This window comes from Microcebus murinus, chromosome X (genome assembly GCF_040939455.1).
Source record: "Microcebus murinus isolate Inina chromosome X, M.murinus_Inina_mat1.0, whole genome shotgun sequence".
Lineage (NCBI taxonomy): Eukaryota > Metazoa > Chordata > Mammalia > Primates > Cheirogaleidae > Microcebus > Microcebus murinus.
Window position 1 is genome coordinate 75349986 of NC_134136.1, and position 72089 is coordinate 75422074.

Consider the following 72089-nt stretch of genomic DNA (forward strand, 5'->3'; position numbering starts at 1 on the left):
CTAAGAGGGGCGTTAGCCAAGAAAACTGAGGCCACACTGAGGTCAAGAATAGTTTACACTTCTGAGAAGGCAAAGGGCCTCCTGGACTGTAGGCAATAGATATGTTATAGAGTGTCTGCAGTGGATATGGAAAGTAAGGTTATTATTATTAGGGTTCCCAGCATGGGCAAAAGACTGACCAGTCTGGTATATAAGCTGGGCTGTGGCGACATTGGTAGAATGACAAGAGAAGTATAAAGAGGGGGAAAGGGGCAATAAGAAGCCATATACACCACCGCATATTACTAAAGTTCACAGTTCTGAGTAAATTGGAGTCTGGTATCGAGGACGGGCTGTCAGGTGTAGGTCGGTGGATTTACAGGGAGCTCACAGTGGAAGAAGTAGGTTTCTCGGGAGGATTCAGGACAGAATTCCCAGAAGCTTAGCTGCAGTGGGAGTAGTGAGAATTATTTAAGAATGATTTCTCTTTGCCAAGGTTGAAGGGGGTCCAGTTTGTCCTGGGAAATCCTTGAGTAAAATTCAGTCTCTAGTCTGTAAATCTTGCTGTCCCTTTAAGAAGTTGTCAAGTGAGCATTACTGCTGGCAGGTAGTTATCAAGTGGGGTTTAGATAATTTTTTCTTGTTAGCAAGGCCGTCCTTCAATAACAATACCTACTGGATGGCTCAGTTTTGCAGATTCAAGGGGTTAATAGCTGAAACGTGCACAGCACCATGCCTGGCACAAAGTAGACACTGAACACATTAGGATTTATTATTTATGTGTGCGTTTGTTGATGGTGAGTCTTACTCACTAAACTAACCTGTGAGTCCCCTGAAGGGCAAGACTGTGTTTGTACTGTCAACAGAGTGCGTGGATCCACTTCCCCTCCCTTCTACTTTGTGCCTAAACCACCTCACTGATGGAATCTAGCTGTCCACCTAATTCTTAACTGCTCACATGCAGCTGAGCTTGACTGGACACAACACACAACGTGGCCCCACAGTGTTACTTTGAATATATGACCCTGAACCTCACATAGGTTTTTTATTCTCTTATGTGAGCATGTGTGTGCATAGGTATGTGATCTTTTAGGATACACTGTATCACAAGGGACATACACACAGGTCGTATGATGTCATTAGCCATCAAGCAGAGCCTATCATTCTGTAAGGTTTTATATGGAGAGATGGTTTTACTAAATTTCCTGTCTGTCATAAAAGAGGTTTTGGTGGCCTCTGACATGCTGGGAAGACTCTGGGAAGTGATTTAGGCATGTCCCTCTGTAAGAGTAGACAGAGCTTGTGAAAACATGCTCATGGCACTGTACTTTTAAAATGGATTTGTTAATGTAGTTATCCTCTGCTGTAATATGCAGAATGTATCAAGTAAAAGTTATGGAAGCATTTTAATGGTTTTTTTCTTTTCCTGCTTTAGGAAGCAAATCTCTGGTGGATACTGACTAGGATGTGTGTTTTCTCTCATTGTTAGTCTAGGGCAGTTTTTTTTTTTTAACTGAGATAAATTTACACACCTTAAAATTCACCTTTTACAGTGTATAATTCAGTATTTTTAATATATTCACAATTTTGTGCAAACATATTCACTATCTAGTTCCAGATTGTTTTCGTTGCTCCAACCAGAAACCCAGTTCCTATTAGAAGTCACTCCAGATTTCCCTCTCTCCCCTATTCCCTGGCAACCAGTAATCTACTTTCTGTCTCTATGGATTCGTCTATTCCGGGAATTACATATAAATGGAACCATATGATACGGGGCGTGTTGCATCTTGTTTCTTAAATTTAGCATGATGTTTTCAAGGTTCATCCATGTTGTATTATAGCATATAGCAGTATTTCATTCTTTATATGGCTGAATAATATTCCATTGTATGAATATATCACATTTTATTTATACATTTATCAGTTGAGGAATATGTGGATTGTTTTCACTTTTTGTAATACTGTGCATTATTAATAATAATCAAAAAGTGAAAACAATCCATAAAACATATGTTTACAATTTTCTTGAGTATATATCTGAGAGCGAGATTGCCAGGCCAGGTGGAAATTGTGTGCTTAAATATTTGAGGAACTGCCAGACTTTTTTCCACAGAAGCTTCATCATTTTATATTCTCCACAATGTACAAGGTCTCCAATTTTTCCACATCCTCACCAACATTTATTTTCTCTTTCTTTTCAGTTTATGTCTTTTTTTTTTTTTTCAAACATGTCCATCCTAGTGGATGTGAAGTGGCATCACATTGTGTACTTTTTTTGCATTTCCCAAAAGACTCATGATGTCAAGCATCTTTTCATGTGCTTGTTGGTCATTGGTATATATTATTTGAAGAAATGTCTATTCAAGTCTTTTGCTCATTTTTGGTGCAATAATTCCCCTTTATCTATGAGGGATATGTTTTAAGACCCTCAGTGAATGCCTAAGACCATGGATAGTACTGAACAATGCACCAATCTCTTTTTCCTTCTTCACAATTTCATGAACAGAATATTCATTCTCACCATAGATTTTAGCAACCTCAGCATAGGATTTTTTTTCATTCCTTATTAATCGGAGAACTTTCACCTTTTCACTTAATGGAAGCACTTTGTGGCTTCTCTTTGGTGTATCTAAACTGCCAGCATTATTACTCTTGCACTTTGGGGGAATTAATAAATGAAATAAGAGTTACTTGAACACAAGCACAGCAATACCACAATAGTCAATCTGATAACTGAGACAGCTACCAAGTGACTAAGTGACAAAGCAGGTAGCGTGTACAGCATGGATACGCTGGACAAAGTTATGATTCACATCCCAGGAGAGATAGAGCAAGGTGGCACCAGATTTCATTATGCTACTCAGAAAGGTGTGCAATTTAAAACTTAAGAATTGTTTACTGTTTGAATTTTCCATTTAATATTTTTGGACTGAAGTTGATCTTGGTAACTGTAACAGTAGAAAGCGAAACGACGGATGGGGGAGTATTACTGTATTTTGATGATTGAGTTTTAAGAGTTCTTTATGTATTCTGGATGCCAGACTTCTATCAGATACATAATTTGAAAATATTTTCTCCTATTCCGTAGGTTGTCTTTTCATTTTCTTGATAGTGTCTTTTGGTGCATATAAAGTTTCTAAGATTGTTGAAGTCTAATTTATCTATTTTTTTCTTTTGTTGCTTATACTGGTGATGTCATAACTAAGAAACTATTGCTAACCCATGGTTGTGAAGATTTATGTCTGTGTTTTCTTCTAAGAGTTTCACAGTTTTAGCTCTTACATTTAAGGTTTTCAACCAGTTTGTATTGATTTTTATAAATGATGTGAGGTAGGGGCCTAATTTAATTATTATATTTTGCATGTGGATATTCACTTGAAAATAATTATTTCCCCATTGAATGGGTTTATTTTTGAAATATCAATTCTATTCCATTGATCTATATCTATCTTCATGCCATCACCAAGTAATTTTCTTGATTACTGGTGATTTGTAGTAAGTTTGAAATTGAAAAGTGTGTGTTTTCCAACTTTCTTCTTCTTTTTCAAGATTGTTTTGGCTATTCTTGCATCTCCACATGAATTTTAGGATTGGCTTGTCCATTTCTGCCAAAAATCTAGTTGGAATTTTGATAAGGATTGCACTGAATCTATAGATCAATTTGTGAGTATCTTAGCCTGTTTGTGCTGCAATAAAATAATAGGTGAAATTGGGTAATTTATAAACAATAGGAATTTATGTTCTCACAGTTGTGCAGGCTGGGAAGTCCAAGGTCAAGGCACTGGTAGGTTTGGTTGTCTTGTTGAGGGCTGCTCTCTGCTTCCAAGATGACACCTTGTTGTTGCGTTCTTGAGAGGAAGGAACACTGTGTCCTCACATGTTGGAAGGCAGAAAGGTCAAATACTGCATGAAGCGTCTTTTGTAAGGATCTTTCTCCCATTCATGAAGGAACCCTCATGAGCTAATCACCTCTTAAGGGTCCCACCTCTTAAAACAAACACATTGGCCATTGAGTTTCAACACCTGAATTTTAGAGAGGACACATTCAAACCACAGCAGGGAGTATTGACATGTTAACAATATTAAATCTTCCAATCCATAAACACAGATATCTTTCCATTTATTTAGGTCTTCTTTTATTTCTTTCAAACATGTTTCATAGTTTTCGGAGTATAAGTTTTGCACTTCTCTTGTTAAATTTATTCCTAAGTATTTTATTCTTTTTGATTTTAAAAATGGAATTGTTTATTAACTTCATGTTCAGATTGTTCATTGGTAATATATAGAAATGCAATTTATTTTTGTATTTGGATCTTGTATGCTGCAACATTGCTGAACTCATTTATTTGCTATAATAGTTTTTTTTTTTTATAATCTTTAGGGTTTTCTCTGTATTCGATCATGTCATCTGCAAATGGAGATAGTTTTACTTCTCCAACTTTATCCTGTATAGTTTATAACTCTTTTTCTTGCCTAATTTCCTTAGCAAAACCTCCAGTATAGTGTTGAATAGAAGGCCCCACCCCTTAAAACTAACACAGTGGCCATTAAGTTTCAACACCTAAATTTTAGAGGGTACACATTCAAGCCAAGAGTGGACATCCTTGTCTTATTCAAATTGGCAAGAGTGGACATCCTTGTCTTATTCTTTATCTTGGTGGTGGGAAGGAGACTTTCAATTTTTCACCCTAAGTATGAAGTCATCTGTGGGTGTTCCATAGATGCCCTTTATTAGTTTGAGAAAGTTACCTTCACACTAGTTTCCTTTGGCTGCTATAACAAATTACCACAAACCTGGTGGCTTTAAACAACATAAATCTATTTTCTTACAGTTCTAGAGGTCAGAAATTTGAGATCTGTATCACTAGGTTGAAGGCAAGGTGTTGGCAGGATAGAACTCCCTTCAGAGGCTCTAAAGAAGGATTTATTCTTTCTTTTCCAGCTTCTGGTGGCCACTGGAATTCCTTAGCTTGTGGCTGCATCACTCTAATCTTTAAGACCAACATCTTTAAATCTCTCTCTTTCCATCTTTACATGGCCTTCTCCTCCTGTGTATATGTCAAATCTCCCTCTTATAAAAATAAAGGTGATTGCATTTAGGGCTCACTTAGACAATCAAGGATAATCTTCCCATCCAAGATTCTAAAATTAATGACATCTGTGAAGAATTTGCTGTATAAGGTAGTACTCACAAGTTCTAGGGTTCAGACGTTGATGTATTTTTGGAGTCATGTTTCAGCCTACCTCACCTTCTATTCTTAGTTTGTTGAATGTTTTTTTTTTTTTTTTTATAATGAAGTGGTGTTGGATTTTGTCAAACACTTCTTCTGTGTCTTTTAAGATGATCACATTTTTTTCCGTTTATTCCATTGATACGATGTATTGTATTGATTGTTTTTTGCATGTTGAGACAATCTTCATTCCTGGGATGAATCCCATTTGGTTATGGTGCATAACTTTTATACATTATTGCTTCAGTCTGATACTATTTTGTTGAGCATTTTTGCATTTATATACAAAAGATGTATTGTTCTGTACTTTACTTGTGATATCTTTGTCTGAGTTTGGTACCAGTGTAATACTGACCTCACAGAATGAGTTAGAAAATAATCCCCCCTCATCTATTTCTTTAAATATTTTATAGGATTATATGGTTGAGGCATTAGAAGTGTTTTGATTGTTAATGCGATGTCTTTACATGTTATAGATCTATTCTATTTCTTTTGGAGTAAGTTTTCTTAATTTGTATCTTTGTAATTTATATATTTCATCTATCTTATCTAATGCATTGGTGTGTTATTCATAGAACTTCCTTATAATTCCTCTTTTACCTGTAAGGTCCTCTCTTTTAGTTCTGATTCTGACAATTTTTGCCAATTTTGTCATTGCATTTGCAAAGAAGAAAATATTAAGCTCTTATTCTGACATTTTTGCTGATGTCACTCCTTGGGCAGTTTTAGATGCCTTTGAAAGGCCTTTTGCCATTGTTTGTAGCCCTTATTATGAGATTTATTGTAATGATTTCAGGTGAATAATAAATCATGAATTTAAACTCTGTTTGAATTTGAATCATCAAATTTTTTACATGACGATGTCTAAATTATGTATCATTTCTTGGACATTGAAATAAACATGACCTTGAAAACTCACTGCTGGAAGTATCCAGATGGACATATTGTGATCTGTGACATGAAATTGACTATTCACACAGCAGGCAGTAAATGTATTGCTAAGGATCCAGTGGGGCTTTATCTAACACTTCTATAAGCAGAATTATATATTTGTTAGCTCAGAAAGGTTTTGAGACAAGAAGTGTCGTAGGTTGAACTGCTTTTGTGTGATTGGGGTTGTGAAACCAGACAGAGCTTCCAGGGGAAGAGCAGGGGATGGCTGAAGGCCTGGTGGGGGGTGGGCAGTACTCAGTTACAGGGCAGTCAGTCAACAGCCAGATCATGGACTTTGGTAGTCAGTCCCAAGTATTTTAAGATAAGGACTCAAAGTAGGGAAGAATGTGGGGATGGGAAGGTGGGACAGAGACCCAGGTCTTAGAGCAGATGTAGGTGGGAGGACCCTGTGGGGAGCCTGTTACCTAGGACATGAGTCAGCAAAGGGGAAATTGGAGGTGGGCTCGATTTTCACTGAAGCCCTGAGATAGAAGCTCCATGTTCCTTAAATTGGCCCTAACTCTGACCATTGGTCTGATAGGGCAAAAACAGGGTAATACAGCCCCAACTGGGCAGGCTGCAGGGTTCCAGGACAGAGAGCATCATTACCTATACTTCTGCCAAGTTTGGTTTTGTGGATCCCAAATTCTACTGATGGATTCAGAAGTCCTGGATCCTCGTGATGTGCTCTAAGTTATATTATGCTGAGGCCTTAGAGAATTTGCCCTCTCCTCTCACTCACAGTTATCTCTTTAGGGCATTCCTAGTGTGTGAAAAGCCACATAAGCAGAAATGTGCTACTGTGTGTGTATGGTGGGGAAGTCTTGTGGCATCTAGTGCTTGGCATTTTGTTGTCCAAAAGGAAACATATTATTGATGCCAGAGCCGGGACAGGTTTTATTTGTCTAATCATCACAGCCTCCTACAATCCTATGTATTTCACTCATAGCCATGAGCTATAAAGGGCATGAAAGGTATCACTCAGTAGCAGTCTAGAATTTGTTAAGGGCTAGATTTCAGTGATGGCTTTTCTGGTTTTAGGGGCCAGTGATACCAAAGGATGCATACTTCTGATAGAAAAATTCTCCAGCCACCCATACATCTGATTCAAAGGGCTATGACTAGTAAACAAAGTGAATTTATGAACAGAAATGACCCAACCAAAAATGTATTTACATTAGAGATACCAAAAAAGGTGACTGGACCAAGTGTAATGGTAAGGTTGATATGCATGGGACAAGTAGAGTTGCCTATGTTATACATGCCCACTATGCCTCAGTCTCCCCTCACACTATTGCATGGGTGTGGGTGGTGCAATTTTCACTTTGACTATTGGTACACTTCCCCCAGGCTGGGTTAGATGTCCCTTCTTGATACTCTCAAAATACCTTAGGTGTTTCTATCTCACTGTACTTAACTTAGTGTTTTTGATGATCTATTTGTGTGTCTCCTTCCCCCAATCAGACTTTGACTTCCTCAATTGTAGAAAAATCCTATTTGTTTCTGTCTCTGTAGCACCCAGCACAGTGCCTGGTGCACAGACACTATCAGGAAATATGAACTGAACTGAACTGAATGAAGAATTGAGTGGACGACAAACTTGGCTCTTCCATGGCCCCCTATGGTAAAAACAGACCAAACCCTCAAGGAACTCCCAGAGCAATGGGCCCTACAATGAGGCAACTAGAAAGGCACCCAGGAAGAGACAGAGGAGACGCTTTAGGGGGCCAGCTGATCACATCATGTGTAATCGTACTACCGGTGCCTCTGGTTAAAGCCCCATCCAGGTCATGTCTAGCCAGGGAAATACAGGTATGCCAGCCACACGATCCTAGAGGGTCCTGGCAGCGAAGGGTGGAGCTTATCCCAGAAACGTGGTGGACAGGTTATCCTATACTTCTATTAAGTTTTGATAGGATGCTTTGTGACATCTGAGGCTGTATTGTGGCTCAGAAATATCAAGTAGAACTTGAGTTTCTCTTTCTTTCTCTCCCGGACTACAGGCTTGGAAATATTCTGTTAAGGGAAATTCCGATTGTTTTCCTTGGTTTTTGTTAACAAAAAATAAAATAAAATAAAAAATGGGTGCCCCTGAGCGAGAGGCATTGTGGGACTTGTATTCCTATGATTGCGGGTGTAGCGGGAGCTGGGGCTCGCGGGGCTCTGTTGTGGGTGGAGTGGGGACAAGCGGTGGAGAAGGGTGGGGCAGAGCCGCTGAGAGAGTCTATTCTCCCTGGAGGGACTGTTTGCCATGAGAGCAGCTGTCTGAGGAGCGCTGCCTGCACTACACTCCCCGGGAGGCTGTGCGCTGCGGGCGGGTCACGTGACGGGAGCGCGGGGCTTTGGAAGGCGCTGGAGCAAGAGCCGACCCGCGACCAAGCGGAGAAGGGAGCCGACTTTAGGAGTGTCCTGGACAACACTGGACCAAGCTCAAGCTGCCAAAGCGTTGTGTCCCAAAGGCCAGCCATCCCTTCTCTATATTGCCATGGGGATTCAAGGCCTGGCCAAACTCATTGCTGATGTGGCCCCCAGTGCCATCCGGGAGAATGACATCAAGAGCTACTTTGGCCGCAAGGTGGCCATTGATGCCTCCATGAGCATTTATCAGTTCTTGATTGCTGTTCGCCAGGGCGGGGATGTGCTGCAGAATGAGGAGGGTGAGACCACCAGCCACCTGATGGGCATGTTCTATCGCACCATACGCATGATGGAGAATGGCATCAAGCCCGTGTATGTCTTTGACGGCAAACCACCACAGCTCAAGTCAGGCGAGCTGGCCAAATGCAGTGAGCGGAGGGCTGAGGCAGAGAAGCAGCTGCAGCAGGCTCAGGCTTCTGGGGCCGAGGAGGAGGTGGAAAAATTCACCAAGCGTCTGGTGAAGGTCACCAAGCAGCACAACGATGAGTGCAAACATCTACTGAGCCTCATGAGCATCCCCTACCTCGACGCGCCCAGTGAGGCAGAGGCCAGCTGTGCTGCCCTGGTGAAGGCCGGCAAAGTCTACGCTGCGGCCACCGAGGACATGGACTGCCTCACCTTCGGCAGCCCTGTGCTGATGCGACACCTGACTGCCAGTGAGGCCAAGAAGCTGCCCATCCAGGAATTCCACTTGAGCCGGATTCTGCAGCAGCTGGGCCTGAACCAGGAGCAGTTTGTGGATCTGTGCATCCTGCTGGGTAGTGACTACTGTGAGAGTATCCGGGGCATCGGGCCCAAGCGGGCTGTGGACCTCATCTAGAAGCACAAGAGCATCGAGGAGATTGTGAGGCGGCTCGACCCCAACAAGTACCCCGTGCCGGAAAATTGGCTCCACAAGGAAGCCCAGCGGCTCTTCCTGGAACCCGAAGTGCTAGACCCAGAATCTGTGGAGCTGAAGTGGAGCGAGCCGAATGAAGAAGAGCTGGTCAAGTTCATGTGTGGTGAAAAGCAGTTCTCTGAGGAGCGAATCCGCAGTGGGGTCAAGCGACTGAGCAAGAGCCGCCAAGGCAGCACCCAGGGGCGCCTGGATGATTTCTTCAAGGTGACTGGCTCGCTGTCTTCGGCTAAGCGCAAGGAGCCAGAACCCAAGGGATCCGCTAAGAAGAAGGCAAAGACGGGGACAGCAGGAAAGTTCAAAAGGGGAAAATAAACATTTCTCCCCATTATACCTCCTTGTTGTACTGCCTTGTTGTACCCTCAAGAGTTAGAGCTAGGGCAGCCTTCATGGAGGTGAGGAGGAGAGTGTACTGCTTTTCTAATGCTGCCCTTCTCAGTAGTGCTTTTCCCCTTTTTACTTGATCTTAATGGCAGGAAGGCCATAGAGGTACTTTGTTTTCTTTTTTAGCTCAGGAAAATATGTCAGGTTAAAACTCAAACCACTTCTCCGGTAGTTTAATGGACACTGAATCCACTGTTATGTGAAATTGATAGAAATAAGTCTTAGGGAAGGGAGGAGACAAACAGTGGAGACGAAAGACTGTGTGGAAATGATTTACTGGCTGGCCAACTGGTGGCCAGAGGGAGGTGACTGTGGATCCAGACTGTGCTTCTCCCTCCAGCTCAGCCTTGACCCAACCCTGAAATAGACCCATCAGGAAGACCCAGTCTTAGCACCAGAAGAGCAGCTGAGAGATAAGACAGGTGGAGACCCAGAGCCCCTAAAGGTGGCAGCAAGGGTTTGATTATTGGCTATGTGTTGGTATGGGCAGAAACTTGAACTTGCTATGTAGTTGGAGTATTTACAGTGTTTATTCAGAGGAGTAAGATGATGTTGCAGCTTTTCTGAGGCAATCAACTATGTTGAGATGTTGGGATAATACACTGGTTTTCATGTGCTGTTTTTATTTTGAAGTTATGAAGAGAAAAAAGTCAATAAAATTATAAAAGTAAAAAAAAAAATAAAAATGTTTAACTGACTTCAGTTACTTGCTAGCTTACAGTTGCTTACAATCTTTTCGTTGAATAGGTTGTAAATACTAAATAATCTAGTAGTTTGATTTGAATTCAAAGTGCCTGTGATTTTTGTCTTTGTGCTTCCAACAAATATAAAGAAAATGGGTGTGATGGTTAATTTTAGGTGTCAACTTAAATGGACTTATAAATGCCTAGGGAACTTGTAAACTATCAGTTCTGGATGTCTCTGTAAGGGTGTCTCCAGAGGAGATTGGCATGGAAATTGGTGGACTGAGTGGGGAAGATCTGCCCTCAATGTGGGCAGGTACCATCCAAACAGCTGGGAGCCCGGATAGAACAAAACAAAACAAAACAAAACAAAAAGGCAGAAAAAATGATTTCCCTTTTCTCTTTCTCCTGGAGCTGGGACACTCTTCTCCTTCCCTGGGACATCAGAACATCAGGTAATGCATAGAAGCTTTCCAGCCTTTGGAATCTAGGACTTACACCAATGCCCTCCTCTTCCAGTTCTCAGGCCTTCAGCCTCCGACTGAGGCCATCAGCTTCCCTGGTTCTAAGGCTTTTGTACTCAGATTACTCAGATTGAGCCATACTACCAACATCAAAGGATTTCCAGTTTGTGGACTAGCTATCATGGGACTCCTTAGCCACCATAATTGCACGAGCCAATCCGCTAATAAATCTCCTCTTATCTGTTTGTCCATCTATCTATCTCCTATTGGTTCTGTCTCTTTGGAGAACCCTGAATAATACAGATTTTGGTACTAGAAAGTAAGGTTGTTACCATAACCAATACCTGAAAATGTGGAAGTGGCTTTAGAACTGGGTAATGGGTGGAGACTGGAAGAATTTGGAGGAGCAGGCTAGAAAAAGCCTAGATTGCCATGAATGCCGTGTTGAGGGCAATTCTGGTGAGAGTCAAGAAGAAGATAAGAGCTGTAGGGAGAGCCTAAATCTTCCTAGAGATTACTTAAGTGGTTGTAATTAGAATATTGGGAGAAATATGTACAATAAAGGCCATTCTGTTGAGGTCTCAGTTTGAAATTAAGAATATGTTATTGGAAATTGGAGTAAAGTTCATTCTTGGCATAAATTGGCAATGAACTTGGCTGAATTGTGTCCATGTCCTAGGGCTTTATTGTAGGTGGAATTTAAGAGTGATGATCTAGGATACGAGGTAGAAGAAATTTCTAAGCAAAATATTGAAGGAGCTGCATGGCTACTTTTAACTGCTTATAGTAAGATGTGAGAGGAAATGAATGATTTAAGGATGAAATTTATAATTAAAAGGGAAGCAGAGTGGAAAGATTTGGAAAATTTGCAGCCTGGCCATGTAAAGAGTGAAAAAGCATCTTTAAAAGAATATACCAAAGGTGTGACCAAGAAACCATTTGCTAAAGAGATTAGTGCAGATAGAAGAAGGCCAAGTGCTATTAATCAGGACAAAGAGAGAACGACCCTGAAGGCATTTCAGAGATCTTTAGGGCAAGCTCAGAACTTGAGGGCAACATGTTAAGAGAGGTGCTCACATAAACTCAGCATTCACTGCCCAGAGACATCTCAGGACTCTTCTCTCTACATTCTAGTGCAGTGTTTCTTGGCCTCCTCAGCTGTGGCTCAAGTGGGCCCCAGTGAGGGTCAAGCCACCACTCTGGAGGTAGCAAGCGGTAAACCTTGGTGGCATTCAAGTGGTGCTGGCTTTGCAGATGTGCAGAATACATGAGCTGTGGGGCCATGGCAGCCTCCACCTAGATTTCAAAAGATGTATTGAAAATGGGCCTAGGCAGAGACTCGCCATGGGACAGAGCTGCCACAGAAAGGCCTCACCAGGGCAATGCCTAGTGGAGTCATGTGAGCAAGACCACCACAAAGAGTGCCTAGTGGAGCTATGGGAGCAGGGCTGCCTCTGAGCCCCAACAACGGTAGAGCTTATAGTGTGTAACTCCAGCCTGGGAGAGCTGCAGTCCCGAGACTCAAACCCATGAGAGCTGCTGGGTGGACTGGGCCCAGCAAAGCCATAGGGGTGGGGCTACTGAGACTTTGGGGACCCAAACCCTAGCCCGGTGTGTCCAGAAGGTGTGACATGAAGTCAAAGGAGATTATTCTGGAAATTTAAGATTTAATGTTTTCCCTATTGGATTTTGGACTTACTTGGAAACAGTTACTTCCCTCCCTTTTTACTTACCTATTTCTTCCTTTGGAATGGGAATATATACCTTGTGCCTGTCCCATCATTGTATTTTGGAAGTAGATAACTAATTTGATTTCACAGGCTCACAGCTGGAGGGGAATTTGTATCTTGAGTATCACTCATATCTGATTTAGATGAGACTCTGGACTTCGGACTTTTGAGTTGATGCTGGAACGAGTGAAGACTGTTAGGACTATTGGGAGGAAATGATTACATTTTGCATGTGGAAAGGGCATGAATTTGGAGGGCCAGGGGTGGAATGCTATGGTTTGAGTGTTTTCCTCAAAGTTCACATGTTGAAAACTTAATCTAAAATGCAACAGTGTTGAAAGATGGGACCTTTAAGAGATGATTAGGTCATATATTAATTTCATTATCACAGGAGTGTGTTAGTTATTGCAGGAGTGAGTTCCTAATAAAAGGATGAGTTTGGCCCTCCTCTGCCCTCTCTTGCTCACTCTTTTGCCCTTTCACCTTCTGCCATGGTATGGCAGAGCAAGAAGGCTCTCCCCAGATACAGCCCCTTGATCTTGGACTTCCCAGCTTCCAAAACACTTCTATTGTTTATAAACTACCCAGTCTAGGGTATTCTCTTATAGCAGCACAAAATGGACTAAGACAGTGGGTAAAGGGAATTAACATCTAGGTTGGAGTTGTCAGAGGTAGTCCCCAAAACATCTGCTTGATCTTTAAGAAAGATATCATCAAACAAGTTTGGTTTACTATGTCAAATTTCATAATGATTTTATAATTTTCTTTTCTTGTCTTTTTTTTTGCTCGAAAGAAAACAAATCTTGCTGAACCATATTTACCTTATCTTAATAATGCTTTCTCCAGGGATTTCAGTTGGGCGCAGTGTTTAAGGAAGGGTCTGGGCAGCAGCAGGGCAATCAAAGCCTGGCTAGGTAGATGGCCAGCCAGTCCCCAAAGAGCCACAGCTAGGCAGGGATAACTGTTCCCTTTGAGAGCTTCTAGGCTATGATTTATGAAACTGAGCCATATGTCAGAATTACTTCAAGAGCATCTCAAGGGTGCAGATTCCTGTGTGCCATCTCCCATGATCCTGAGGGTGTGGTAGTGCAATGTGTGGGCTGGAAGCCAGGGCTTTATGCAGTATTTGAGATGTATGAGGCCAGCTCCTCTCATTTTCAAATGGAAAAACTGAGCTCCAAGAAAGCAAGAGAAGTAAAATTGTTTGATTACTTACATTAGCTGCATAATTTTCTATTATTCTCCTCTTTAAATCCCCTCAGTGGTCCTACAAGGCAGTTTAAAATAAAATGGAACTTGGAAGTCAGATCAAAGAGGCTGAGGTGCTGGGTTTTGACTTGTATCCATACTAGAGAACTACCTAAGGCCATCTGCTCCACTGCCCTGAGCATCAGTCTCTTCTCCTATAACTTAGAGGCAGCCATGCCACCATACAGAATTCTGGCAAAGATCTAGTGGACTTCCCCATGTACTGGGAATTGCTGAATGGGCTCCAGTCTTCACCTTTCTCTGGCAACTGATTGTAGGGAACTACACATGAGGCCATAGGTTCATGTTGAGAGAGAGAAGGCAGTGTAGCAGGAGTGAGAACCGTGGGCATTTGGGCCACTTATTCATGTAGCTTACTTTGCCTTCAGGACCCACTAAGTCCCAATCACATGCATACCACTTCCATTTGATGATGGGGAATTGCTGTGCATGTCCAGCTTTGTAGCTTGGTGTGCCAGATAACATCCAGTTCATTATGGGCAGTTCAGGTCTCACGGTAACTTGGTGGCCCATGCATGGTCAAGCATTCAGTTTCTACTAAGGCCCCGTAACAGTACAAGAGCTATCTCTCAAAAAGAGAGTAATGCATCTGCAGATGATGGCAGGGCTTTGCTCCAAAATCCTAAGGGCCTCTGCTTCAATTCACCTATGGGGCCTGCCAAAGGCTCCAAACAATATCCTTGTCTGCCACTGACACTGCAAGTACCATTGGATCTGCATGACCTAAATGACAGAGCAGCTTGTACAGCAGCCTGGACCTGTTATAGAGCCTTCTCCTGTCTGGGCCCCACTCCAAACTAGAAGGTTTTGTGGGCCACTCAGCAAATGGACTAGAGTAAGACACCCAACAACAAATAAGGAATATATTGCCCACAAAATACAAAAAGTACCTCTAGATGTTGTGTTTATTTCTTGGTTGTAGAAAGAACCAGATGCAACAACTTATCTTTTACCTCAGAAGGGATGTCTCAACATGCCCCACACCACTGGACCCCTAGAAATTTCACTGAGGTAGAAGGCCCCTGAATTTTAGTCAGATTTATTTTCCACCCTCTGACATAAAAATGTTTTTAAGTCCAGAATTGTTGCTACCTCTCACTTACTAGGTCCAATCAGCATAATGTTATCAATGTAATGGATCATTGTGATCTCTTGTGAAAAGGAAAGATGATTAAGATCCCTGAAAACTAAATTATGACATGAGAGTTGATATACCTCTGAGGTAGGACAGTGAAGGTATGTTGCTTGCCTTGTAAGCGGAAAGAAAACACTTCGGTGGGCTTTATGGACAGAAAAAAGAATCTGTCTCATCAATAGGTACATACCAGGTACCAAGGGATGTGTTAATTCGATCAAGCAATTAAACCATACCTGGTACAGAAGCTGCAATTGGAGTCACTATTTGGTTAAACTTATGCTTATCTACTATCATTCTCTAAGATCTATCTGTCTTCTGCACAGTCCAAATTAGGAGAGTAGAATAGGGATGTGGTGGGAATCACTAAACCTGCATCTTTCAAGTCCTGGAGGGTGGCACTAATCTTTGAGATTCTTTCTGGGATGCCATATTGCTTATTTAAAAAAATATTGTGTATATTTAAGGCATACAACATGATGTTGTGGAATACATATAGATAGTAAAATGGTTACTATGGTGAAACAAATTAACGTATCCATCAACTCACATAGTTATCCTTTTGTCACTAGCGCAGTTAAAATCTACTCATGTAGCAAAAATCCTAAATACAATATCATTCACTATAGTCTCAATGTTGTACATTACATCTCTATATTGGTTCATCCTACATATCTGTTACTTTGTATCTATTATTTTCCTAGGTAGAGGCAGTTCTGATGGCTTCCACTCAGCTTTTCCCATCATAATAGCCTTCATTCCACAGGTCAGAGAACCCAGTGTTGATTCTGTCAGATGTTAATTATGTCTATTCAAATTATGCACTCTGGAACTGGGGAAATATCCACAGGATGCATTCTAGAACCCACTGGACCCACTGTGAGATGGATCTGAGCAAAAGCTTCATTAATCTCCACAAGCCCCTACTCCAACTGAAGGGCCACAGTGACATTTTGGGTCTCCTAGAATGAGTGTCAGTTCAGAGTCAGTGTCCAGTAGTCCCTGAAAGGTCTGAAATTTCCTTTTCCCCAGTGGATAGTTACCCTGGTAAAAGGCCATAGGTCTCTTTTGGGGAGGCTGAGAGAAAAATTAATAGTATAATATAATTGCTCTGTAGTCTACTGGGGTTCCTCAAGGGGACCTGGCCCCTTCTTCATTCAAGGGGTTCTGGTTCTGTAAGCTGGCTCAAATCTAGGAATTAATTAAGAGGGTGAAACTCTCTGTTTTTATGATTCAGGATAGATTTTTAGTTCACTTGACCCAGAACTTTTCTGCTTATACAGATCTATTTCACTTCTAGGAACCCACGATCAATTAACCAACATGAGAGGTCTGTGTGAGTCAGACTATTTGTATCACTGCTTTGATTCTGTTGTCCATTACCATACCCACTCCCACCATGTCTTTGAGAGTTGAATGCTGCCACTTGAATGCTGCCACCTTGGCATCCAATTACTTCCGTTGCACTTAGGTTTCCCAAGTCAGTAACTGCATTTCCTATGGGAGGTCTGACTGACAAAGAAGAGTGATCATAGAGCTCTTCAAGGATGCTGGGGCTCCCTCACAAATTTATTTCTCAAAGTATTGGTGAAAAGCATGTCTTCTAGACCTGCCACTGTCAGAGAGTAGGTCTTAAATGACAAATTCACTCTCACATTCCAATCTACATTAAGCCAAGAGAGGTTGGGCATTTCCAGTTCACTCCCAGTGAGTCCATGTTTCAGCCAACCAATCAAACAAACTGTTAGAGCTCTTTCTAACTTCCTTAGCTACAACCTTAAATGCAGAATCTCTGCTTAACGGTCCCATATGAATACACTCAGCCTGATCCAACTTTATGCTCCTTCTGTCATTATCCTACACTCTTAATATCCATTCCCACACATGTTCCCCAGATTTATGCTTGTATGAATTAGGAAACTCAAGTTGTTCTTTTGGAGTGTAGCACACCTGCTCATGTGTCACATTTTGTACGTTACCTTTAGGGGCCTGCTGCAATTTGAGTCTAGTTATAGGTACAGAAGCAAAGAGGAATGGTAGGGGTTGGTTCTGAGGAAAATCCATGTTGTCTTGCATGGTACTTGCTTCAGGAGAGGCTACTATTATTTCCCCAGGCAATAGAAGGTTAATCTTCTCAGACGCATGTGGAAAGGCTGCTACCAATGAGGGTGAGGATGCTGCTGCCACTGAGGATGGAGAGGCCACTTCTGCTGGCAATGTGGAGGCCACTTTTGGTGGAGGTGGGAAGGCCAATTCTACCAGGGATAGGGAGGCCACTTCCACTGGGGGACATTTTCCATAGGCAATGAAGACTTATCAGGATTTAAGGGCTCAATGTCTCCAGCTTCATCAAGGTCTTCCCACATATCTCCATTCCAATTTATAGGATTTGATTCTCAGCACTTGCAAGAATCCCCTACAGCTACAGGAGATAAGGCTCTCCTTCAGGGCACAGCTAGCATCTCTTAGGTCACTTATACAGTGTTGAGCTGGGAATTTGAATCCCTGAGCTTATCATTTTCTTTCACCACTTTGTACAGCAATATTAGGAGCAAACAACCAATGTCATTCTATTTCTCAGTTTTTCAAAAATGTTAAAAAGTATCATATATGGAGTCACTTAGTTCATTGCTTATTGTAAATGAACGAGTAGAAGTATCCAACACAAATATTTTTCACATTTCTATAAATAATTTACACTATGAACTATCAATGCTCCCTTTACCACTGGAAATAGAGTCATTAGCATCTCTATATCTAATCAGATTAGACAGCTAATTCTAGAAACCCCGGAACCAATTCTGAAATCTCCTCCTTAAAATCCTGTTCCTCTAGAATCCCACTCTTTGTACTAAAATCTGTACTAGTGTTCTCCCGAGAAACAGAACTAATAGGATATATAGAAAGAAATTTATTATAAAGAAACTGCTCATGTATTTATGGAGGCTGAGGAGTCCCATGGTCTGCTGTATACCAGCTGGAGGCCTAGGAAAGCCAGTAGTGTAGTTCTCGTCCAAGCCTGAAGACCTGAGAACCAAAGGAGCCAATGGTGTAAGCCCCAGCTCAAGTCTGAGGGTTGAGAATCAGGGGGCCAATGCTGTACATGCTGGTCCAGGTCCAAAGGCTCAAGAACCAGGAGCACCAGTGTCAGAGGGCAGGAGAAATTGCATGTCCCAGCTCCAGAAGAGAGAGCCAATTTGCCTTTTCTCCGTATTTTCATTCTATTCAGTCCCTCAACAGTTTGGATGATACCCACCCATATTGGTAAGGATGATCTTCTTTACCCAGTCTACTGATAAAAATGCTAATCTCTTCCTGAAACACTCTCACAAACACAACCAGAAATAATGTATTACCAGCTATCTGGGCATCCCCTTAGCCCAGTGAAGTTGACACATAAAATTAACTATTCCTCAAGAAAAAAATGACTCATAAAAGTGACAGAGCATTTCTCGCTATGAGATGTATTTCAAGATAGGATATAGATAAAAAGTAGGCAACATGTTAATCTTTTTTCCCCTCTCTTGTTATTTTTAAAACTTTCTACTTTCAATAATTATGGAATCATAGAAAGTTTTGGAGAAACATACAGAGAGATTCCATGCCTCTTCCAATGCTAACATCTTGCATAAATATAGTACAATATCAAAATCAGGGAATTGATATTGGTACAATCCATAGAGTTTATTAATATTTCAACAGTTATACAAGCATTCATTTGCGTGTGAGTATATTTCATTATAATGTACTTTTATCAAATATATACCTTGGTGTAACCACTATCATGATCATGATACTTAACCACTTCGGTACCAGCGTCAACTATAGTCGACAGCCACAGATGAACGCACACAGCGACTTCAGCCGACAGCCGTGATATGACTTTTCTAATTTTTCATTTATCAAAATAAAATCGTGAACATTTAAAAATAACGTAATGAAAACATATATGTATATGTTACCTATTCTAATTTACATTACAAGTAAAGCTGCCTGTAAAGTAAAACGAGCTTTCTGTGCTTTAAAGCTTTCCTCGTCACACAAGAGCAAAACGGATTCATGGTCAATGCACAGCACAAACTATCGTGGGGACTATGAGCGCCGGCTGGGGGCAAGGTTTCACGGCCAGTGAGCACAGTACCGAAGTGGTTAACTGTACCATCACCACAAGACTCCCGTGTTGTGTACTTTGTAATCACATTTCCCCCTAAGATAAATGTCCAAGAATGCAATTGTGAGGTCAAATGCTAAGTCCATTTTTAGTTTTAAAACGAACAATTAAACTATTTTCCAGAGTGACTATTCTGTTTTACATTCCCAGCAGCAATGTATGAGTGATCCAGTTAATCCATATCTTTGCCTGCATTTTGAATTGTCATTTTTTTTTTATTTTAGCTGTTCTAATAGGTATACAGTGATAACTGGTTGTGGGGGTTGTTTTGCTTGTTCGTTTTTGAGACAGAGTCTCACTTTGTTGCCTGGCCTAGAGTGCCATGGCATCAGCCTAGCTCACAGCAACCTCAAACTCCTGGGCTCAAGGAATCCTACTGCCTCAGCCTCCCAAGTAGCTGAGACTATAGGCATGCACCACCATGCCTAGCTAATTTTTTCTGTATATTTTTAGTTGTCCAGCTAATTTCTTTCTATTTTTTTAGTAGAGACAGAGTCTCGCTCTTGCTCAGGCTGGTCTCGAACTCCTGAGGTCAAATGATCTGCCCAGCTCAGCCTCTCAGAGTGCTAGGATTACAGGCATGAGCCACCACACCCAGCCACTAATTGTGGTTTTAACTCGCATTTCCTCAATGAGAGAGCTCTTTACATATTCAAGACACTAGTCCTTTGTGGTTATATGATTTACTTACATTTTCATTCTCTTAGGATCTTTCACAGATCAAAAGTTGTTAATTTTGAGTGGGAAGAGAAAATGGTGGAGTAGGGGTGCCCTCCTGGCTCTCTGCTCCCAGAGCAAATAGTGAAGAAAGCGGATAGCCACACTCCAGCGATCTGCACTTCCAGGAGACCAGCTTTGCAAGCCTGCAGATATCCAACAGGAAACAGAGGGATGAGACCATTTACAGCCTAAAGCAAAGGTGAACCGATCATTCTTCCGCAAAACTCGGGGATTGGGAGGCACACATCAGGGAGGGAGTGAGGCGCGGCTTAAGCCGCTGCCGGCGGGCAGTGGCACCAGCCCTAACCAGCGCTGAGAAACATCCCTTCCTACACCGAGCTCCACTCCCACGTAGGCCAGGAGGTGCCTGAAGTTGGTGAGAAGTGGCAGCGCAGGACTAAGCTGTGTGGAGAGGAGACTAGAGCAGGGAACTCGCTGAGTTGGCCAGAGCACGCAGCGGCCTCAGTTTAAGGTGGGGGAGGGTCCGCGGGCAGCAACCGCTCTCTGCGCATCAGGAACCAGAGCCCGCTCGGGCATCTCCCTGCAGAACACTTCCAGGTCAAGGTTAAGGGGAGTTTACACAGCAGGAGGCTTTGACTTTGGATTTGGAGGAGGTTTGGGATAGCACTGAGAGGTCAGAGTGCGCAAAGTTAGACTCCTTGATCCATTAGGACCCCCCTCCCTCTGCCCCTCCAGCACCACCGCTCCGCCCCTGCATTCCGGCGCTGACTCGGCATTCCAGCGCTGACTAGGGCTCGGGGTTTGGAGAGGAGACGCAGAGAAAGCGCTGGTACGCGCCGCTGCTCCACCAATTTGATATCGGACCGTCACTTGCTGCACAAGCGGCACTGACTCTGTGCTCAGAGAGTGGACCCTGCCTGGACGGGGCAGAGCTACAGGGGAGATTGCACTTGGCGAATTTAAGGCAGAGAAAGGTTGCCTTCCACACTCTCCTGCGACCCCCCAGAGCCCCGCCCTGGGCTCCAAAGTCTCTGTCCCAGCCTTGGGGGAGGAGCTGAGATAGAATCTGTTCTCATTCCTGCCGCTTATCTCCACCTGGGTAATTCAAGAGACAAAAGGCAGGGATAGGTGGGTCCCATTGACTGCCTGCCAGCTTTTGGTCAGTCTCACCCTGCACAGGTCTCCCGCGCGCTGTGCCCAGAATGTGGAGCCCTCCTGGGCAGAGCTGGGCCTTTCAGGAGGCAGCCATCAGTGGTTATAAGGCAGAGATATTTTACGACCCCCACATCCCGGGATGTGGGGCTAGGCCTTTGGCTCCAAAGTTTGTATCCCCGCCTTGGGGGTGGAGCCGAGATAGAAACTGCTCCCTTTCCTGCCACTTATCTCCACCTGTGGAATTAAAGAGACAGAACAAGGGGCCTGGTGGGTCTGGCTTCAGGACAATCTCTCACTGCACAGGTCTCCCACGCTCTGTGTCCAGAGTGCAGAGCCCACCTGGCAGGAGACACCCACGAAGGAAGCTGCCCTTAGCTGCTATAAGGCAGAGAGTCTTTACGCCTACCACCATCCTGTTTCTCGTGGCTGAGCCTTGGCTCCAAAGTCTCTGCCCCCCTTCCTTCCCCACCCCCGCATTGGGGGCGGAGCTGATATAGGAACTGTTCTCATTCCTGCCGCTTATCTCCACCTGGGTAATTAAAGAGACAAAAGGCAGGGATAGGTGGGTTCCATTGACTGCCTGCCTGCTTCTGGTCAGTCTTTGCGCTCTGTGTCCAGAGTGCGGAGCCCGCCTGGGCAGAGCTTAGCCTCATGGGAGATTCCCTTTAGTGGCTATAAGGCAGAGAGACTTGACGTCCACCACGCTCCAGTGTCTTGTGGCTGAACCTTTGGCTCCAAAGTTTCTGTCCCCGCCTTGGGGGTAGAGCTGAGATAGGAACTGTTCCCATTCCTACCGCTTATCTCCACCTGTGCAATTAAAGAGACAGAAGATGGGGTTCCCTGGGTTTGGCTACGGGCCTGCCGGCTTCAGGCCAATCTCTATCTGCACAGGTCTTCTGCGCTCGGTGTCCAGGCCCTGGAGTTTGCCTGGGCAGAGCCGAGCCTTGTAGGAAGCAGCCTTTGGTGAATACAAGACAGAGAGATCTTACAACTCACACACTCTGGTGACTTGGAGCTGGGACTTCGGTTCCAAAGTCTCTAGCCCCGCCTTGGGGGTGGAGCTGAGATAGGAACTGCTCCAGTTTCTGCCATCTATTTCCACCTGTGTAATTAAGGAGACCAGCAGGAAGGGTAGGGTAATTGGCTGTTTCCCCTCCGCTACATCTTGGACTGCTGGCTCCCCAGCGGGTTGAGAGACCTGCAGACACCACCTCAGCGAAGGCTGCTGACAGAGAGCAACTCCACCTACTGGCTCAGAAACTAAACAAGACGTGTGAATACCCAAACGAAAACCTAAAGGAAAGAAACAACAACTGATCGACATGGGAAGAAATCAGTGAAGGAACTCCGGAAATATGAAGAAACAAACGGAAAACACACCCCCAAAGAGGAGCACCAGCCCCTTAGAAACAGACAACAACCAAAACCTGGCAACTAAAATGACAGAAGAGGAATTTCGAATGTGGATCATAAGAACACTCACTGACCTGCAACAACAACTCAATAACCAACACAAAGAAACCACAGAAAGCCTAGAGGAAATGGAACAAAGGTTCAACAAAGAGGTTGACACAGTGAAGAAAACTTTAACCGAAGTCCTAGAGATGAAGAATCAACTCAGGGAACTACAAAATACTGTGGAAAGTCTCAAGAACAGGGTAGATCAAGCAGAAGAAAGAATCTCAGAGATTGAAGATAACACCTTCCAATTAAATAAATCAGCCACAGAAATACAGCAGAGAAACAAGAGAAAAGACCAAAGCCTACAAGAGCTGTGGGATTATGTGAAAAAACCTAACGTGAGGGTCATAGGGTTAGCAGAAGGGGAGGAAGACAATACTCAAGGGTTGGACAAGCTGTTTGAAGACATAATAGAGGAAAATTTCCCAGGCCTTGCTCAAAATCTCGATATACAAGTTAAAGAAGCCCAGAGGACCCCTGGGAGATTCAATACAAACAGGAAGACGTCACGTCATGCAGTCATCAGACTGACCAAAGTATCAACTAAAGAGGCCCTTTTAAGAGATGTAAGACAAAAGAAGCAAGTAACATACAAGGGAAAGCCAATTCGAATAACATCAGACTTCTCTAATGAGACTTCACAAGCAAGGAGAGACTGGGGTCCCATTCTCACTCTTCTGAAACAAAACAATGCCCAGCCTAGAATCCTATTCCCTGCAAAACTAAGCTTCATATATGAAGGAGAAATAAAGACATTCCCAGACAAGCAAAGCCTCAGAGAATTCACCAAGACAAGATCAGCCCTAAAAGAAGTACTGAAAACAGTGTTACACACGGAACACCATAATAGAAACTCACGAATATAAAAAAAAAAAAAAAAAAAAAAAACAACACCCAAAGATTAAAGGCCAGATATCTCTATGGATCAACAGAGAAATCAAAGCAACAACATCCAACCCAACAGAATGAATAGTAATCTACCTTACCTATCAGTTCTCTCAATAAATGTGAATGGCTTAAACTCTCCACTCAAGAGACATAGGCTGGCTGAATGAATAAGAAAATACAGGCCAAGTCTATGCTGTCTTCGGAAAACACATCTAACCTGCAAGGATGCATATAGGCTAAAAGTAAAAGGGTGGAGATCAGTATTCCAGGCAAGTGGAAGCCAAAAGAAGGCTGGCATGGCTATTCTAATTTCAGACGATTTAGTTTTTAAACCAACAAAAGTTGTGAAAGACAAAGAGGGTCATTACATAATGGTGAAGGGCACAGTTCAACAAGAAGAGATAACAATTTTAAATATATATGCACCCAACTTAGGTGCACCCAGTTTCATAAAGCAAACCTTACTGGATCTAAGCAAATGGATTAATAGCAACTCCATAATCACCGGAGATTTCAACACCCCATTGACGGCTCAAGACAGATCCTCCAAACAGAAAATTAATAAAGAAATAATGGACTTAAACAAAACTCTAGAACAATTGAGTCTGACTGACATCTACAGGACATTCTACCCCAAATCCACTGAATATACGTTCTCCTCATCAGCTCACGGGACATTCTCTAAGATTGACCATATCCTAGGACACAAAGTAAACCTCAAGAAATTGTAAAAAATAGAAATCATACCATGTACCTTCTCAGATCACAGTGGAATAAGGGTAGAAATCAACCCTAACAGAAACTCACATTTCTACACAAAAACATGGAAAGTAAACAACCTTCTACTAAATGATTACTTCACAAATGAAGAAATCAAGACGGAAATAAAAAATTCTATGAAGAAAATGACAATGGAGAGACAAGTTATCAACTCCTCTGGGACACAGCTAAAGCAGTTCTGAGAGGAAAGTTTATCTCCATAAATGCCTATAACCAAAAGTCAAAATGATCACAAATAGACAATGTAATGAAACGACTCAAAGAGCTGGAAAAAGAACAGACCAGCCCCAAACCCAGCAGAAGGAGTGAAATCAACAAGATCAAATCAGAACTAAATGAAATTGAAAACAGGGAAGCTATTCAGAAGATTAACAAAACAAAAAGTTGGTTCTTTGAAAAAATAAACAAAATTGACACGCCACTGGCTAAGCTAACGAAAAGCAGAAAAGAGAAATCTCTAATAAGCTCCATCAGGAATAAAAAAGGAGATATCACAACTGATCCCAAAGAGATGCTAGATATAATTTATGAGAACTACAAAGATATTTATTCACACAAACTGGAAAATGTGGAGGAAATGGACAAATTTCTAGAAACACACAGCCTCTCTAGGCTCAACCACGAAGAAATAGATTCCCTGAGCAGACCAATCTCAACAGCTGAAATAGAAACAGCAATTAAAAATCTCCCCAAAAAGAAAAGTCCCGGTCTAGATGGCTTCACACCCGAATTTTACCACACTTACAAAGAAGAACTAATACCTATCTTGCAGAAACTATTCCACAACATCGAGAAGAATGGAAAGCTCCCCGACACCTTTTATGAAGCCAATATTACTCTGATACCAAAACCAGGAAAGAATCCAACAAAAAAAGAAAACTACAGACCAATATCCCTAATGAATATAGATGCAAAAATTTTCAACAAAATCTTAGCTAACCGAATCCAGACGCTTATCAAAAAAATAATCCATCATGACCAAGTGGGCTTCATCCCAGGGATGCAGGGATGGTTCAACATACGCAAATCAATAAATGCAATTCACCACATAAACAGAAGCAAAAACAAAGACCACATGATTCTCTCAATAGATGCAGAAAAAGCTTTTGACAAAATTCAACACCCTTTCATGATACGAACACTCAAGAAAATAGGCACAGAAGGGACATACCTAAAAATGATACAAGCCATTTATGACAGACCCATATCCAACATCATACTGAATGGGGAAAAACTGAAATCATTCTGACTTAGTACTGGAACCAGACAAGGCTGCCCACTATCTCCACTTCTATTCAACATAGTACTGGAAGTCCTGGCTACAGCAATCACACAAAAAAGTGGAATTAAAGGTATCCAAATAGGGGCAGAAGAGATCAAACTTTCACTGTTTGCTGATGATATGATATTATATTTAGAAAACCCCAAAGATTCAACCAGGAAACTCCTGGAACTGATAAATGAATTTAGCAAAGTCTCAGGATACAAAATCAATACACAGAAATCAGAGGCATTCGTATATGCCAGCAACAATCAAATCGAGAACCAAATTAAAGACTCAATACCCTTCACAATAGCAACAAAGAAATTAAAGTACCTAGGAATATACTGAGCGAAGGAGGTAAAAGACCTCTCCAGGGAAAACTATGAAACACTGAGGAAGGAAATAGCAGAGGATGTAAACAGATGGAAATCCATTCCATGCTTGTGGATCGGCAGACTCAATATCATTAAAATGTCTATACTACCCAAACTGATCTACAGATTCAATGCAATACCTATTAAAATCCCATCAGCATTCTTCACAGATATAGAAAAAATAATTTTACGTTTTGTATGGAACCAAAGAAGACCCCGAATATCAAGAGCAATTCTAGGCAACAAAAACAAATTGGGAGGTATTAATATGCCAGATATCAAACTATACCACAAAGCTGTTGTAATTAAAACAATCTGGTATTGGCACAAAAATAGGATTATTGACCAGTGGAATAGATGTGAGAATCCTGATATAAAACCATCCTCATATAGCCATCTAATCTTTGACAAAGCAGACAAAAACATAAGCTGGGGAAAATAATCCCTTTTCAATAAATGGTGCTGGGAAAACTGGATAGCCACTTGTAGAAGGTTAAAACAGGACCCACACCTTTCACCTCTCACAAAAATCAACTCACGCTGGATGACAGACTTAAATCTCAGGTATGAAACCATTAGAATTCCAGAGGAAAATGTTGGAAACACTCTCCTAGACATCGGCCTAGGCAAAGAGTTTATGAAGAAATCCCCAAAGGCAATCAAAGCAGCAACAAAAATAAATAAATGAGACATGATGAAACTACAAAGCTTCTGCACAGCCAAAGAAACAGTCACGAAAGTAAACAGACAACCTACAGAATGGGAGAAAATTTTTGCATCCTACGTATCCAATAAAGGGCTGATAACTAGAATATACTTAGAACTCATGAAAATCAGCAAGAAAAAATCAAATAACCCTATTAAAAAGTGGGCAAAGGACTTGAACAGAAACTTTTCTAAAGAAGACAGAAGAATGGCCAACAAACATATGAAAAAAATGCTCACCATCCCTAATCATCAGGGAAATGCAAATCAAAACTACAATGAGATATCAACTCCAGTGAGAATGGCCTTTATCAAAAAGTCTCCAAATAACAAATGCTGGCGTGGATGTGGAGATAGAGGAACACTCCTACACTGCTGGTGGGACTGCAAACTAGTTCAACCTCTGTGGAAAGCAATATGGAGATACCTTAAAGCGATACAAGTGAATCTACCATTTGATCCAGCAATCCCATTGCTGGGCATCTACCCAAATGATCCAGTGACACTCTACAAAAAAGACACCTGCACTCGAATGTTTATAGCAGCACAATTCATAATTGCAAGGCTGTGGAAACAGCCCAAGTGCCCATCAATCCAAGAATGGATTAATAAAATGTGGTATATGTATACCATGGAGTACTATTCAGCTCTAAGAAACAATGGTGATATAGCACATCTTATATTTTCCTGGTTAGAGCTGGAACCCATATTACTAAGTGAAGTATCCCAAGAATGGAAAAACAAGCACCAGATATATTCTCCAGTAAACTGGTATTAACTGAGTAGCACCTAAGTGGACACATAGGTACTACAGTAATAGGGTATTGGGGAGGGGGGAGGGGGGGCGGGTATATACATACATAATGAGTGATATGCGCACCATCTGAGGGATGGTCATTCTGGAGACTCAGACTTGTGGGGGGAGGGGGGAAGGGCATTTATTGAAACCTTAAAATCTGTACCCCCAGAATATGCCAAAATAAAAAAAAAAATAAAAATAAAAAAATGAAAAAAAACGTTGTTAATTTTGATAAAGTCCAATTTAGTTATTTTTTTTCTTTTACAGGTTTTGCTTTTAGTGCCATGTTTAGAACTTTTCACCAAGCCCTAGTTCTTAAACATTTTCTCTCATTTTCTGTTCTAGAAGTTGTATGGTTATATGTTTTACATTTAAATGCGTAACCATTTTGACATAAATTTGTATAAGCTATCAAGTTTACAATGAGGTTCATTTTTTTTTTTTTTTTGCCTATGGATGAACAATTGTTCCAACACTGTTAATTAAAAATTCTATCCCTCCTTCATTAAACTGATTTCCACTCTGTCAAAAGTTAAATTGGACCCAGATTAGCCAAAACTATCTTGAAAAGGAACAAAGTAGGAAGACTCACATTTCTTGATTTCAAAACTTATTACAAAGCAACTGTAGTTAAGACAGCATAGTACACAAGAACAGAAGTATAAATCAATGAGATAGAATTGAGAGTCTGGAAATAAACTCAGATCTCCATGGGCGACTGATTTTAATAAGGATTTCAAGAGCATCCAAAGGGGGACAGAATAATCTTTTCAACAATGGTTCTGGGACAATGGGATAGGCACATGTAAAAAAGTGAAATTGGACCCTACCTCACACCAATATCAAAATTAACTCAAAATGGATAAAGGACCTAATTATAAGTGCTATTACTATAAAACTCCTAGAAGAAAACATACCTTTTCCTTCTCAAAAGGAAAAATCAGGCCGGGCGCGGTGGCTCACGCCTGTAATCCTAGCTCTCTGGGAGGCCGAGGCGGGCGGATTGCTCGAGGTCGGGAGTTCGAAACCAGCCTGAGCAAGAGCGAGACCCCGTCTCTACTATAAATAGAAAGAAACTAATTGGCCAACTAATATATATAGAAAAAATTAGCCAGGCATGGTGGCTCATGCCTGTAGTCCCAGCTACTTGGGAGGCTGAGACAGAAGGATCGCTTGAGCCCAGGAGTTTGAGGTTGTTGTGAGCTAGGCTGACGCCACGGCACTCACTCTAGCCTAGGCAACAAAGCGAGACTCTGTCTCAAAAAAAAAAAAAGGAAAAATCATGTTGACATTTCAGAATTTTAAAATCAAGCCCAGAGGAATGGTGTTACTCGGGACATTGCATAAGTCCAGCTTCCCATAGGTGAGGGATTAATTTAGTGTTCTAATTAGCCTAATTAGAAAATAAAGAGACACAAATTTAAATAACAGCGAGAAAATATTTTTTCACCCATTTTTTTAATCAAAATTATTTAAAAATCAATATAGTAAAATGCTCATGGGAGTATAGGATATTCACATACTCTGTGAGAACATGATTTGGTATAGCTTTTTGACTAAAATGTCTGCAATATTTATGAAACTTTAAACTATTTACATCCTTTTCACAATGTTCACATTGCTATATCTTTCTTAGAAAACATACACATTTGCATAAGCATTCACATTCAAAGATGTTGATTTTAGTTTCATTAATCATAACAAATGGAGAGCAACTTGTGTGTTCATCAGGAGAAGAATAGTGTGATTAATTATGGCACATGAATGCTTTAAGATTCTAGAGAGTGGTTGCAAAATCAAGGTAGATATATACATGCTGTCATGATAAGATCCTACGTTCATTTTATTAAGTGGTAAAGGCAAGTAGCATGTCAATATATACAGCATTACACATATCTGTTAAAGTAACCAATATACAAGTATTTTATAGCACATCTCTGTCTGAAAAAGCCTAAAACAAGCTTTAAAATAATACACATCAGATTAAAAATTGCGGCAACCTCTAAGGAGGAAGCTGAATTATGGGAAAATTTTGAAAAGAGAGGAATTATTATATATCTATATTTTTATGGTTTTTGCAACAGAAATACATGCACATGTATGTTTTTCAATTAAACTATTTAAATAAGCCTAACAGCAAAAATAGTAGCTGTGTATTAGTTAGTTCAAGTGACCGGTAGCTGATGCAACAGACAAATACTGAAATTTGAATGGCTTGACACATCAAAAGTTTATTTTTTGTGTACATAAATTCTGATGCAGTTTGACAAGGGCTCACTGTTCTCAGGTGACCCAGAGATACAGGATGCTTTGAGATTGTAGTTCTGTCATCTCAACAGGGAACTGCCATGTTTGCTGTTGAATGGAGGGAGAAAGCATGGAAATGATGTACCGGCTCTCAAATGCCTGGATATGACAAACAACGCTTCTGCTCGTATATCAGTGGCAAGGAAAAGTCACAAGACCCTTGCTGATTACAAGGGGACCATACCGTTTCCATGTGCCCAGAATGGAGAGAAAGAGACGATGTGGATGAGTACTGTAGTCCCTCCCAGAAACTGTAACATAGCAGGTGCTCAACAAAAATTAACTACTATAATTGATGACAATAACTATTCATTTTAGAAGGTGCTTTATGAGAAGGTAAAATTTGCCTTGAAATTCTCCAATGTTTTGAAGTACCTGCTACATGACCCGTGCTTTCTAATATACGATCACAACTGTCAGGAGATCCTGTACTTCCCAGCAGGAAGGCTCATCAGGGAGGCTTCCCTTTCTAATACCCTCTAAATCATTAATAAACTGAGAATTTGCTACTTCCTTTTGCTCCGTGGTAAAGATCTTAACCTGTGAGTTCCTGCTACGCTGCTGCTACCAGAACACCTGTGCAGGTGCCTTTAGCCACACTGAAAGCCAGTGTTTTCCCGTGGAGCAGGTGCCAGACAGGAGACAGTGGAGGGCTGGTTAATTATTATTGTTTTGTTTTTTTTTCAAATTCGAGCTAGCATGTCTACCAAGGAACCATTTCTCACCTCCTGGGAGACTCCAGGGTTTTAGTTCAGCCTAGGTACATGTTTGCCTCACAGTGATTTCCATGGTCTCTCCTCATTTCTGGATTATGACACTTTGGTTTTGACCCCCAAAGCAAGCTCATTCATTTGCACATTCGTTCAGTGGCCAGTTTCAAATAACACTCTCCATCAAAATCCCTATGGCAAATATCAGGGTGGCCTCTCTCCAACTTTACGTCTGAAGAATGAGTATGCACTAAATCACACGCCGCTCACCACCCATTTGGAGAAGCGTGCGTGTACTTGGGGTTGCAGACAGGATGACTGGGTGTCTAAACGTCTCTGTCCAAAGTGAACCTTTAAGTTGAAGGGGCTGTGGCTATCACAGAGGCTCCAGGGGGCGCTGTGGGAGAGCCAGGGGGCTTCTGCAGGGGCTAGGGATGCTCTGTGTCACAGGGAGGACAGTGATTCTGTGCAGCCTCCAGAGGAGGCAGCAGGGAGGTTCCAGGGTCAGGAGGGAGGCCACATGGGAGCCACCAGGGGAGGGGCTCTGTGATGTGGGAAAGTGCTGGGGTGGGGTGGGACAGCAATGCTGGGACTGTACTGGGCCCACGTGCCCAGGAAGGAGAGGAGGGCTAGGAATGCAGGAGCATCAACTGTGACAGAGCAGGAGCTTGACACAATGCACCTTGCAGAGTCCCTCTCCAGGAGGCAACCACAGGAAACCCCCGAGGGTGTGTGGTCCTCATTGCCACCTTCTGTAGGCCTGCCTTGGCACCTTGGCCTCAGGGGCCTTCTTCCCGAGCCCCTCCTGAGAGCTGTGATGCAGTGCTGTGAGGAGAAATGGAGTGGAGCCAGGAGGTCTGCCTCTGGCTGGGAGGAGTGGGAACAGTGTGGGGGTGGGGAGGATTCAGGCCAGGCATCTAGTCCCAGCCCTGTCACTTACTAGCGCTGTGATCCTGGAACATGACCAAGCCCTGTGAACATGGGGTTCTTCACCTGTGACACGGTTTCATAAGCCCCATCCAGTGGGACTGTTGCAACGTGCGCAGTGTATGTAAAGCGCCTGGCACAGCGCCTGGCGTGTGCTGGATCTGTAATGATTGGCAGATCCCTGTTACTTCTGGTATTCTTTGATCCCGGACCCTACCACGCCGGGATGTTGTTGTTGCTGTTGTTCTCCAAGATATGTCACAGAATATGCAGCTCCACAGGACAGGGAATTGTTAGCCAAAAATGCTTCTTTCCAAATAAAACTCAGTGAACTGTTCCTTTCAGGGGGTCTATTATTCAATATGGTTGTGCAAAGAGTCTTACCTACCTGAATGATCCTCAAAGCATCTGAGGTTTGAGAGGTTGCCTCACAGTTTAGGCATGAAGTAGGGGCAGAAGTTCAAACGTTTCCTCCTATCCATCCTGTCATCTGCTGTCTGTGCAGCCTTCAGACCTCCCAGCTTTCCTGCTGCCTCAGCTTCCTCACCCTAAATCCAAGTGCCAGCTTTCTCATATTTTCTTTTTTTTTCTTTTATTTGTTTATTTATTTATTTATTTTTTATTTCGGCATATTATGGGGGTACAAATTTTAAGGTTTCAAAAAATGCCCCTTCCCCTCTCCCCTCCCAGGTTTTGTTTTTTTGTTTGTTTATATTTTGTTGTTGATATTTTGTGTGTGTCTCCGTGTGTTTTATCTCATTCTTCCTGCTATTGTTTTCCAGGATTGATTTTAGGAACAGAAGATAGCATCCTATACTTCATTGTCATCTTGGAAGCTACCGGTAAGGCAATAAATGTGTAAATAATTTAGGTAAAATTGAAATATTTATAGAATTATGTTCCCTACTAATGAATGTGGTATGCTACTTCATTTATTTAGGACTTCTTTTACACAAATCTATCAGTAAATTTGTACTATTGTCTCCATAAAGATCTTGTATATTTTTGTTAGGCTTCTTTTTAGGTAATTTTTGGATTTTTTTGCTGTTATATATGGAGCATTTTCTACTATATGTTCTAATTAATTATTATTTTTTTGTGGTGAGGCTCTTGATTTTGCTATAGTGATCTTCCATACATTATTTTCTGAAGTCTCTTATTAATTCCAATATCCGTGTGCCTATTTCTTTGCTTTCTCTAAATAGAGGTGCTAATATCATCACCAAATATTCTTTCTTTTCAATATTCATATCCCTTATTTATTTTGATATGCACACTTCTGGCTTTGTGTTCCAGTGCTCTTTGGAATGGTAGAGGTGAAAGCATGCATCTTTCCCTCGTTCCTATCTTTAATGGGATCTCATCTAACATTTTACATGTAAGTATTTCTTATTATAGATATTAGGAAATGGAAGTTCCCTTCTACTGTTAATTTTCTAAATTTTTTCTTTTACCTTGAACTCATGTTTAATTTCTTTCAAAGGCTTTTTCCATATCTCTTGACATGGTCAAATATTTTCCCCTAATTTTTATTGTGAAAAATTACAGTTAAAATATTTTCCAAATTAAATAATGTTTTCATTCCTTGGACACAGCCTTTTTGTTCACTTAATTCACTGCTACAGTGAATATTCTATTAATTTATTTAGAATATGTGCTGCTGTGTGAGTGAACTTGGCTCAAATATTCTTTTCATGGCAGGGGATGCTCACCTGGTTTTTGAATCAAGGAGATCTAATTTGGGAAGATTTATTAATTCCCCACCTGTTTGCATGCTTTGGAATAGGTTACTTAAGACAATGATTAGTTTTTCCTGACTTTTTAATATAACTGAACTCCAAACCTCTCTAGTTCTGGAGTGTTTGTGGGTAGCTTGTGTATTGAATGCCATTTCACTTTGTGTTATTTGATTAAAGTTTTTTTTCCTTTTATTTATTTATGGACTAATTTGGTCTTTTAAAAAATATTGTCCACTTCGCCTAGGTCTTCAAATTTAATTGCATGATATTTATAATAAAACATTTACTACGGGCTCTCTCAAACACATGCCACAGTAGGGAATAATAATATGATTGCCATTCATCTGACGTCAGCATCAACAATCTTCAGTACATGGCCAATGTGGTTCCAAGTCTACCCCTGCTTCCTCCATATCTCTGCTGATGGAATAATGTGAAGATTGTCCAAGGCATCATACTATTTCACCTCTAACTATTTCATAATGTATTTCTAAAAGATAAGAAATCTTTAATAAACCATAAACCCAATATAATTATCATTCTTCAAAAATTAAATAAGTTATTAATATCATTAAATGTTCACTTAGCTTTCATATTTACCTTATGGCCTTATACTTTTAAAAATTTACTTTTTTTTGAATCACATATATAGTGTATCTATTCTGATTGTTTGTTATGTACCTGAAGTCTTATTTATTGTATAGGTTACCTCCCACATTGTATTTTTTTCTTGGGAAGAAAAAGCCTTGTATTCTGTCCAGTTTCCCATAATCTGGATTGTTGAATGAAACACTTCAGTTTCCTTAACATGTTCTTTGCACCCCCTATATTTCTGTAAACTGGTAATCAAACATAGAAGCTTGATCAAATGAAGTGAATTTTTTTTTTTGCTTTAAATTTTCTCTTTCTTTCTTTTCTTTCCTTTTCTTTCTTTCTTTCTTTCTCTCTTTCCTTTTCTTTCTTTCTTTTTCTTTCCTTCTCTCTGTCTCTCTCTGTCTCTCTCTGTCTCTCTCTCTCTCTCTTTCCCCCTCTTTCTTTTTTAAAAGACCACTATAGAGGTGATGCTATACTTCTGTCAGGAGGAACGTAATGTCTGTTGCCCTTTGTGCTGAAGTTGGCAGTAATTGATGATCATAACCTTTACTTATTTATCCATTAGGGGCTGCAATATGATAATTCTCCACTTCTCTCATTCCTTCTTAGTTTGATAGCTGAAATACTTGTACATGTGGAAGTTTTCCTTGTCCAGCATTTGATTAGCCTGAGATAATTTTATAAGCTATTTGTCATATGTTATTGTATTATTTAAATATATTCTGCATCTGTATTTTATATAATTTTATGTAACTTAACTTATATTGTTTACTTGTAATTTTTCTATAGTACTTGGTGATATTTGTAAAAAATGTCTGTTATATAAGTATTTCCAAATAATTGGTGTTTATTAGCTACCTTGTGGTTTTCTAATTCATTATTTCTTATTTATCTTCATTATATACTACCTTATACTACTTTAGGTGCAATATGATATTCATTCCCTAGCTTCTTGAATTGCTTGGGTAACTTAAATAGTTCTTGCTTTCTAATATGTCTGTTTAAAGATATATATTTCCTTTTGACTACTACTTGGACTCTATTGCACAGATCAATGCTATATAGCTTCATGTGTAGTGCTTGAATTTTTTATAAGTTGAATAGGTCGTTCTGTTACTTATGCTATTAGAATATTTTCAATATATGTCCTCAAACTAGGGGGTATACAAATTATTTTTGTGAAGGCTGTCAAGAGGATAAGAGATAGAATGTTATTTGGAGGAGGTTTCAGGGTCTAGGGGTATTTTATTTTGCTTTATTTTTATTTATTATAGAAGATACTTAAAAATATTTAACTGCAGATTATAGAGTATGGTTTATCCCAGAAACACAAAGAAATTTAATATTAGAAGACCAATGAATCTAATTGGCCACATGTAACAGTCAGGAATCATCTAGGAAAATAGAAACCACTGTAAATATGTAACACAGAAGGAATTTAATGCAGAATTGGTTAAACGAGTGATGGAGAATTCAAGCAGGGGAGAATTAGGAGAATTAGCAGGGGAGAATGCAATAATTAGTAACATGAGGAAGTCACTCTCACCTCTAGGCTGAGGGGAGATAATGTTATTAGAGCCTGGGTATTGAGTTCAACAGGATCTGAAGTCATGGAGGGCCAATCTGATGGGATTTGGAGCCATGGAGAATATGTAGCCATTGAAGGAGAAACCACCTGATGTAGAGAAAGAAAGACAAAAACTCTGGCTGCTCTATATACACCTGGGTTCTAATCTCCTGCTGGTGCTCCAGTTGGCTGAACCAAAATAGCAGCCAAATGTTAGCAAGCCTAAGGATTGCAGCCTGCAGGGGTCTACCTCTGGATAGTAGAGAGCAGAGCAGGAGAATAATGAAGCATGGGTCTAGGGACAAATAGTCCCAATACTACTGTGCTACATTAACAGATCAAATGTGAAAAATCATATCTAAATTGATACACAAAAGCATCGAACAAAAATAAACATCCATTCATCATTTTAAAATAAAAAAGTATTAAATATGTATCCATGAGTCCATACTGATACTAAGTTAATAAATAAATAGGGGAAAATAAACAACTCTGTGCAGAAGCAGGTACAAAAATATAATTAGATGAAAGGAATAAGTTCTAGTGTTCGATAATACAGTAGGGAGATTATAGTTAACAATAATTTGTTGTTTATTTCAAAATATTTATGAGAAGAATTGGAATGTTCCCAAAGATAAATGTTTGACTTGATGGATATCCCAATTACCCTGATTTGATTATTACACATTGTATCACTATGTATTATCAAAATATCACATGGAACCCCCAAAATATGCACAACTATTATATATCAGCAAAAGGAAAAAGAATGAAGTTCCCCTTTTCTTTACTCTACAGACCTGTGGACATAGCAGCCCATCTCTTTGGGGGAGATTCTGGCTCCTAGGCCCCTGGGGCTGCCTTGGCTCTGAGTCATGGGCAGGCGGATCCCTAGGATCTTCATTCATACAACACGAACCAGGAGTAATTCCTTACATCATAAACGATTAATCAAGGGTATTCCTACTTCATTTCAAAGCTGGTTCAGCTGAAAACAAATACGAGGCACATTATGCTTGAGGGCTGTAGACAAGGTGCAGAATTTATAATATGACTTTGGGAGTGCAGGATGCTGTAGGGACGCAGACAGCTTTTACCTGCCTGTGCGCTGCTGTGTTGTTTCTGACTGTTTGGAAATAATTGTGGAATCTGGGTGATGAAGTCATGTATGTCTCTGTGTGCATATATGTGGAAGGGGGTGGCACTTTCTGAGTAATAAAAATTTGAACCAGAAAAGGACTTCTTGCTAGTAGGTAATCTCTGGTTCCATGTGTTCCTGTTGTTCATTTGCGGTTGGCAAGGGATTTTGTCAGTAGAAAAGGTTTGCTAATCCAAGTTCTAATAGTCTAAAGATTAAAACAACTTGGGAAATATTATTACCTGCAGACTTGTTTGCAGAGTGTCATCTAGGATGCTGTGTGGAACTAGAAGGGACACAGTAGCTCCCGAGTGATGCTTAAAACTTCTCTCCAAACTGTAAAATACTAGCTGAAATCTGGGAACACCATATGGGTGAATGAAACCAGAATGGCAGTTTAGGTCTACCCAATGAAAAGAGAAGGCTGGCTGCAAGAAAGATGGAGTTTCAGAAAAAACCTAGTCTTCTACCAATTCACATGACTCCAGAGGCAGAGTGGACATGAGATTTGGGGACAGCAAGTCACTGTTGGAAGGATCATGGTTCCCTGGTTTCTTTTAGTTCTTTGCCATGGTGTTCTTTTGGTCCTTGGGTATATTTTTTAAAAGTCCCAATGGCTGGGACAGTTTCTATTAATTTCTTCTTTCGTGTGACTTGTTTCTTTGCATGTTTCATAATTTTTTGTTGAAAACTTGACATTTTGAAAAGCATGATATGGTAACTGTGGAAATCAGCTTGTCCTCGCTTCCCAGGACTTGTGGATGTTGCTTGCTCTGCGTTGTAGTTTTTTATTTGTTTAGTGACTTTTCTAAAATATTATTCTACAGTGTACAATTTGGCATGTATGGACACTGACATCTCTAATTATATTAGCTTGATAGTCACCTAGTGATTTGACAGAGATGTCCTTAAATGTATGGAAGCAAAAAAAAAATCCACTCCTTACAGATGCTGTGTGTGTCGGTGTGTGCGTGTGTGGGGGGGGAGGCTGTGTGGGATGGGGCACATGTCTCCCCATGATGAGGTTGCTATAGAAGAGGAACTAGAGCACAGAGAAGCTTGTATAACATGCCCTGAGCCACCCAGCGAGTAAGGGTGGAGGAGCAGAGATGCAACTCAGAGTCTAGCTGAACCCACAGCCCACACTGTGCTAGGAAGAGGTACTTGCCAGTGGCCAGATTGGCCAGCAAGTAGCCTTGCTCTGGAAAAGCATCAAGAGAGAGATAGCTTGTCAGTTCAGACACTTGAATAACAAGCACCATTGCCCTTTCAAGAGCTTCATAGACAGAGGCCAGGCAGGCTGCCCAGAGTCCAGAGCCTCCAGGGAAGATGCTACTTAGGTGAAGTCCCAGGGAGTCTCAGGGTGGTCCTAGGGAGTCCCGGAGCTGAACCACTGCTCTGCGGGCCCACAAATTCAATTTTAATAGTTCCTCCAGAGTTGACTAGGCTTTGCAGGCTGCCGAGTAAAGGCAACACTACACTGACACACAAACCAGTTATCAACCTCAAGGTTTCTCACTATTGAGCGAAAATTGACAGTCAAGCAAGCAGATGAGGTTATAATAATCAATGTTACAGTGGATTAGCATTGGGGACATTAGTAAGAACTCATCTTTAACTTAATATACATACAGATCATTACATCTAGAAATATGTATAGGTGTACACATATACACCGATTATTATACACACATATAATTTCTTGCTCTGTCTGCAGAGAAGGCATAAAGCAACAATACCCCAGTAACAATATGCATACCTAGTGCCCCAGATCTAGGTTTCTAATGCCATTCTCCAATAAAGGGAACAAGTAATCAGTGGAGAAATTGGTGATTCTAGAATTGAGGAAGGATTGGCGAGGAGCATGTTAAGGAAGAGAAAAAGAAATACAAGAGAAAAAATAGAATCGAGGAAGGAAATATACAAGATGAGCCTAAAGCATCTTGTAGTGCTTGAAAGTAAAAGAAGTGCTAAAAAGTTTTTGAACTCATATTGAGAGTTGAATGAGAAAGGCATGTACAAAAGGCGCTACCAGAAACCGCTCCGAATGGCCAAGCCTGGAGCAACTTGGACAACAAAATATATCAAGTTGTATTGGATTTTAAACCAAAGTATAAAGTGAGTATTTATGAGCTCATGCTGAGAGAAATAAATGATCAACTGAGGGAGAACAGACAAATTTCCCACGGAGAAGAATTCCAAATAATTTATGCAGATATCCTCACTGCAGAAAAGCGGAGCATCCTCACTGCAGAAAAGCGGAGCATGACCCCCCGCCGCTCATAGCATGGGCTGCACATAGTGATTGTCTTACAAAGAACACTGTATAGAAAAGGAGAATTAAAAAGTAACTTTATAGTTATACATAATTGACAAACACCACCTCAGCCAGGTGGGCAAGGTCAACGTCATCAGTGATGAGTCATGTGATAGTATGTTGCCTTGCTGTGATGTGATGAGAATGGCACTTCTCCTCTGTGGTCTTGCACCCCAAACCCATAACCCCAGTCTAATCATGAGAAAAGCACCAGGCAAACCACAAATGAAGGTCATTCTACAAAATACCTGACCAGTACCTCTCAAAACTGTCAATATCATAAAAAAAATGAGGAAAGTGTGACAGACAAGAGGAGCCAAAAGGGACATTACACCTAGACATAATGTGGTATCCTGGATGGAATGCCGGAAGGGCAAAAGGACATTAGGGAAAAACTAGAGAAATCTGAATAAAGAACGGCCTTTGCTTCATAACAAACAATGCATCAATTGTAACAAATGTACCATCCTCTTGTAAAATGCTAACACTAGGGGAAACCGAGGAAGGGGCATATGGGAACTCTGTTCCACCTTTGCAAATTTTTTTCAAATCCACCATACTTCAAAATAAAGTATATTCAAATTTAAAAGTTAAAGAGCACAAAAGGAAACTTTGGAGGGTGGTTGATGTGTATCTTACAAAAAAAAAAAAAACAAAAAACGAAAAAGAAAAAGAAAGGGGACCAAACACAAGGCCAGAGATCTAGGCAACGTGAAGCCAACATTCCTGAACAGTCCTCAGCAATTGCCTCCCTGTCAGCCTCCCATCATGGCCCCTAGCCCTGGCCAATAACCCGGAAGTCTGTATCTCTTCTCCCGCCCCGAAGCACCACCCTAATCCAGCCACACAATTCATCTCACCTGGACTGTGGCAGGAGCGCCCTAATGAAGCAAGGTGTTAGATGTGGGACCTCTTACTGGCTCAGGAAGGGCCACAGGACACCTGCCGGGGGTAACTGCCACAGGGGAGGGCTGGCAAGAGCCAGGGAGGAAGTCAGCCCCTTGCCAAGGAGGCTGGAGTTCAGAGCAGGGCTTCAGCCATGAGTGCTGGAACAGGGAGGCTTCTCAGGGGAGCAGGAACCTCCTGAGAGGCCTCCCACCAGCCCCTCCGGGGGCAGGCTGAGGCCATCCAGACAACCGCGGGACCTTCCCACGGCTGGGCATGGGGAGGCTCTTGTCTGCTCTGCGCTGCCCCGGTCAGGATTGGCTCATCCCTGGGTGGCAGTGTGCCCACCCAGGAGGCTGCTGCGAAGGCTGCTGGGGCCTGGGGCCTGGAAATGCCTCCAGGGGAGGCCGTGGAGGGTGTGTATTCTACTTCCTAGCTTCTGCAGGCCTGCAGGCCTTAGCCACCTCGGGGTGAGCAATCTCCCACACCCATCAGCTCGCTCCAAGAGGGTCATGCAGTGTCCCTGTTTCCAGCGGTGTCCTTTCTTCCATCCTGGCGTGCCCCACAGGTTCTGCCCCTGCCCCTGGCCTTTCCTGGGAGCACCCGGCTGATGATGTGGCCCAGGGCTCCAGCTCAGATTGATGCATTGGGTGCTCCTCCTCACGTCTCTCCTGCGCAGCTGATCCTCACCACAGCCTACGTCCCTCAGGACCCCAAAGCCCTCTCCCATCCCCCTCCTTTCCAAATCCTAACATGGGTGTGGGGGGACTCTGGGGCCTGGGGAGTGTCCTGATGCCCACCATCTGCTACAGCCTTTAGTCTGCTCAGACTTCCTGTCTGGGGACACCATGGCCCTAGCTGGCACTGTGGGTGGCTGACAGGACACTCCTGCCTCGCCCCTCTGGATGGACCTCAGAAAGGAAAACCTGATAACCACGCACTTAAGGTGATCACTTCAATGAAAGGTTGGGCATCACATAAATAAGCATTTGAATAATAACTCACCATCATGGCGATTTGTCACTCATTCATGCAGCAAGATTATTATTTACCAACCACTAGGACACTCACCAAAAGGCTTCATCAACTCCCACCAGCTCTACCGGAATCACAATATTTTGGAAGGGGATTCTTAATTGTTAAATTTCAAATAAAGGTAATTGCATATAAACCTCACCACTGGCCCCATCTTGGGCTGAGCAGTTGCCAGTGGAGTGACATCAGGGGTACAACCCCAAGCTGGGCTGACTGAGGCTGGGTACGGGAGAGTGTTGACAAGGTGCTGCACAACACAGGTGATGAAGACTCCGGGGGGAGTCCTAGGAAACGAAACCCTCAATCCCATCAGGGCCATTTGCGCTTCTGCCTCAGACTGGTACTCCGGAGCATATCACCGCTCTCAGAAGATTAATTGATGGGTGCACCTCAGGGGAATGAAGGCTGCAGGTAGCAAGATGGATGTCCTGCAGTGAGTATCCTATGGGGCACACGTCTTTTGAAGGTGTCCGCCCCTTCCCAGGGCATTAAAGCCACAGAATCTAGTTTCTCACATCTGAGGAAGCAAACAAACGTGTATGGCTTAAGTCCCTGGATGTAGACATGAAATGGTCTGTGTTTTGTTGTCGTCATGTATTGTGAATTAATCCACTACACCTGTGGCTACTTCTATAGAAATGGTTGTGACAATAACGTGTCTGCTCACATTTCAATAGCAAAGTGATGTCATATGACCCCTCCTAACAAACAAGAGGACTGGCGATGTATTGGTACCATTTGTCCTGGAAGAAGAAAATGAGAACTTGTGGATGAGGACTTGTAGTCGCTCCCTTAAACTGTTACATAGTAGAAGCTCAACTAAAAGAACTATTTAATATTATAATTTGTTATGGGGATAGTGTTCTTTATTTGTTGGAGGAGTTTCTGAAAAAGCCAATTTGCCTGAAAATTCTTCAACTTTTTCAAGTGCCAACTGTGTGACGGGTGCTTTCAAATAGAAGATCACATTTAATTTTGAAAGGATACTGTAAATCTCAGCAGGCAGGATTCCCTTTCTTCTCTCAACAGCACTTTTCCGCACTACCATTTCAATAACCCCTATATTCTCAGTAGGTTTAGAATATTCTACTTCCTTTTGCTCCATGGTCAAAATCTTAACCTGTGAGTTCCTGCTACGCTGCTGCTACCAGAACACCTGTGCAGGTGCCTTTAGCCACACTGAAAGCCAGTGTTTTCCCGTGGAGCAGGTGCCAGACAGGAGACAGTGGAGGGCTGGTTAATTATTATTGTTTTGTTTTTTTTTTCAAATTCGAGCTAGCATGTCTACCAAGGAACCATTTCTCACCTCCTGGGAGACTCCAGGGTTTTAGTTCAGCCTAGGTACATGTTTGCCTCACAGTGATTTCCATGGTCTCTCCTCATTTCTGGATTATGACACTTTGGTTTTGACCCCCAAAGCAAGCTCATTCATTTGCACATTCGTTCAGTGGCCAGTTTCAAATAACACTCTCCATCAAAATCCCTATGGCAAATATCAGGGTGGCCTCTCTCCAACTTTACGTCTGAAGAATGAGTATGCACTAAATCACACGCCACTCACCACCCATTTGGAGAAGCGTGCGTGTACTTGGGGTTGCAGACAGGATGACTGGGTGTCTAAACGTCTCTGTCCAAAGTGAACCTTTAAGTTGAAGGGGCTGTGGCTATCACAGAGGCTCCAGGGGGCGCTGTGGGAGAGCCAGGGGGCTTCTGCAGGGGCTAGGGATGCTCTGTGTCACAGGGAGGACAGTGATTCTGTGCAGCCTCCAGAGGAGGCAGCGGGGAAGAGCTGGCAGCAGCCCAGGTTCCACAGTCAGGAAGGAGGCCACATGGGAGCCACCAGGGGAGGGGCTCTGTGATGTGGGAAAGTGCTAGGGCAGGACAGAAAGGCCCCCATATGAGCAGTCAGCTCTCAAAGAACCCGAGGGCACAGGCAGGAGGACCCTAGGTTAAGCAAGGCCGCAGACTATCCCCAGATTGCATTTCATTATCATCATCGCCTTCCTTTGTTAGGCCTGCTTTCAGTAGCACAGCCACACGGTCCTTCTTTTTGTCACCTGAGAGACATCAGGGAGTACTGAGAAGAGAAATGAACTCAGAGACAGAGCTCTACCTAAGGCTGGGAGGAGTGAGAACAGTGTGGGCTGAAGATGAATTCAGAGCAGACTTGTCATTCACTAGGCATATGATCTTGGGAAAGTGACTCAGCAATGTGAGCCTCAGGTTCTTCGTCTGTAACGTGGATTTAAGTAGTGTCTTGTAGGAATGTTGGGATGTAGGAAATGTACTAAAACACCTGGCACAGTGCCTGGCGTACATGGCAACTTTAACCACTGTCAATTCTTTCTAATATGATTTTTGACCCTGGACCCACTGTGTCCTCCAGAAAATACTTTTGTCCTCCAGGTCATTTCAGAGAATTCGCAGCTGAATAAAAACCTGAACCGAAAATCACACAAAAATGCTGCCCAGTAAATGTTCCACGAGGATTTATTATTTCAGTAAGTAAGTGTCTGGGAGTCTTCCCCAGTTAGGTGCATCTAACGTGAATATCCTAATATTACATGGAGTTAAGGCCCAACTACTTTCCTTCCTCCCAGCTTCTCTTCCATCTAAACCACTATTTTCATTCATTTCATCACCACCCCAAATCTAGATCTTGCTTACAGTTGTCCAACTTACACTACAAACGACCTAATTAAAATTCAGTTTTAATAGGGTCAGCTCTGGTTCTCCCGGGGGTGGGGGGAGGGGGCAGATGAATACCTGGCCAGTGGCTTCTGGGCCTTACTTCATGGGAGAGTCACCCTTATCCCGCAGGGACTACCTGCAGACAACGGGAGTCAATCACCTGGTTCCTGTACTGTGCTCAGCCACAGTGGGCTAAGAGCATGGGACGCCTTCCACTTCTGCCCCAGGGGGAGATTCCTCTCTCCTTTTCTCATCATCCAGAAGGAACTGCTCAGGGCAGTTCTCCCTTCCAGGTTTTGACATCAGCCCTAAGTGACAAGTCACATGGTCTGAGAGTCCGGCCCTGCCACCACCCAGCTTCATTAAAACCAACTCCCACAGAAGGAACTGCAGTTTCCCAAAGCCCCAAACCGCCCTGGCTCAGGGCACCCACACCCCACTGCTCTCACCAGAAGCACCACCCTTCAACCCTTCCGTCACTTGTTCTTTAGGACTTAGAGGGCATCTCGCCACCTTAATTATATGACTGCAGCTCCTAGACTCTCTCATTCTATGGGCAGGGGCGGGTCTGGCTCACCCTAGTGTCTCCGTTAACCCAGGGCCTTCCAAAGAGCAGGTGCTCAATGGATACTTGGGGAACCAATGTGCCAGGGAGCAGGGGCTCTTATTTATTGAGATTAAATTTCTCCTACATTCTGAAATAAGACAAGAAAATTCACATACATGCATACATTTTAATTTCATAGAAAAACACATGAAAAGGAATAAGCTGCCAAGAAATAACTGTCTTTAAATTTTATTGCTCTATTTCATAGCTCCATATATTTAAATGCAACATTCTTTCACATTTCTAAGAAAATTCCTATTGCAATGAAAATTCCAATTCCACCTTGTTCCAAGCAACAACATGAAATGGAAGGTTTCCTCGTTCGTTTTACAAAACAGTGAACTCTTACATTTGATAAAATTACATGTGTGGTCAATATCATTCACCAACTTAGGTGGTGAAGCTAACTAAATCTTCAATGAAAAAGAACAAATTTTTTAAAATGCCAAAAGGAAAACAAACGTCAATTTCTAAGTCACCCAAATGTAACAGGAGCACAAAATGTTATGCTCTGGTGGTTTCCCCAAGCTACTCGGACCCTCCACTACTTAAAACACTGCCTGCTCTCTTCAAACACAGAGTAGAGAGAGGACTCATTTCTCATGGGGCAGGAGGAGCTGCTGGAAGGGGACGCGGATGTGCACTGGCCCTGGGCCCTCCCCCCATAGCTGGCTGCAACTCTTGCTCACGCCCCCTCTTCCTCATCTCTCACAGACTCTTCATACAGGAGTGGGAAGGATCTGTGATCGCTCCGATTGACCTTGAGCACATACTCCAGGACTTTCATCTTGCTGGTTTCCGCATGGGCCCTTGGACCCCACAGGAACTCATAACATGCAGGATCGCTGTCGGGCACCTGCCGGTATTCCAGGTACCCTTCCTGCACCCAATCCTGGGTGATGAGCTTCCGGGGCTCCCCGTAGATATAATGCTCACTCCCAGCATGCACCCCCATCCCGCCCAGGGCTTCCCAGATGACCTCCTCCGGGGCGCAGTCGCCCTCGAAGAGGATCAAACCCAGCATGATGATCAGGAGACCGGACTTAGGAAAACGCTGGTCATCATTCAGCTCCTCATAGTAGGTGAGGCCCAGGGTGGTGACGAGAACATAGGAGTGGCCGGCAGGATCCACTTCCTTCACATCCACGCCAAAGACCATCTGCATGCACTCGGACGCTTTCATAAAGATCTCAGGGAAGTGATCTTGGTAATCATTGAGGACAATATTCAGCATTTCTGCCTTGGTGATCGGATCCTTGAAGCGATACTTGAGGAGCAGGAAATGAACCAAATCAGACATCCTCTCTTCTAGTGCCTCTTGCAGCACGGACGCCGGGTCTGATGGATCCTCAGGAGTACTCTGCCCCTCCTCTTCTTCGCTGCTGGATCCCTCATCGGAGTGGTGCTCTGGACTGGAGGCCGGGTCCGATGGATCCTCAGGAGTGCTCGGCCCCTCCTCTTCTTCGCTGCCGGATTCCTCATCGGAGTGGTGCTCTGGACTGGAGGCCGGGTCCGATGGATCCTCAGGAGTGCTCGGCCCCTCCTCTTCTTCGCTGCCGGATTCCTCATCGGAGTGGTGCTCTGGACTGGAGGCCGGGTCTGATGGATCCTCAGGAGTGCTCGGCCCCTCCTCTTCTTCGATGCTGGATCCCTCATCGGAGTGGTGCTCTGGACTGGAGGCCGAGTCTTCTGGATCCTTGTAAGTGCTTGGCCCCTCCTCTTCTTCACTGCTGGATCCCTCATCGGAGTGGTGCTCTGGACTGGAGGCCGGGTCCGATGGATCCTCAGGAGTGCTCGGCCCCTCCTCTTCTTCGATGCTGGATCCCTCATCGGAGTGGTGCTCTGGACTGGAGGCCGAGTCTTCTGGATCCTTGTAAGTGCTTGGCCCCTCCTCTGCTTCACTGCCGGATCCCTCATCCGAGTCGTACTCTGGACTGGAGGCCAGGCTAGTGGGGGAGGACGAGTCTCCCTCAGGACTCCCGGGAGGACTCGGTGTTTCAGCAGCACCAGCCTCCTCCAGGATGCTGGGGATCACAGTAGAGGAGGTAGCCACCTCCTCCTCCTGAGCCCCGGGAGCTTGTGCACCTACCAGGCCCTGAGCCACCCTTTGGGCCTGAAGGCCTTTCTCAAGACTGCCGCACTGATTTCTTTGATCATCGTGGTGGTGAGGCATGATGGCTCTGGTCAGGTACAGCACACAGGAGTGTGGGCAGGAGATGGGTGATGGAGACACACAGGCCTGAGAAGAGAGGGGGCATGTCAGCGGCCTCAGTGAGAACCACACCCTGGGGACTCTAACAAAGGCCAGTCTACAAGCCTTCTCCTTAGGTGATGCTCTGGGGCCTCCCAGGGCTCCTCTCCTGGTCGGCTTGTCTCCTGAACGTCTCAATGAGGAAGCAATATGGCTCCCAGAGGGCAGCAGGCCGGCAGAGCACGAGGCTCCAGGGCTGACAGTGGGTGGGTGATGGGGTCAGGCACTATTGGGTCCCCTGTGTCCTGGGAAAGGCAGGGCCTCTGGCACACATTCAGGGTGTGCGCCTCTCACCTTGACTCCTGACACTGCCTGGGCCTCGGTGACCTGCTACACTGCTCGGTGACCTGAGGACACTGCCTCAGCCCAAGGTCTCACTGTGGGCTCCTGAAGCCCATGTAAGAGGAAGTGAGTGGCCCAGAGGCTGCAGATACACACACAGTCCTGGTTCCCTCAGTGCTGTCAGGAGCTTAGGCTGGGCTCTCTCGGGTCCCCACTGTCCTGGGGTACATGGGCCCTTTTGTGCTGACTCAGTTTTCTCATCTGTTGCCTCGAGGCCCCTAGACCCCCACCCCTCTAGTGGCCTGCAAACTCTCAGAACAGGAGCTCACATCCCTGATACGGAGCAGAAGGCAGTGAGTGGGCCCCACATCTGGCCACGGCTGCCCAGGGCCTCTGAGACAAGACAGCAGGTGGTGGCCAGATTCAGTGGGGTCCGTATGTCCTCGGGGAGGAAACTGCTTGGTCCTCACCTTGCTGCCTGCCAGGGACTGGGACCCTCCCTCTGCTGACCTGTGTGTAGCCCCCTCAGACCAAGGCCTTCACCTCCCTGACAGATGATCCAGATATGAGAGAGGGGACCTCAGCCTGATAGCTTTGTGCAGGGTTTCCAGGGCTGTCAGCAGGGCCAGGGCATATTTCTGTAGAGCTCCTGGCAGTGTTCTAGGCTGGGGTTAACTTCAGTCCTCACTGGCTAGGGTGCACACATGGGGCCTTGTAGATCCTGGGACTCCTCCCTCTGCTGACAGTCCTTGTCCCTCTGACCCAGGCTGTCACCTCCCTGAGACCCAGGAGACAGGAGGGAGGGTGCAGCACACAAGGACACCCTGTGTGAGGTTTCCCAGGCTCACAGAAAAAGTGGGTTTCCGGGGGGACGGGCCTCGTCTGTCGACAGTGTCCTCAAGGTACTCATATTTACCCCTCACAGGGACTGGACCTTTTCCCATCGGCTGACCTGCAGATGCATCTTGCAGACCAAGGCCACCATCTCCCTGAGAACCCAAGGAGGAAGTGTGGGGCCACGTCTCTCCCCCACAGTCCTGCCCCGGGCCTCCCAGGGCAGAGAGCAGGGGCAGGTTTTCCATGTCTGGGATGGGGGACCGCCGAGTCCTCGCTCTGGACCCTGGGACTGCTCCCTCTGCTGAACTGAGGCCCCACACCTCTGACCAAGGCCGTGCCCTCCCTGACACCACGAAGGCAGAAGCAAAGACACACCGCATCTGGCCACGCTGCCCAGGGCCTCCCAGTGCTGAGGTCCCCCTCTGTACTGGGGGATAAGGTCCTCATTGTCCTCCCTCTGCCTCCTCCCATTGTCCCCTGGCAGGGCCTGGGTCCCCACCCCTGCATCCTAACCCATCAGATTCCCAAGGCTGAATTCGGGAGGCATCTCAGTCTAAAGTCTGTTCAAGGCCTCCCAGGGTCACAGAAGGGACAGGGGTGATTCTATGGGGTCCTCAGTATTGCCTGGGTGCCCCTACACCAGGGCTTCCCCAGACTGACAGCACGGACAGAGCTGGATTATTCGGGGCCCCTCAACCTGCGTGGGGGCCCCCTCAGTCCACCCTCAGCATCTCACCTTGACTTCTAACAGAGCCTGGGCCCTCTCCCCTCAGCTGACCTGGAGTCTCTACCTCAGACCAAGGTCCTTGCCGCTATCAACCCCCTGGAAGGAAGTCGGTGGACGTCACATCTGGCCCCCCTCATCACCCGGGGCTTCCCAGGGCTGACAGCAGGGACAAGGATGGACTGTGGGGCCCCCTATAGGGGTGTAAGGGGGGGCTCTCTGTCCTCCCTTAGGGCAAGACCTTTATGCTGCTGAGTCAGACACCGGTGACACCAGGCTCCGACTCCCAGAGTCCCATAAATCCTAAGGGAGAGGGGCTCAGCCTGACACGTCTGTGCCGCGGTGGTCCACCGCTGGTAGCAGGGGCACAGCTGGAGTATTTGGGGACCCTCTACCTGGGGCGGGGTCCACTCAGTCCACCCTCATCATCTCACCTCACTCCTAACAAAGGCTGGGCCCTCTCCCCTCCGCCAACCTAAAGTCCGAATCTCAGACCAACAACCTTCACCTCCCTCAGGCCCCCCAGTCGGACGTCGGTGGATGTCAGATCCCGCCCCACCCCAACAATCGGGGCTTCCCAGGGCTGACAGTAGAGGTCGAGATGGATTATTTGGGCCCCTCTACATTGGGGTCGGGCCTCCTCAGCCCACCCTCGTCATCTCACCTCACTCCTAACACAGCCTGGGCCTTCTCCTCCCGGTCTACCGGAAGTCTGGACCTCAAAGGCCCTCGCCTCAGTCAGCCCCCTGGCGGACGTCGGTGTATGTCACATCCGGGCCCATACCAGGGGCTTCCCAGGGCTGACAGCCAGGCAAGGATGGACTGTGGGGCCCCCTATCGGGATGTGGCCCAGCCTGGATCCCCCCTCTATGGACCGTAGTCGGCCTGGGTCACACCAGGCTCTGACCCCCAGAGTCCTCTGAGGAATAAGCTGGGGGAGGGGCTCAGCCTGAGGCGTCTGTCGCGGGGGTGGTCCACCGCTGACAGCAGGCGGGGAGCTGGATTATTTGGGGACCCTCTACCTGGGGTGGGGCCTCCTCAGTCCTCCCTCAGCGTCTCACCTCTCTCCTAACAGAACCTCGGCCCTCTCACCTCTGAGCACCTGAAGTCTGGATCTCACACCAAAGGCCTCGCCTCTGTCATCCCCCCAGGCGGAAGTCAGTGGACGTCACATCCTGGGCCCGATATAATGGGTTTCCCAGGGCTGACAGCAGGGGTGGAACGGGATTGGTGGTGGGAGGCCTCAGTCTCCCTCAGGGTCCCGCCCCTGATGCCTGGCAGGGCCGGGGCCCCGCCCTCTCTGGACCTGACAGGGCCTCGGGTCTCACGAGGCTCTGACTCCCGGAGTCACCTGAGGTGGCCGTTGGGGGCAGTGGTCAGGCGGGGGACATGCCGGGTGTCCCAGGGCTGCCAGCAGGAGCCGAGCAGGACCCTGTGGGCCCTCTCTGTGGGGCGTGTGGACCCTCTGTCCTCACTCCTGAGGGTCCTCATCGTGGTTTCCTGCTCTTTGATTAAGTGCCCGGCGAGCGGTCCCTGTCCCCGCCACCCCTGAGCATGGGCTCAGCTGCAGCCCTTGCCGAGAATGTCTGCGGGTCCCAGGCCGGATGTCGGGTGGGGGCTGCAGCGCCCGGGATTGCAGTGGCCTGTGGGACAAGACGGGCAAGACAGGCTCTCTTCCCAGACTGCACTGTAGACTTTGGTTCGTTTGTTTATTTATTTGTTTGTTTGTTTCAGAGTATTATGGGGATACAGACATTTTGCTTACATGAATGGTGGCCCATGTGTCATTGCCATTTGAGTTAGTTGTAAGTGTGCCCGTCACCAAGATAGTGTGCATTGTACCTGTTAGGTGTCAATTTACCCATCCCTTCTCCCCACGCCCTGCTTTGTTTCCCCTGAGTTTTACTTCCATATGTTCACATGAGTGTTGATCAATTAGTTCCAGTTTGATAGTGAGTACATGTGGTGTTTGTCTTTCTGTTCTCGCAAAACTTCCATTAGAAGGATGGCCTCCAGTTCTATCCAGGTCGTTACAAACGGTACTAGTTCACCATTTGAAAAAGTGCTCAATGTCTCTAATCACCAGGGAAATGCAAATCAAAACCACAATGAGTTGTCACCTAACTTCAGTGAGAATGGCTTATATCCAAAAATCCCAAAACAACAGATACTGGCATGTTGGTGGGACTGTAAACTAGTACAACCTCTATGGAAAGTAGTATGGAGATTCCTCAAAAAACAAAAAGTAGACCTACCATTTGATCCAGCTGCTGGATCCCACTACTGGGCATGTACCCAAAGGAAAAAAAAAAAAAGACATTTTATAAAAAAGACACTTGTACTCGAATGTTTATAGCAGCACAATTCACAATCACAAAGATGTGGAAACAACCGAAATGCCCATCAATACATGAGTGGATTAATAAAATGCGTTATGGTATATGTATACTATGAAGTACTATGCACATAGACTTTGAAACCGTCTCTTCTAAAAGATTTATTTTCTATGTTGAAGAAAGCTGAGTTGCCAAAATAAAAAAAGCTGAGTGACAGCATGCTATTTAGGGAAGTCCTGTTTGCTTGCTTGCTTGCTTTCAAGTTATCTAACATTTTATAGTCTGCTGCAGTGACTTTCACGTTTTAACTGTCAACCAGAGTCAGAAACCATACCTAACTTTAGTATGCCTGATTCACTCTAATGCTCAATACTCTATTCCTAGTCCATTTTTTATCTTCAATTAAAATAACTTTTAGTAAAACCAATCTTCACCAACTAAGGTGGTTTGGGGTAGTTATTAGCACAGACTCTGGAGCTATACCGTTTCAATCAAACAATATTTCCTCCTGTCCTGGTATTATCTCATGACTACTGGCTCCTGTGGTCTGAAGTGCTGCCTGAGATTTCCACAGTGAAGTAGGGGCAGAATTTTAAATATTTCCTCCTACCCATTTTGTTAAATGCCCTGGGTGCTGGCTACTCACCTTCCCAACTTCCCTGCCCTGCCCCCACCCCAAACACAAGTACCAGTGTTCAATACAGTCTTTATTACCTGCCCCCAAGGCTTTCTCATGTTTTGTTATTTAGATTTTGTTGTTGATACTGTTTGTTTTCATGTTTTTTTTTTTTTTTTTTTTTTTTTTAATTTCATTCTCACTTCTACATTTTTCCAGGGTTGATTTCTGGAGTGGAAAGAAGAAGCCCCACCTTGACTGTTACCTTAGTAGTTAAAGTTAAGGCATTGTACCTATAAATCTTGAATAAAGGAGCATTGACATCTTTTCAATAGTTTGTTCCCTATCAATGAATATGGTATACTGCTCTGTTTATTTGGGACCTCTTTGACTTGATTCCATCAGTACTTGTATAGTTGTCTCCATAAAAATCTTGTATGTTTTGTTCATCTTCTTCTTAGATAATTTTTGGACTTTTTTTTGCTATTATGTATCGATATTTTCTATTTCAAGCTCTGAATAATGATTGTTTTTTGTTGCAAGGTTTAAATGATAATATTATCATACCAAATATTAACTTTATCTGTTCAATATTCTCATCTCTTATTTCTTTGCTATCTATAGCTCTGACCTTGTGTTCCAGTGTAATTTCAAAAGGTAGAGATGATAGCATATGTCTCTGACAAAAATTCTTCTAATATTTTAAATCTAAATATTAATATGTTGGCCACTGATTTTAGGAAAGGGAAATTCCCTTCTACTCTTTTTTTGCTAAATTGTCACCTTGTGCTGAATTTCCTTCAGAAGTTTTTTCTGTACTCATTGATGTGATCAAACTTTTTTCTGTTAATTTTTTAATCTAGGAAATTACAAATAAAATGTTTTCTTTGTTGTGCACCCAGTCTTTACAAAGCACCATTTTCCTATGTGTTGCAGCAGTGCCACAGCAGCCAGGCCAACAGCCTTGCTCATTCCATGACACTGGCACCTTGCCTTCCCTTTATTCCCAACAGAAGGGTTTCTAGACACATAGACCTGCATTCTGTCCCCAATCCCCAGGTTGAGTCAGAAACCTAGGATAAAAACTTGGATCCAATAAGCCAGTTGATGGCACAGTGCAGCCAACCTGGGTCTGAGAGAGCCTGTGGACAGAGGATCAGGCCATACCCAGTGCCTGGCTTACTAGACCCTCCCTAGATGCCTGACTCTGGCTTTCTGCTCCAGGGCCCCGAGCTACTACATGCCTTTGTTCTCTTGCAGACACTTGCTCCTGTAATACTGCTAGTACTCCTTCCCAGACGCCCTCGGTCTCTTGCCCAATGTCTTCTCTGGGAGGCCTTCTAAGAGTACCCTTTTTAAAATTGCAATTCCTCCTCTCACCCCATTGCCAACACTCCAGATTCAATTTGTTTCCATAGCATTTATCACCATGAAAGCCACTTCAATTTCTGCTTTGTTTTCTGATTCATCATGTGCCTGCCCCTCCCCACACACCAGAATATAAGCTCCACAGAGGCAGGGAATTTATTCAATGCTGTGTCCTCAGAGCCTAGGGCAGTGCCTGGCATACAAGACATGATTAAGACTCATTTGTGGAATAAATGGAGAAATGCCACTTCCAAGGTCCTAGTATTTGGAGCCTCTCTGAGCTAAAGCCTCATAGCATTTTCATCTCTCCCAAACATCCAAACAGCCAAAGTTTGAATGCTCCCCACCATCCTCTAATTGTTAGGTCCTGGACCATGTAAGCAACCGAACTTAATGGTGACTCCAGAGACCTGCTGTCACAACCCCTGTTCTGTGCTCTTGACATACTAGGGAAGTAAGAATGGCAGGGCTCTTACCACCCATGGCTGTCTGAACCCCCCCCCCACCTACCAGCAGGCAGCTGTGGTCTTTGATCTAATGCCCTGTTCCTCTTTCTGGTCTGTTTGGATCTGCAAGTGGCCACTCTCAAGGACTCACATGTCCCTGAGTTTTGGTTGGGCCATAAAGGGTTTTATAAAATACTCAGTTCAAATAGCACATTCCCATTGATTCTGATTCCTGGGCAAGCTTTAGAGAGTACTCCTATATTCATCAATGACCTTGATGATGCTTCCCTGGAGAAAGCAGGAGGGGTGGCAAAGTTGGTTTGAAAGATTGCATTCAACCAGGAAACGCTCCAACTACCACGATTTCTCCTCATTGCCAGAACACAGGTGCCCTCCCTGCCTTTGCGCACACTGTTTCTTGCCACTTGAAGTCTGAAAAATCACTATTCATCCTCCAAGATTTAACCTAATGCAATTTTATTCATTCATTCATTCATTCAATACATTTGCAGCCCTAATATCCTCTGGGCCCTCACCTTATTGCTGGAGGTACAGTACTTGCTATGAGAAGTGCTCTTCACCTTGGTGATGTCCTTCCCACTACTGCATACTCTAATCATGCATTCCATTCTAACATGAGAAGACATCAGACTCACTCAAACTGAGAGACATTCTACAAAAACTGGACTAGTGCTCCTCAGAAGTGTCAACATCATTGATGTAAGCAGAATAATGGCCTCCCAAAGATGCTCATGTCCTAATCCCCAGAAGCTGTGAATATGTTATATAATACATCAAAAGAGAATTAAAATTACACATGGAATTCAAAGTACTAATGATCTGACTTTAAGATAGAGAGGTTATCCTGGATGATCCAGGAAGATCCCAAGGTTAATACAATGCCCTAAATGTGGAAGCAGCAGGCAGAAGAGCCATGTGAGGAAGGCTTGAGCAGCCAGTGCTGGCTTTGAGTATGGAAGGAGCCAGAAGCCGAGGAATGCACAGCTTCTAGAAGCTGGAAAAGACATGGAAACAGATTTCCCCCTAGAGACTTCAGAAAGGTTTACAGTCTTGATGACACCTTGATTTTAGCCCAGTGAGGCTCATTTAAGACTTCTGACTTCCAAAACCATTGCAGAATAAATTTGTGTTGTTTCAAGTCACTGAATTTTTAGTAATTTGTTACATCAGCAATAGAAAAGTAATGCAGTTACAATGGACAAGGAGAGACTGAGAAACTGTCACAGATTGGAGGATCCTCAGGGGACATGATTAAATGCAATGTGGGATTATGGTTTGGATCTTGAACATAAAAAGGATATTAGTGGAAAAACCAGTAAAATCTGAATAATGTCTGTGGCTTAGTTAATAGTATAGTTCCAATGTTAATTTCCTACTTTTGTTGAATGTGCTAGGGTTGTGGAATATTGTTAGCATTAGGGGGAGTTGGGTGAAGGGAATATGGGAACTTTTATGTAAATCTAAAAGTATTTTTTAAATAAAATATTTAAAGTAAATCACTATTTAAGATCCAAATAAAGAAAATACGTTCCATTTAAATATCAATAACACCCTGATGGGAGAACAGCATACCACTGGACCTAGCTCCTGGGGTTAGGTAAAAAGATATTTGGAGACCAGATCATGCCCCACCCACAAAGCTGGGCTCCCATAGAAGCAGGAGACAGTTCATAGTCACTGACTGATGATAGCTCTGCCCAGCAAGGTCCACACAGGATTAAGTTGAGGACCCTGAAGTCTCCTCCCAATGATATAGTCACAGTCAAGGAAAGTGCTTCCCTGCGTGGCTTTCTTCCTAGAGTCCTCTAAGACAGATTGGATGCTGAGAGGAGTAAGAAGAAAGAGCATGTTGGGCCCCTCAGCCCCTGCAGAAGTGTTCTGGAGAGGCACACTGGCGTTTGGGATCACTGTGCAGTGGGTGAGGCCCCTTCCGGGAGCACGGGGCAAGGGTACAGTGCAAGAGGCTGAGGCTGTACTATAATAGCATGACCCCCATGTGGGCAGCACATTTCTCACCCCACTGTCATCATTATGGGATCAAGAAATTCTCTTCCCCTTCCCTTAGCCATGTGGCAGGGCCTGGGAAGGTGAGGAGAGGAGTGACAGAGATGGGAAACTGACCCCTGACCCTCAGGGGATGGCAGACAAGAAGCTGGGGCCCAGGACACTGTGTGAGGCAGTTTTCATAGGAGCCTGGGGAACCATGGGCTTCTTTCTCAGACCACGCGAACAGACAATCCAGACTCCTCTGTTTCCACACCTAGGGGCTTAGGTCATACACATTTGCTCCTTTAATGTGAGATGCCAGATTCTGTACCTTTAAGGCTCTGGACAGGGGTCAAGGTCTTCAAAGGAAGCACCAACCCACAAGAAGCTAACTCTAGGAATTCCTGGATATCCACCTGCTCTTTATGGGCCCCCAAGCACCACTCATCAGTTTTCTGAGAGCCACGATGTGTCCTTGAGCTGGAGGTTGGCAGCCAAATTCTCTTGTTAGGATTGGGGGTTTCCTTCTCCTGGGACCCATCCCTGATCCCCCATTCCCCTGCTTCTGTGCCCACATTTTCCCAATCTGGCCTCAGTCTGCCCAGCTTGGGGCTTCACCCTTCCTGTCTCCCCACCAACTACTGCTCAGGACCTGGAGCTCACAATCACAAACAGGTATTGTTATTTGAAATTCCCTGGTAAGAATCCCCTTCCAAGATACTGCAGTTCAGGTAGAGCTGGTGGGAGTTGATGAAGCCTTTTGGTGAGTGTCCTAGTGGTTGGTAAATAATAATCTTGCTGCATGAATGAGTGACAAATCAGCATGATGGTGAGTTATTATTCAAATGCTCATTTATGTGATGTCCGACCTTTCATTGAAGTGATCACCTTAAGTGCGTGGTTATCAGGTTTTCCTTTCTGAGGTCCATCCAGAGGGGTGGGGCAGGAGTGTCCTGTCAGCCACCCACAGTGCCAGCTAGGGCCATGGTGTCTCCAGACAGGAAGTCTGAGCAGACTAAAGGCTGTAGCAGATGGTGGGCATCAGGACACTCCCCAGGCCCCAGAGTCCCCCCCAGACCCATGTTAGGATTTGGAAAGGAGGGGGATGGGAGAGGGCTTTGGGGTCCTGAGGGACATAGGCTGTGGTGAAGATCAGCTGTGCAGGAGAGACATGAGGAGGAGCACCCAATGCATCAATCTGAGCTGCCCTGGGCCAGCCTGGGGAGGGACGTGAGGGCACAATGGGACCAGAGGAGAGCTGGTGCCCTGGGCCACATCATGAGCCTGGTGCTCCTAGGGAAGGCCAGGGGCAGGTGCAGAACCTGTGGGGCACTCCAGGATGGAAGAAATGACACTGCTAGAAACAGGGACACTGCATGACCCTCTTGGAGCAAGCCGATGGGTATGGGAGCGTGCTCTTCCTCGGTGGTTAAAGACATCCAAAGCACTCCTCACAGTCTTTTCAGAAGGCACTTCCAGGATCCAACATCCTCAGCGGGACCTTTCTGTGCTGATACATAATATCAGGGCTGTTACGTGTATTGGAGACCAAATAAAGTGGATCAAATAAGATTATTTGATCTTTAAGTAAAACATTTAACAAATATATCATGATTTACTACTGGGTGCTAAGGCTAATGGTGAACCAGGTGTTCAGAACATGGCATTCAACTCTTGCTCTGAGTTGCTCATGATCTAATAGAGGTATATGACCACATTAGGAAATTCTTTCTATATGGTTCCAGAAGAGCTAATCTGTATATACAAAAAAAATTATAATTAAAAATGTGTTTGATTTCAAGTAAGAACAGTCCAACCAGACTTAGGCTTAAGGGATACAGCTAGGAACAGGGGCTCTATAGCCAGCCAGCGTGGTTATAAATCCTGGCTCTGCTACTTCCTAGCTGTGTGATCATGGACAAGCTTCAGATCTACCTGTATTTCAGTTACTTCATCAGTCAAACGTGGATAGCATTAGCACTTACCTCATGAGGCACTTATAATGACTACACCAAGTAATAATTGTAAAGCATTTAAACAATGCTTAGTACATAGTGGCATGTGACTATTTATTAAATTAGCAACTCCTGACTTTACTGGTCACTCAGGATTAAGTAAGGCAGTTCATGGAAGGTTTGTAAAATGGTGCTAAAACGTGTATTCCATGTGGCTGTGATGAACTTGTACTTAGCCCACTACCTGGCACAGAAAATGATCAGTAAATGGGGTATGATTATCCTCCTCCTTGAGGCTGGCTTAAGCGAATTAAAGCAAGCTGTCCTTGGGTCAGATTGGCTGAGACCCAAAGTCAGCAGAACGGAAGCCCATTGCTCATTCCCACAATTAGCAGGACGTGGCTTGTTGATCGGCCGAAGGGACTGTTTCTCTGGGCAAATGGCCAAGGACCTGTGGTCTCGCACGCGAGCCAAGGTTGTCTGGTATCCTGCACGCAGTGCCAGGCACTGCAAGATGGCCAACGACTTGTGGTCTCACACTCGAGCCGAGATTGTTTGTTATCTGCAAGCAGTGTCAGACATCAAAGGCCGTGTCTTGTGGAAAGCCATCTTTGATGCTTTGACTGGAGAAGCAGGTGTTGTTAGTCGTGGGAAGTCACGTACCAAAAAGTGGCTGAGAATGTAGCCGGTATGAGAAAATAGCTTCAGGACGCTTGCCCAATTAAACAGTATAACAATAAAACGACTGGCACCTTACAGTGCTGCAGTCTCCAACCGTCTCTTGTCCCTGTGTCCTTTATTTTTCTGGGACTGCAGCCAATTCTGTCTGTCTGCACCTTATGTATGTGTTCTGTGTGTCATCCCGTCCTGCAATTGGGCCACGACAAGTGGCGCAGTGAGCAGGGTCTTGAATCCTGAGCAGGGACTGCATCATTTCAGGATGGACGGACCGAAGAGGTACCCCTTTGGCTATTGGTAAGTGGCACCCAACAGGGGATTCTCAGGAAAATGGGAAATACCCCTTCAGCCATGGAGTGTTAATATCGAAAGTTAATTCAAGGATTGTTGAGTTCAGTGGGTGTTCAAGTAAAAGAAAATACATTAAAACAGTTATTTGCTTTAGTGCAACAGCATTGTTACTGGTTTCAGTGTGGAGACACTATTGATTTAAAGATATGGACGACTTGTAATGTGATCACCCAAGCTCTGCACCTTTTACAGGCAGATTCAGATATAGTTGGCTTAGATAAAGCTGATTCAGACGAAAATGCAGGGGAAGAATCCCCTCAGCCCCATTCCTGGTCTTCCTTAATACCCGGAGATGTGGAGGAGGAACTGTCAGATGGAGAGCCTCCAGGAAACTCCTTTGAATTACCTATGTGGTCAGAAGTTCAGCAGCCCCCCTCCCCCCCCCCCCCCCCCCCGCTGCTGGTGGGGCGCTCTTTTAAGTTTCCAATAATCCCCCAGGGGCCTGATGATGATTGCCCGCCCCCTCCTGATTTCACTGGCAATCTCCCACTGTTTCCTAAAACCGGAGCCACTTTCACTTTTCCTCAACCTTCGGTTTTCCCCATTACTCGACAAGAGTTTGGCCCTGGCCAGGACCCTAATTATCCCCAGGGTGGAGTGAATGTTGCTTATCAAGCTTTGCAATACAAATTTTTAAAAGAGTTGAAACAGGCCGTTCAGGCATACGGCCCCCAGTCTCCTTTTGTTACTGGGTTGATTGATGCCTTTTCCAGTGAAAATGTCTTACCTCCTTTAGACTGGGAGCATTTGGGAACTACTGTCTTAGAAATTCCACAATGGCTGCAATTGCATAGTTACTGGGTTGAGGGAGCAAGAATACAGTCCTTCCTCAATGCTCGGCAGCAGCCCCCTGGGCCCACTGAGGATGAGCTCATGGGGTCAGGCCAGTATGCCACCTCGGAAGCGCAGGCTGTGCTGGGTGATCCAGCCTTATCTCAAACTAAAGTGATTTCTTTAAGGGCTTGGAAAAGAATTGAAACTTTGGCACCTTCTTTTGCAAAAACTATGCAGGGTCCCGCTGAGCCATATACTGATTTTCTGTCTCGTTTAAAAGATGCTGTACAAAGAAGTGTCAGCTCTCCTGAGGTGGCTTCTCTTATTATCCAATCTTTAGCTGTGGAAGATGCCAATCCAGATTGCCAAACGATATTGTGTCCTCTAAAGGCTAGTGGCACCTCACTGGATGAGTATGTTTGAGCTTGTGCAGGTGCTGGTGGGGCTGCTTATCACACCACCTTATTAGCTGGAGCTATTCAAAAGGGAAATAATCGGCCCACCTATTTCAATTGTAAAAAAGTCAGACATGTAAAAAAAAGAGTGCAGGTGGGGCAAGTGAGATAATGCTGGTCCTGTGCCCAGGGTGTCAAGAAAACAGCCCTCGAGGTAGTGTGAGCGATGTGGGAAGGGGCTGCACTAGACTAATGAGTGTAGTTCAAAATTTGACCAGAATGGCAATCCTTTGCCACCTCTTGATGATGGGAATTCGGGAAAATTTCTGGGGGGCCCTCAGCCTCAGGGCCCCTACAACAATATGAGGCCTCAGTTTCAGCAATACCTAGTGAGCAATGGGACAGCTGATCAACTGAGCAATCCCTAAAAGTTACTCAGATCTATGCTGCCACCTCGGGGAGTGCAGCGGTGGATCTCTCTGTCGCCAGAACCTACACTCTAACCCCTGCAGGTGGAGTTCACAGATTATCTACTCAAGTTTATGGTCCTCTCCCTGAAGGGAAGCTTGGATTAGTTATTGGCAAAAGTAGCTGTGCACTTAAAGGCATATTTATACATCTGGGAGTTATTGATCCTGATTATACTGGAGAGATTCAAATCATGGTTTCTGTCTCTCACACAACTCAAATTTTTGCAGGGACTCGTATAACTCAACTTTTGCTTTTGCCTTATGCTCTTTTTCCTGCAAGGAATGCCAGCTGCAAAGGAGGTTTTGGCAGCACAAGAACAAAGGTGTTTTGGAAAACTCTTGTTCAATATTCCCGGCCTGTCCTTAACCTTACTATTGCTGGCCGTCCTTTTGAGGGACTGGTGGATACTGGGGCAGATGTTTCTATTATTAGTCTTGCTCAACGGCCTCCTGACTGGCCAAAGGTCTTAGTCCCCACTGTTCTTTCTGGGTTAGGACAAGCTCAATGTGTCTATTGCAGAAATAATACTTTTGACTATGTGGGGCCAGAAGGCCAAACAGCTTCTTTACAGTTTTATATCACTGATATTGCTGTGAACCTATGGGGGCAAGATTTTCTACATCAATTTGGAGCTTTTATGACTATTCCTCATCTTTCCCCTAACGTCAAGAATATGATGTTAAAGATGGGATTTAATACTAATCACCCTTCAAAAAAAATCCACTTCTTTAAACTAATTGCTACTGCTCATGAGATCCCTCGAGCTCTTCCACTCCGATAAACTACAGATAAACCTGTGTGGGTTGAGCAGTGGCCTCTGACAAAAGAAAAGCTCAAGGCATTAAAAATACTGGTGGCTAAACAGCTTAATGATGGACATATTAAGCCCTCTACTTCTCCTTGGAATGCTCCTGTTTTTGTTATTAAAAATAAATCTTAAAAATGGTGATTTCTTACAGATCTTCAAGAGATTAATAAATGTATCGAACCCATGGGTCATTTGCAGCCTGGATTACCCCTGCCTTCTATGATTCCAGCTGGATGGTCTTTGATGGTTATAGATCTTAAAGATTGCTTCTTTACTATCCTTCTATAGCCTTCAGATTGTAAACGTTTTGCTTTTACTATACCTAAATATAATAATGGCCGCCCCACTGAAAAATATCAGTGGCAGGTGCTTCCCCAAGGCATGCTAAATAGCTCTACTTTGTGCCAAGAGTTTGTTGATCACGCCATAAATCCTGTCTGTATTCGGCACCCTGCCATTGTGTTATACCATTATATGGATGACATTCTCCTTGCTGCTCCTCCATCACAAGCTTTGCGTGATGCTGCCTTGCTGATCTTCAGGAGCACCTTAAGCTTTTTAAATTGGCTATTGTCCCTAAAAAGGTTCAAACTACTCCGCCCTTAGATTACTTGGGATATTGTCTTTCAGAAACACAGATTCGACCCCAAAAATTACAAATTCAGAGAGATAATATTAGGACTCTTAATGATTTTCAGAAATTGCTTGGAGATATTAATTGGCTTTGGCCATCGCTTGGTATACCTACTTATGCATTGCAACATCTGTTTGCTATCCTCGAGGGTGATTCTGCCATCGACCGGCCCCGATCTCTCATGCCACAAGCAGAACAAAAATTACAATTTGTGGAGCAGTGTCTCAGTTCTGGTTTTCTTGCCTTTTTAAAATCCTCATTCTCTGTTATATTGTTTCTTTTTCATACTTTTCATTCTCCTTCTGGATATATAGGACAGACCCACAAAATTCTTAAGTAGATATTCTTACCAAATCAACAGAATAAAAAACTCCTAACATATGTGCATAAACTTGCTCAGCTAATCATCAGAGGTCGCCGGTGTTGTCACCAACTCTCTGGACAAGATCCCTGTAAAATTGTTACCAGTTTAAGTTCTAAAGATATTCAAACTAACTTTAAGTTTTCTACTGCTTGGCAGGTGGCTTGTGCAGATTACATTGGCAGCTTTGATAATCGTTATCCCCCACATAAGCTGTATTCTTTTTTGCAGGTACACACAGTCCTCCCGCGGTCTCCCATCGCTTCCAGTCCTCTCCAAGGGTCCACTTTTCTACAGATGCTTCTAGCTCTCAAAAAGCAGGTTATCGGAGTTCTACAGTCTAGAGAGTTGTTATTTCTCCTTTCACATCTGTGCAACAGAGTGAACTGTTTGCAATATGTTTAGTGTTCCAAGATTTCCCTTCGGAGCCTTTAAACATTGTCGGTGATTCTCAATATGCTGTTTATTTTACTTCTCAACTTCCCACTGTTTCTTTACCACTTAACCCCCAAACAACTTTACAATATCTGTTCTCCCATTTACAGACTCTCCTCCAAGCTCGCCACTTTCCTATTTTTATTGTGCATATTCGATCTTATTCTGGATTACCAGATCCTTTGTTTAAAGGCAATAAAAATATTGATTCTCTTCTCATCGCCCCCGTTCAAAAAGCCCTTACTAAACATGCTCTTCATCATACCAATGCTAAAGGCCTTCAACGTCGTTTCTCTCTCTCCCATAAATAAGCCCATGCGATAGTTCATTCTTCTGCTACCTGTGCTCCTCTCACCCTTCCTTCCCTCCCACCCAGGTGCAATCCACATGGATTATGAGGGAACCATATTTGGCAAATGGATGTTACTTACGTTGCTTCTTTTGGACGACTCCATTATGTTCACACTATTGATACCCATTCTCATTTTCAGTGGGCCACGGCCCAAAGCTCTCAAAAGGCTGATGCTGTCATTACTCACCTTTATTCTTGTTTTGCATTCATGGGGCTTCCAAAAATTCTTAAAACTGAAAATGCAACTGCGTATACCTCTCGTAAACTTGCTTATTTCCTTGCATTGTATTCTGTCCGTCATATTACAGGCATTCCCTTCAAAAGCCAAGGTCAAGCAATCATTAAAAGTGCTAATCACACTCTTAAACTTCAGTTACAAAAAAAGGGGGGGGGTCCCAGAGTCTCCTCATCTTCACCCACTTCAAGCCCTTTACCTTTAATTTTTTAAATCATTGGCAGGCATTAAACTCCTGTGCAGCGCACCATCATTTTGCCTCTCCGTCTCCACCAACAAAAAGAGTCTGTTACCCTATATATGTTTCTACACCCACAGGGGAGTGGGTGGAGGATGAAGTTCTACAATGCGGTCGGAGGTATGCTTATGTCTCCACAGACAAGGCTGTGAGTGGGTTCCTACACGACGCCTTTTTTTTCCAAGTTCTTTTTTTTTTATTTTAGCGTATTATGAGGGTACAAGTGTTAAGGTTACATATATTGCCTGTGCCCCCCCCCCTTCGAGTAAGAGCTTCAAGCATGTCCATCCCCGAAACGTTGCACCTCTTACTCGTTGTGGTTGTATATACCCATCTCTTCCTCCTCCCTCCCACCCTCCCGACACCCGATAAATGTTACTCCTATATGTCCACTTAGGTATTGACCCGTTAATACCAATTTGCTGGTGAGTACATGTGGTTCTGGTTTTTCCATTCTTGAGATACTTCACTTAGTAGAATGGGTTCCAGCTCTATCCAGGAATATACAAGAGGTGCTATATCACCATTGGTTCTTAAAGCTGACCTACGCGACACCTTAAGAGAAGATATGGCAAAGAAAATCCGGACCAAGGAGTTCCTCAAGGAATTCAAGAACCTGTCAGTGAAGGCACGGAGTCCGATGCCCAGCACGATGCGTGCGGTCCCCCCAACTTGGGGTCAGCTCAAAAAGTTGACTCAGGAAGCAGAAATTATTGAATTCCAAGCCCAGCAGCCATGTAATCCAAGCACCGTGTTTTTGGCTATGCTAGCCATAGTCACTTACCAGGTGGGGCTTACAAATTCCTCACATGTCTACTGGGCATATGTGCAATACCCTGCTTTGTTCAAAGCCGTTTCCTGAGGAGAGGCTAAAGTTCTGGTTTATACCAATGATTCTGACTGGATGCCGGCCCCCTATCAATCATATTCGTTACACCCTAGTGAGGAAGGTCGGCTGGTCTCTAATTATTCAATTAGTGCAGAAGGATATCCCATTTGTTTCGGGACAACTGCTCATTGTCTAAATATTTCTCATAAAGCATGGGGCCTGCAGTATAATATTTCATCTTTTGCAGCCCTTACCATGCTCTTATCAGTAAGGGGACTTAGGGGTGTGCCTTATAATATATCTAAACGGCAGTCACTATTGCCTCTTTGCCCCATGCCTCACATCGAACCTCCGTTGTCTCATATAGAATGGAGTTGATGTAAAGGAAAAACTTTAAAATTGTTACATGATCATCCCAAAATTGTAGATTGAAGTCCTCATGGTGACGTTCATGAAAAGTTCTCTAGTCATTCTCTTCAATGGCATCGGAAGGGAAACCATTTAAGCGCCACTGCCAACGAGACCATCGTATGGCATGATAAAGGCCTTTCTCCTCCTAAGCCCCATTTGTTGGAAACTCTACACATGCAAGGACAAATATGGAAATTGTTGGCATCCAGACAGCACATCTATATTTGGCTTGGTAACATGTCTTTTAATGATTCTGCAAGTTTTCAAGTTCATCTCCACTGTAATCTTTCACGGTCTCTTCTAGCCTGTGTATCCTATCCCTACTTATTGTTGATGGGCTCAATCCAGTGGAACGAGTCCACAGGACGAGTTGGAGTCTCCTGCCTTAATAATTGTTCTTTATTTACTTTCCTTAATCACACCTCTTGGACAGGATTTAATACCTGTGCCCAGAGTTTATATATTTTAAAACTAGAACATAGCTGTGGCTTCCCGTTAACTTGTCCCGAACTTGGAGTGAGTCGGCCATGATCACTGCTCTTCTTAATAAAGTAACTGCTTTGACCCACAGAGCCAAGAGAGCCATTGGTCTTATAGTTACTGCTATTGCAGGTTTAATTGCCATTGCTGTCACTGCCGCTATTGCAGAGATGGCATTTCAGCACTCAGTGCAGACTGCTGATTTTATTCGAAAGTGGCATGAGGACTCTCATTGATTGTGGCAACATCAGCAGGAGATTGATAGTCGGTTGGAAGGAGAGATCCTCCATTTACAAAGCGCTGTTCAGTGGCTTGGTGATCAAATTCAGGTTTTGACTACTCAATCAATCCTTCGATGTGATTGGAATTCTTCTAAATTCTGTGTCACCCCTATCCCTTTTAATAGCAGTAAACATTGGCAGGCCTTACAGCATATGCTAACTAGAAGTCGCAATTTGACTGCTGATCTCCAAAATCTCAAGCGAGAGATTACAAGCACCTTCCAAGAGAATCTTCCAAAATTTAACAAAAATGAGTTTTTCCAGGGCCTAGCCAATAGGCTGGCACAAGCCAACCTGATTACATAGTTAAAGACGTTATTTAGTACAATAGGAGTTAATATAGGAATTTTAGGTCTCTTAACCCTTTGCATTTTCTTAGTCTACAGATGCTGGTGCTACCACTGAGTAAAAAATAAACAACAGTCTCACGATATCATGATGGTTTTTCAACATATCCATGCTCAAAATTAAAACAAAAAGGGGGAGATGAAGCGAGCTAAAGCGAGCCATCCCTGGGTCAGATTGGCTGAGACCCAAAGTCAGCAGAACAGGAGCCCATTGCTCATTCCCACAATTAGCAGGACGTGGCTTGTTGATCGGCCGAAGGGACTGTTTCTCTGGGCAAATGGCCAAGGACCTGTGGTCTCGCACGCGAGCCAAGGTTGTCTGGTATCCTGCACGCAGTGCCAGGCACTGCAAGATGGCCAACGACTTGTGGTCTCACACTCGAGCCGAGATTGTTTGTTATCTGCAAGCAGTGTCAGACATCAAAGGCCGTGTCTTGTGGAAAGCCATCTTTGATGCTTTGACTGGAGAAGCAGGTATTGTTGGCTGTGGGAAGTCACATACCAAAAAGTGGCTGGGAATGTAGCCGGTATGAGAAAATAGCTTCGGGACGCTTGCCCAATTAAACAGTATAACAATAAAACGACTGGCACCTTACAGTGCTGCAGTCTCCAACCGTCTCTTGTCCCTGTGTCCTTTATTTTTCTTGGACTGCAGCCAATTCTGTCTGTCTGCACCTTATGTATGTGTTCTGTGTGTCATCCCCCATCCTGCAATTGGACCATGACACTGGACCTTATCCTCCAATGCTCCAGAGGGTACAGTTGCATCTGTCACACATTCTTACATAGTCTGCACCCTCCCAGTGGCCCGTCCTGTTGAAGCCCCTTAACATCCTGAATGGCTTCTGCTATTATTATGCAAGGTCATGCGGTCGTGGGCTGGGCACAAGCATTTTCTCATGTGGAGCCTCAAAATAGCCCAGGTGTTTTGATTTCAGAGCCCAGTGCTTGTCCATGAGTACCCTGGCTTACTTTGGGATACATAAATATTGCTTTTACAACAATAATAGTGAGCTCTTACTAGTAATTTTCAGTGTATTTAATGAGTCACAGAGATTATCTCACTTGCTAAAATAAGTAACAGGACACAGTAGGCTTGAGATTCTAGCATTTGACTGAGCATGAATCGAATACCTGGGATCTTCATTCCTGGACTTTCTGACAGAGCACATGGATGGCCCCTGTCCACGGTTTAGGCCTCCAATAGTGAAAGCTCGAGGTCTAACATGCACTTGATTCTGATATTCACTTCTACTGCCATTTTAGAGTACAGAGGTCACAGTAATTTTTGAGAGCAGAAAGCATCTGGGAACGTCCTGCAGGGATAACCCTAACTGAACCAGGGAATCAGGCCTTTGTACTCACCCACTTCCACTTATCCCTTGACTTGCAACTAGAAGAGAGCTGACTCCAGATAGACAGTTTCCTTCGACTGAGGGAAATTCCTGGAGGACCATGGCTGTGAGTCATCATCAAACACCATAGGCAACTGGGAAAATGAATGCCTGTTGTAAAGCAGACATCTGGTTGGCACTACACCATCCACTACAGTCCATTTCTTACAATCCTTAAACCTACTACCTTCATGTAGAAAGTTCATCTCACTTGAGCATAACTCCTCAAGGATTCTGGTTGATCTCTTCCTAAAGAAGCTCACAGAAGAAAGCATAGTAGACAAATTGTGGGCCCTGTGATGTAGCTGGCCTCTAAGCCACATTCTAGATTCCCTTCAGTCTCAGCACCTTTACTGTTCTTGGTAACTTAACTTGGTAGAGTAGTGCAGACCTTTATTCCTAAAGATTCTGAGCCCCTGATCCCCATTCACTTCTCAGGCTGCAGCACTTACAGTTGTCCATACGCCATAGAAATTAGGCAGGGAATTATCAGGACACATTCAAGTGGATCACCTGAGTGCCAAACATATATCCCTTTCTGTTCCCATCATGTAAGAGCAGCACTGCCTCCTTCCGGTGATCAGGGCCACTTACCTCTGTGAGGATAGAGACTCTTTTCTATGCATGCTGGCCCCATAGCATGAGGAGCTCAAAGTGCCCAGGTAGAAGCCATAGCTTAAAGTTCATTAGGACTCATTACTTCTCCTGGTGGAAGTATTCTCACTTTGGAACCCAATATGTCTAGCCAGCATTGTCCAATTTGGTAACCAGCAGCCACATGTGGCCATTGAGTAGTGACATGTGGTTAGTGTGACTGAGGAACTGAACTTTTAATTTAATTTTAAATAATTTAAACTTAAATGCAAATAGATAACTGTGGCTAGTGGTCACCTTATTGGAAAGAACAGGCCTAGAACTACAGAACCTAAACTCATTGCATAGATAGTACAAATTCCCATGTAGGTCACTGAAAGTGATAGTAAGTTCATTCCACCCTTTGGTTCATGGATCATGTATTCCACCTGTTGGTGGCAGATAATGATAATAGGTTTAGAGTGTATACAGTATGGTAAAGGAGGACAGCTCATCCTCACAGGCTGCCATCTTCAAATTTGTACCTCATTTGCACTTTGAAGAAGTCATTCCATTGTCCCAGAAGAACAACGGCTTGGGTGTACTGCAGTATGAGATAACAACTTTGAATTTCATGGTCACGTGCCCACTGAGCATCTCCTTTGCTGTAAGTGGATGCCTTGGTCCCAGGTAATCATATAAAATATTGTTTCAGTGGATCCAACATACTTTATGTCCTATGTTAATGGTCCCAGACAAAGCAATGCAAGCAGGAAAGTCAAACCCGTAGCTGGAATGTGTACAAATTCCAGTAAAGATGAATCTCTGTTCCTTCTGGGATGGAAGTGAAATGGCCTAATGAAATCAACCAGGCTCTAATAGCTGGTTAGTCTCCTTGAAGAATGGGACTATATTTAGGTATTCATTCAGCACTGGTCTCTATTGCTGGGAGTATAAACATTTAGCAGAAGTAGCAAGATGTGGCTAGGTGAGTGGGAACCCATGCTGTTGAACCCATACATAGCATCCACTCCTTCCACCATGGCACTCCACACATAAGGGCATTGTGTAGCACTGATGTGGCCACTGACAGAAGCTGGCTCACGTAAACTAATCAGGTCATTCTGTCTTAATTGTTTAGAGCCTCTTCCATAATGAATGCTCTCATGAGGATTAAGAAGTGATATAAATATCTTTATGTTTAGTGTCCCTTCTCATAGGTCCATCAATATAACTCTACCCCAATCCTGTGTATTGCAAACATCCAATATTTCTCATTCTAAATCCCTGACCAGCTAGCCAAGACATTTCCCACTGTCCATAAGTCCCTGTATAGTTTTAGTTTGAGCCACTTCCTTTTTACATAAAAAGTAGATCACTAAATGCACCATCCAAACCTTTGCCTACTAGAGGTATTTATGTTCACCATTGTCTTTCATAAATACACTTGATTGAGGTAGCATTGTAACAGGAGTCCATTTTTAGCTTGCATCCTAAATCCAGCTATACCATCTATTATCTAAACTCAGAATTTCTACTCCTCCAGCAGCTGATCATAGGAGAACTTCCCCTGGTCTCTTAATCTATAGGAATAGATAATGAACTGAGGGAGAGATGCAGGTGCAAAACTGCCAGATGACATTGGGGTGTAGGTCACCTGCTTGTAATGTGAAGCCGTGCTTATATCTGATCCCAGATATACTACTTCTGTCTTATAATGGATGACTGTTGTAATTATCTGATTTTGTGGGTCTAATGGAACCTAGCTCATAATAATCAATGGCTGCATGCCATGTGCCTGAGGCTACTGATCTGTTTCAGCAAAGGTTAAAAATATGGTAAAAAGTATGGAAATTGAGCATGGACATCCACAGGGCCAATCAAATTTTAGTATGAGCCAGACTGCCAAATTAAGTGGAGGTATGATGGGGGTCACAACCTCTGTATCCTTTAGGTCTTAAGAACATCATTAATATTTCCATTCCTCCAGATGCAATATTGTTTTTAATTATTTATTTATTTATTTCAAAATATGAAAGGGGTAGAAATGTTTTTGTTGCACGGATAGCTTTTATAATGCTTTAGTCAAGGGTATAAGTGTGTCCATCACCTGAATAGTGTTCATAGTACCTACGTATTAGGTAGGGTTTTAACCTTCTCTTCCTCCACGCTCTCCTTTTCTTAACTTCTAATGATTTGACTTCTTTCTTTGCCCATATGTGCCTGTCAATTAGTTCGAAATTCTTAGAGAGTACATGTGGTGTTTGTTTTCCCATTCTTGAGATACTTCATTTAGGATAATAGTCTTGAGTTCCATCCACATTGCTGCAAAAGCCATTAATTCATTTAATTTTATGGCTGAGTACTACTCCATGGTGTGTGTACACACACACACACACACACACACACACACACGCCCAACACACCACATTTTGTTAATCCATTCATGAATGGATGGGCACTTGGGTTGATTCCACATGTTTGTAATTGTGAACTGCTCTGCAATAAGCATTCAAGTTCATGGGTCTCTGATAAAATTACTTCTTTTCCTTTGGATAGATGCCAAGGAGTGGAACTCCTGGATCGAATAGTAGCTCTACATTTAGTTCTATGAGAAATCTCCATATGCTTTTCCATAGAGGTTGTACTAATTTGCGGTTCCACCAACAGCATATAAGCATTCCTTTCTCTCTGCATACACCAGCATCAATTGCTTTTGGACTTTAATAAAAGCCATTCTGACAGGGGTAAAGTGATATACCATTGTGGTTTTAATTTGCATTCCCCTGATGATTAATGACATTGAGCAATTTTTCATGTTTGTTTGACCATTTATCTATATATTTTGAAAAGCTTGTGTTCATGTCTTTTGACCACTTTTTAATGGGGTTCTTTTTTTTTTTTTTTGCTGATTTGTAGATTTCCTGATTTGTTGCTCTTCGTAGATTCTAGAAATTAGCCCTTTCTCAATATGTAGTTTGTAAATATTTTCTCCCATTCAGTAGGTTGTCTGTTTTCACTGATGATTATTTTCTTTGCTGTTCAAAAGCCTTTTAATTTAATTAAGCCCTATTTATTCATTTTTATTGTTGCTGTAGTTGTATTTGGAGTCTTGGACACAAATTCTTTGCAAGGCCAATATCTGGAAGAGTTTTCCCTACATTTTCTTCTAGAACGTTTATGATTTAGTGCTTTACATTTAAGCCTTTTATCCACCTTGAATTAATTTTTGTAAGTGGTAGGAGATGGTGTTCCTGTTTCATTCTCCTGCAGGTGGCTATTAAATTTTCCCAGAACCATTTATTGAATAAGACTTCTTTTCCCTAAAGTATATTATTGAATGCTTTATCAGATCAGTTGGTTGTTGGTAGGTGGTGTTATATCGGCATTCTCTGTTCTGATCCACGGGTCTATGTCTCTATTTTTGTAGCAATAACAAGCTGTTTGGATTACTATAGCCTTGTAGTAGAGTTTGAAGTTTGGTAATGCATTGCCTCCAGATATTTTTTTTTTTCTTTTTCTTTTTTTTTTTTTTTTGCTTAAGATTGCTTTGTCTATTTGGGCTCTTGTTTCATTCCAAATGAAATGTAGAATTAATTTTTCTAGATCTGTTAAACATGACATCGGTATTTTGATGGGGATTGCATTGGATCTGTAAATCACTTTCGGAAGTATGGACATTTTAACAATCTTTAATCTGCCAATCCATGATCATGTTATGTTCTTCCATTTGTTTGTGTCAACTGTGATATCCTTCCTCAGTGTTTCATAGTTCTCCTTGTAGAGATTTTTCACCTCCTTGGTTAAGTGTATCCATAAGGCTTTTTCTCTCTTTTTTGTAGCTATTGTGAATGGTATTGAGTCTCTGAGTTCACTTGCAGCTTTACTGTTATTGGTATACAGAAATGCTACTGGATTGTGTACGTTGATTTTGTAACCTGAGGCTCTACTGAATTTATTTATCAATTTCAGGAGTCTTTTGGTGTAGTCTTTGGGATTTTATAGAAAAAATATCATAGCCTCAGCAAAAAGTGATAGTTTGACCTTCCCTTTCCTGATTTGTATATCATTTATTTTCCCCTTGACTGATTGCTCTGGCTAGGAATTCCAGTACGATGTTGAATACAAGTGGTGACAGTGGGCATCCTTGTCTTGATCCAGTTCATAGGGGGAATGCTTTCAACTATTCCCCATTCAGTTATGTTGGCTGTGGGTTTGTCATATATGGTTTTTACCCTTTTGAGATATGTCCCTCCTATGCCCAGTTGGTTGAGGGTTTTTGTCATGAAAGGGTACTGGCTTTTGTTGAATGCCTTTTCTGCATCTATTGAGATAATCATGTGATCTTTGTTTTTGCTTCTGTTTTGTGGTAAATCACATTCATTGATTTACGTGTGTTGAACCATCCTTGCATCTCTGGGATGAAACCTACTTGGTCATGGTGGATTATTTTTCTGAAGTGCTGTTGAATTCTGTTTGCTAGTATTTTATTGAAAAAATTTGCATCAATATTCCTAAGGGATATTGGTCTGTAGTTTTCTTTTTTGTGTGTGTCCTTTTTATGGCTTTGAAATCAAGGTTATACTGACTTTGTAAAATGAGTTGGGCAGAACTCCATCCTTCTTGATGTTACAGAATAATTTATGTAGTATTTATATTGGCTCGGCTTTGTGCATCTGGTAGAATTCAGCTGTGAATTCATCTGGTCCAGGGCTTTTTTCATTGGGCGATGTTTTATTACTGCTTCGATATCACTGCTCATTATTGGTCTGCTCAGAAGCTTTACTTTTTTCTGATTGAATCTTGTACTTCATTATGGATTTTTGCATCAGTATTTATCAGGGACATTGGTCTGCAGCATTCTTTTTTCCTTGTGTCTTTTCCTGGCTTTTTAATTAAGGTGAATGATGTCCTCCTCATTCTTGATGCTATGGAATAATTTCTGTAGTATGGATACCAGCTCTTCTTTGTCAGTCTGTTAGAATTCAGCTGAGAATCCATCTGGTCCAGAGTTTTTGTTGTTGTTCTTGGGTGACTTTTTATTACTACTTCGACATCACTGCTCATTATTGGTTGTTCAGGAGCCCTACTTCTTCCTGATTGAGTCTTGGCAGGTTGTGTGCTTCCAGGAGTTCATCCGTTTCCTCTAGATTTTCTATTTTGTGTGCGTAGACATTTTGGTAGTATTTACATATGATGCTTTAAATTTCTGTGGTATCAGTTGTAGTATCTCCTTTTTCATTTCTGATTGAGCTTATTTGGGTCCTTTCTCTTCTATTCCTGGTTAACCTAGCAAGAGGCCTA

At 43.5% G+C, this 72089-nt stretch overlaps 1 protein-coding gene and 1 pseudogene across 1 annotated transcript; one reads left to right on the forward strand and one right to left on the reverse strand.

The window, feature by feature from the left end:
• Positions 1-8480: 8480 nt before the first annotated feature.
• On the forward strand, positions 8481-10526 carry LOC142865885 (flap endonuclease 1-like; annotated as a pseudogene).
• A 33532-nt stretch (positions 10527-44058) lies between these two features.
• LOC142865865 (uncharacterized) lies at positions 44059-49170 on the reverse strand. Its single transcript, XM_075999338.1, has 2 exons — positions 49103-49170; positions 44059-46155 (listed from the first exon to the last, which is right to left on the reverse strand). Exon 2 carries the CDS (start codon positions 46087-46089, stop codon positions 44602-44604), a length of 1488 nt encoding a protein of 495 aa, XP_075855453.1. The 5' UTR covers positions 46090-46155; positions 49103-49170; the 3' UTR covers positions 44059-44601.
• Positions 49171-72089: the final 22919 nt, after the last annotated feature.

Excerpts from the sequence above, each read along its gene's own strand:
- LOC142865865 (XM_075999338.1), bottom strand. The coding sequence starts at position 46,089 with ATGCCTCACCACCACGATGATCAAAGAAATCAGTGCGGCAGTCTTGAG.